The sequence below is a fragment of the Phaseolus vulgaris genome, chromosome 1, assembly GCF_000499845.2.
Source record: "Phaseolus vulgaris cultivar G19833 chromosome 1, P. vulgaris v2.0, whole genome shotgun sequence".
Taxonomy (NCBI): Eukaryota; Viridiplantae; Streptophyta; class Magnoliopsida; order Fabales; family Fabaceae; genus Phaseolus; species Phaseolus vulgaris.
In genome coordinates this window covers 21790343-21862431 of record NC_023759.2, presented here as the reverse complement: position 1 = coordinate 21862431, position 72089 = coordinate 21790343, and the positions used below count along the sequence as shown (strand labels likewise).

General features: G+C 46.3%; 2 protein-coding genes across 2 annotated transcripts; both read left to right on the top strand.

Moving 5' to 3' along the window:
• The first annotated feature begins 22623 nt into the window (after nucleotides 1–22623).
• Nucleotides 22624–48566, top strand: LOC137815689 (uncharacterized). Its single transcript, XM_068618802.1, has 2 exons — nucleotides 22624–22869; nucleotides 48369–48566. The coding sequence occupies exons 1-2, from the start codon at nucleotides 22624–22626 to the stop codon at nucleotides 48564–48566; spliced, it is 444 nt and encodes a 147-aa protein (XP_068474903.1).
• A 16760-nt stretch (nucleotides 48567–65326) lies between these two features.
• On the top strand, nucleotides 65327–66067 carry LOC137815688 (uncharacterized). Its single transcript, XM_068618801.1, has one exon. It carries the CDS (start codon nucleotides 65327–65329, stop codon nucleotides 66065–66067), a length of 741 nt encoding a protein of 246 aa, XP_068474902.1.
• Nucleotides 66068–72089: the final 6022 nt, after the last annotated feature.

Sequence of the window (72089 nt, the reverse complement as noted above, 5' to 3'; positions counted from 1 at the left end):
CCCACATTTTAGGAAAGACCTCATCTTGAGACTCCAACGGTTTCAACAAGGCACGCTAAATGTGGATGAATATTATAAGGAGCTAGAGACGTTTGTGCTTAAAATTGAATTAGAGGAAAGTGAAGAAGCTATGATTGCTAGGTTTGTGAGTGGTCTTAGGAAGGATATTCAAGACATTGTTGAGTTACAAGAGTATTCATCATTGGGTTCTTTAGTTCATCTTGCAATGAAGGTGGAAGCCCAACTTGCTAAGAAAAATTCTTTCAAAAATGCTCCCAATGATGGTACTACAACAAGTCTTGGAGGAACAAAAAGTCTTTTTCTAAATTTCCTTCCAAAGATTCTTCTTTCAAACCCAAGGAAACTAAGCCATCTACTTCTAGGACTAAATCACCCACTAGAACGTCTAATACTAAATGTTTTAAATGTATGGGTTATGGACACATAGTTGCTAATTGCCCTTCTAAACGAAGTATGTACATGCATGAAGGCATTGTAGTGAGTGAGCATGATTCGGATTCTCCTAAGCATTCATTGCATTCTAGTGCATCTAGTGAGGAAGAGAGTCAATGTCCACTTGAAGGGGATTTGTTAGTTGTGAGAAGACTTCTTGGTCAAGTTTCACAACCTTTTGATGAAAGTCAAAGGGAAAATATTTTCCATACAAGATGTCTTATTCAAAACAACATTTGCTCTTTGATAGTGGATGGGGCTAGTTGTGCAAATGTGGCTAGTACAAGAGTAGTAGATAAGCTTGGATTGCCTACTATCTCTCACACAAAGCCCTACAAATTACAATGGCTTAGTGAAGTAGGAGAAATAGTTGTAAATAAACAAGTCCTCATCCATTTCTCAATTGGAAAATACAAAGATGAGGTATTATGTGATGTTGTGCCCATGGAAGCCATTCATGTTCTTTTGGGAAGGCCTTGGCAATTTGATAGAAAAGTTTTACATGATGGCTTTACCAACAAACTTTCTTTTGAATTCCATGGTCACAAGGTTACTTTAAAATCTCTCTCTCCTAGAGAAGTCCATGAGGACCAAGTCATAATGAAGAGAAAGAGGGAGAGTGAAAAAGATAAAAAAGATAAAAAAAGATAAGAGTTCTAAGCCTACACTCCTTGTGTCTAGGCATGAAATTGAAAGGGAAATAGTGGCTCATCATCCTCTTTTCTTAGCCATCCCTAGAACTCTTAGAGTAGAATCATTTGTTGATAGTCCTCATTGCTTGGAAAATTTGGTACAAGAGTTTCAAGATGTATTTCAAGATCCTCCAAAAGGACTTCCACCTTTGAGAGGGATTGAACACCAAATTGATTTGATATCGGGCTCTTCTTTACCAAACCGTCCAGCATATAGGACCAATCCAAGTGAAACCAAGGAAATTCGCCAACAAGTTGAGGCTTTGATTGAGAAAGGGTGGGTTCAAGATAGCATGAGTCCTTGTGCTATGCCTATCATCTTAGTGCCTAAAAAGGATGGCACATGGCGAATGTGTTCGGATTGTAGGGCCATCAATAACATTACAATTAAGTATAGGCATCCCATACCTAGACTAGATGATTTGTTGGATGAATTACATGGTTCAAAAATATTTTCAAAGATTGATCTTAAAAGCGGCTACAATCAAATCCGTATCAAACCGGGTGATGAATGGAAGACAGCTTTTAAGACCAACTTTGGTTTATATGAGTGGTTAGTTATGCCCTTTGGTCTAACTAATGCACCAAGTACCTTCATGCGCCTCATGCATCATGTTCTTAGACCTTTCATTGGTAAGTTTGTTGTTGTTTACTTTGATGACATTCTCATTTATAGCTTATCTTTGGAAGACCATAGGTTGCATGTTAGGCAAGTATTAGAAACCCTTAGGAAGGAATATTTGTATGCTAATCTTGCTAAATGTATGTTTGCTCTTGATCATATAGAATTCCTAGGGTTTGTTGTGAGTTACAAAGGGGTCCATGTGGACAAAATAAAGGTGATGGCCATTCAAAATTGGCCTACACCGAAAACCTTGAATGAGGTCCGAAGTTTTCATGGACTTGCTTCTTTCTATAGAAGATTTGTCCCAAACTTTGGCACCATTGTCGCACCTCTCAATGACATAGTGAAAAAGGATGTGGTCTTTCAATGGGGAGAAGCACAACAAAAGGCTTTTGAAACTTTGAAAGAAAAATTGACTAATGCTCCCATCTTGGCCCTTCCTAATTTCACTAAGACATTTGAGATTGAGTGTGATGCTTCAAGCATAGGTATTGGGGCTGTTCTCCTTCAAGAGGGCCACCCCATAGCCTATTTTAGTGAGAAATTGGAGGAAATTCATCTCAATTATTCCACTTATGATAAAGAATTATATGCACTTGTTAGGGCTTTGTTTACTTGACAACACTATCTTTTTCCCAAAGAGTTTGTGATACATAGTGATCATGAATCTCTTAAGTATTTGAAAAGCCAAAACAAGCTTAACAAGAGCCATGCTAAGTGGGTGGAATTCATTGAGCAATTTCCTTATGTGATCAAACACAAGCAAGGCAAAGTAAACATTGTGGCGGATGCACTTTCTAGAAGATACACTTTGCTAAAGCTTTTAAGCTCTCAATATCTTGGTTTTCATCACATTAAGGATCTTTATCATGATGACCTTGATTTTTCTCTTATCTATCAAGAGTGTCTTAAGGGAGGACACAAAGATTTTTTTATACAAGATGGCTTTCTTTTTAAAGGAAAACGTCTTTGTGTTCCTCAATGCTCTATTAGATTATCTCTTGTTAGAGAAGCCCATGAGGGGGGTTTAATGGGTCACTTTGGGGTTGCTAAAACTTTGGATGTGTTGCATGAACATTTCTTTTGGCCTCATATGCATAAACATGTTCATAGTTTGTGTGATAAATGCATAGCTTGCCGCAAAGCTAAATCTAAGATGCATCCCCATGGTTTATATACTCCTCTTCCTATCCCTTCAATGCCTTGGGTTGATATCTCTATGGATTTCATCTTAGGATTACCCAAGACATCAAAGGGAAAGGACTCCATTTTTGTGGTAGTGGATCGTTTTTCAAAGATGGCTCACTTTATTCCTTGCCACAAAGTGGATGATGCATGCCACATTGCAAACCTCTTCTTCCAAGAAGTGGTTCGCTTGCATGGGATCCCTAGATCTATAATGTCCGATAGAGATCCCAAGTTCTTGAGTCACTTTTGGAAGACCTTGTGGGGCAAGCTTGGGACTAAGCTTTTATTTTCTACCACTTGCCACCCACAAACTGATGGTCAAACCGAGGTGGTGAATAGAACTTTGGGACAACTATTGAGATGTTTTACTACCCCATGTTAAGTTTGCATATAATCGTGTAGTAAATTCTACAACCTCACATTCTCCTTTTGAGGTTGTCTATGGGTTTAACCCCTTAACACCTCTTGATCTTCTTCCTATTCCCCTTCATGGAGATGTCTTGTGCAAAGATGGGGATGAAAAAGCTTCTTTTGTGAAAACTTTGCATAAAGACATCAAGAAGAGAATTGAGAAGAAGGTTGGCAAGTATGTTGAACTTGCCAATAAAAGGAGAAAAGCATTGTTGTTTGATGAGGGAGATTGGGTTTGGCTTCACTTGAGGAAGGATCATTTTCCTACTCAAAGGAAGTCCAAACTAATGCCTCGTGGGGATGGACCTTTCCAAGTCCTCAAGAGGATTAATGAGAATGCTTATGAGTTAGATATGCCTGATACATTCTTAGGTAGTCATACTTTTAATGTCACCGATCTAACTCCTTTTTCTGTAGGTCTCCAGAATTCGTGGTCGAATTCTCTCCAACTCGGAGAGTCTGATGGAGATCAAGCTCAAGAGGACATGGAGTCTAATCATCTAGAGTAAGAAGAGGTTGAGGCTCAAGTGGAGGACGCCCATGGAGGTCAAAGCCCACCTCAAAGGCTTACAAGAAGCATGTTCAAAGCTTTAGGAGCTAAGGGACGTTTATTTTCTCTTTTTGTAATTTCTTTGTGTGAAGGTGCTTAAGAGGGAAACATTAGAAACCTCTTTTGTTAAAGCATCTTTAGGTCCTTAGTTAGGAGTATTAGGGGGGGTGTGTTAGTAGATAGGTGTAGGAGTAACTAGGGAGGTGCCAAAGTGAGAAAGAGGGTCACACCTTCTCCATGACCATAATTGGCGCCAGTTGGATTTGTTTTTATGAGGGAATTTTGAATTCTTTTAGCTTGCATTTCAACACCTCTAGGCTATAAATTAAGGTGCTGCCCTTGTACATTTCAAATTTGAATTTTAATTAGAGAAACTATACTCAATTTTTGAGAGAGCATTGGAGTGCTTTGTGCCTTCTTCACTAGTCTTATCTTGATGGTTCCATGGTTACCTCAAGTGGCGGCTTGCACACTTATCTTGGAGTCTCCATCCTCCTAGTGGCGTGATCATCCAACCATTCCTCCATCTTCATGAGCTTTCTCTTCTCCTTCCTTCCTTCTCTTTATTTGTTCATGTCTTAGTTTGCTTCTCTTGAAATTATGTTCGGTATTTTCAACTTTCTTTTAGTTTTGCTTCGGTGCTTTTGGTTCTTTGCTGTTCTTCATCTTTTCTTCTTCAATTCAAGTCTTTTGTTTGGTGCAATTTAGTTTTTGTGTTGTTCAATCGATACCTATGCCTTTTCTTTCAATTCAATCGGTTCAATTTGACAATATGTGGAACTTCCATATGAGTTGGGGTTTTGGTACTAGTTTTGGTGAAGTTCTTGTTCATAGAACCTTGATCCAATTCTATGATAAAGTGCCTATCTCATAACCAACTCAAGATGATTCCTAAGAATGTCAAGAATCATTCTAATTGTGCTAGTGGAATCATATCATATAGGCTCTTCCCCTGCTTCTTCACTTCGAAGAAATGGAGAAAGATGTCGACGGAGGAGGCATGTCCGAAGAACCCGCACAAAATGGCGAATGCTTTGACAAAGGCCCAGCCGTTAGGGTGTAGCTGGGCTGGGGCGACGTTGATTTCGATCAGAAGTTCTCTTTCGAACCTAGAGAAGGGTAGGCGCATCCCTATGCGTTTGAAGACCACCTGATAGAAGTAAAAGAAGGGGACTCCGTTGTTGGCCCGTTCGTCCCCACGTACAGGCTCCCCTAGGGTACAAGGGAGCACTGCTATGTCTTCGTCGTGTCTTTTTGCAAAAGCGCGATGGTCGTAGGTGCTGGACTCTCCTACGTGATCCCTCCAGGCTTTTGAGGAGACCAGACTCGAGTACTCGTCGGGAGCCCAAGGGTAAAGGGCCCTATAGTTGATTTTTGGGGGTGGAGGGTTGGACGTCGTTTTTCTACGCGCCATAGTTTGATGAGAAGAGCTGAAGAATGAAGAAGAGGAAGGGTTCAGCGAATGAGGTTAAGACAAAAAGGGGAAGAGAAACTCTAGGAAAAACCCTACCCCCGCGAGAGATTCATAAAAGAGAAAGCAGAGGAATGGGGAAAAAGAACACAGAAATGCAGAAGATATGAACAGTCCCAGGTAGTTATAAGAACAATACAGCAAAGAGAAGGGGCCATTGAAAGAGAAAAATCATACCTTTTAAGTATCTGGGTAGTCAAAGATCGAAAGCGCGAGAGAGAGCGAAGGTTGCAGAGAAAGCTTGGGAAGATGAACAGTAGAGAGAATGCGAAGAGTGAATGAAACAGTGGTTTGGAGCGCGCGTTTTTGAAAGATGTAACATTAACTTGAGGAGCGCGAGAGGCGCTAAGTGATGGCCATGTGATTGAGCCATGTGTCAAGAGATTAAAGCATAACTTAAAGTGTCACATCCTCAGCGCAGAGAATGTCGCGTCAGACGCTCAGAGAATGTCACGTCAACTGCTAAAGGGAATGCCACGTCAGCAGGAATGCCACGTGGATGGTAGGGCGAGGTCTTAGTCTTTTTGCTGAAACAAGTGTCAGCTCAAGACTGGGGGGCTTGTGTACCGTCCTGTCCCCGGGCGTTGACCAAAGTCAAGGTCAACATATGGTGGGACCCCTCAAGGGGGCCCAAGGGAAGAAAGTCAACAGGTTGACCGCTTAAGGCGTCGCCAGGTGTAGGTGTCGCCAAGATGAGGCGTCGCCAGGTGTAGGCGCCGCCAGGTTAAGGCATCGACGGTGCCACCCCTCGATATCCATGGGTAGGAAAGACCGTGGAGGGGGCGACACCGCGAGAGGCCTCAGTACCTCAGAACAGTAATAAAGAGAAGAGAAAGGTGGCTTCCAGGCCACAGTCCTAGTACCAGTAAGGGGTAACCTGACTCGTGAAGTACCCACGCCACCGCTGGGAAACCCTGGGACAGATACGACCCATGAGAGGGCCACGCCCAGGGGAGAACCACGTGCATGGTGCGAGAGAAAGGTAGATACACTCCCAGGGCGAGTGACTAGAGGTTGGGGCGCATGAGTTGGCACCCAGAAAGTCACCCCTTGCGCAAATGCACTCCAAGAAGGAGGACTTACACGATGGATTATCCCTAAGTTGGGTTACGATGTGGTAAGGCCCTCCACGAAGAGTAGCGATCAAGTCAGAAGAACACATAGCAGAAAGCATTGAAACATCAAGGTATATCAGTTTCCCTGAAAGTTTGCTAAGGTACGCATTAATTTAGTTTACGTTTCGAACGCTTTAAAGCACTTTAAATGCTTTAAACGTTTTAAATGCGTTGAACGTTTTTATACGCTGAAAATGCGCTTTAAGACGCTTTAAATGCTATAGGTGTTTAAAAGGGGTTTTAGACGTTTGAGATAGGGACCGAGTTTTGACCTAATTCTCGCAGTTTTACACACACAGAAACCTTAGTTGTCTTGTTGGCGCACCCACTGTACGCACAGGCAGTTAGGGCAGAAAGCACTAGTTATTCAGTTACTCAGTTTTTGGACCACCTTCAGAGCATCCGTTCACGGTGTTCCGATACGGAGGTGTGTCCCTTTGATGTTTCTCGCTAGCTGACTTGATCGTCGGAGTGCAAACAGCCGCGAGGGCGCCCCTTTGTCCACTTCTTTTCAAGTACTCACAGACGGAGCAGAACGAAGGTGCCCTAGCTCGCGAGGACAAGCCACGCACAAAGACGGCCCTGGTCAACCGGCGAGAACACAGGTAATAAGGAGGATTTTATTGGTACTTATATTCCTAAGCTAGTTTCCTCTAAGGAGAATATGATGTTGATTAAATGTCCTGATTTTTTTTGGAAATCAAGAATGTTGTTTTTAATCTTAATGGTAATAGTGCTTTTGGTCCTAATGGTTTTGGTGGTGTTTTCTATCATTCTTGCTGGGAAATTATTAGGAAAGATGTTTGCAACGTTGTTCAATAGTTTTTTAAACAAAACTGGGTTCTCCTTAAAATGAACAGTAATGTGGTATCTTTTATTCCTTAGATTTAGGGTGCTGACTCCATTAAAGATTACAAACTAATTATTGTTGCTAATTTCAAATTTAAGATTGTTTCCAAGATTCTGGCGGATAGGCTTGCACTTGTGGCTGCTATAATCATTTCTCCTAATCAATATAGATTTGTGCACGGTAGACAGATTTAGGATTGCATTGGTATTGATTCTGAAGCCAGTAATATGCTTTCTAAAAAGGTTAAAGGAGGTATGTGACTTACAAAGTTGATATTCATAAAGCCTTTGATACTCTGAGTTGGAAGTTCTTATTATTAGTTTTGACAAGTTTGGTTTTTCACCCCTTGTTTGTCGGTTGGATTAGTACAATTCTCTGTTCAGCTATGCTTTCTATCAGAATAAATAGCAGTTTGGTGGGTTTTTTCCTTATAGTAGAGGTGTCAGACAAGGTGATCCTTTGTCTCCTTTACTTTTTTCTCTCGTTGAGAAAGTTCTTAATAGAGGTATCCCTAAGCTTGTGGATGATAAGAAAATTCAACATATGGCTAGTCCGCAAGATTATCTCACTCCCTCCCATATTTTATATGCTGATGACATATTTAGTTTTTGTAGGGGGGATAATAAGTCTCTTAGAAATTTGAGTATTTTTTTTAAAACATATGGTGATTTTTCTGGTCAATATTTTAATAATTCTAAGAGTAGTTTTTTCACCATGGATAATTCTGCAAGATTTGTCACCAATATTCAACATATTCTTCCTTGTAATCATGGATGTTTTCCTTTCACTTATTTAGGAGTGCCTATCTTTGTTGGTGTTCCAAAGTGTCGATTTCTTCAACCTTCGGCTGATAAAGTCAATTGAAGCTAGCATTTTGGAAAGGTAAATCTCTTAGCATGATGGATCGGATTTAGTTGGCCAATACGGTGATTACTAGATTTCTAGCTTATAGCTTTAATATGTATAAATGGCCTATTTCACTTCTTAAGCAAGTTGAGCAGTGGTGTCAAAATTTTACTTGGAGTGGTGATATTCTGAAGAAAAAAAACATAGTTACCGTTAATTGGGATACGAATTGTTCTCCTCTTGAATAAGGTGCTCTGATATCTCCAAATCCAAGAGGAATTCTTGAAGACCTTGCTGGTGGTTGTGTTTGTGTGTAGTAGTCTTTGAATTTGTTAATCCACTCTTTATGATGATTCAAGGTTAATGGAATCTTAATCCTTTTGAAAAAGATGAGTTTTCTAAAGAGTGTGAGATTTCAACCTGTTGAAATGTCGATTCAAACAATTGTTTGACACTTGGTGGATTTTAAAATGAGTTTGAAAAGCTTGGCTTTGTTTTGACTTTGTTGTCAAACTAATTCAACTGGTTGTTTCGAGAATTCAATTGGTTATTTTTCTAAAAACCTTAACAAAATTCTGTTAGGATATTTCAATCTCTTTTAAATTATTCCAACTACTTTTGGTTCTTGATTTAACTACTTTGACCATCTGATTGGAGTATAAAAAGGTTGTTTTATGCTCCTGGTCATTAACAAAGAAAGAGAGATCAATCAAAAACATTTTTCAAGATTACAAAGAGCTTTTGGATCATCTCAAGTGTGGAATAAGATTGTCTTGTAATTCTGAATTTTAATCTTTGATTTTACGCAGTTGTATTCTATTCCCTTCTTCTCTTAACATTGTAATTCAGTGTGATTTGGTGTGGTGCAGTTTCAGAGCATTGTTCTGGAAACTGTGAGTGGTGTGTGTTCTTGAGGGGTTCAAGATCATCACTCTTGGTGAGTGGTTTGTAATCTAGGTTTGATTACATAATGAATTCTTAGTGGTTAGCTGAGGACTGGATGTAGCTCTTGGTTAAGAGTGAACCAGTATAAACATCTTGTGTGAATCTCTCTATCTCTCTGCTAGTATAAACAATCGGTTGTTTCCTGAAAACAAAAGGTTGATTTTCTGAAATCAAACTTAAAAACAGTTTTCTTTTGGTTGAACAAAATTTTCAATTGATTGATTCTTCATAGCTTTTCAGTCTACCTTCAATCTTTGCGAAAATCTTTAAAAAAAAATTCACCTCCTCTTCTTTAAGACCTCTAATTCTAACACTTAAATCAAAATATGAGTTTAGAATGGTTTGTAAATCCTCATCTCTTTGGCCTGGAATTAAGTAGTTTTATTCTATTATACTTGATTATACTTCTTGGATTGTTGGTCCATGTACATTTATTATTTTTTGGAATGATAAATAGTGTTTTACTACTTCTTTAGCAAATATTGCAGGGTTATCTGATGGTGCTAGTATTTTAGATACTGTCTCTCAGTTTTGGATAGGTTGTGATTGGAATATTCCATTGTCTTTACAGCAGATGCCTCATTTTTTTAATCATATCATGGTTAGGGAGGAAAAGGATATTCCTAATTGGATTCTAGATGAGTCTGTTCGTTTCACTCTTAAATCAGCTAGGACTTTTTTCTTGGAACCAAAAGTTCCCTGTGGTTGGGGTAAATTCATTTGGTGTTCATCTATTCCGCCTTCCAAAACTCTAATACTCTGGAAAGTTTTTCATGGGAAGCTTCCTGCATATCATCATATTCATAATAAAGGTTTGTATATATGTTCTATGTGTACGCTTTGTGAAAAGCACGAGGAATCTATTCAACATTTTTTTTTAATGTTCTAATACTTTGCATATTTGGAGTTAGGTTCAACAATTTTTTCTTACTTCTCATTTCTCTAATAAGGAGTATCTTCTTTCTTTTATTAAGAGTGATGGTAGTCATTTGCTTAAATTGCTTAAGCTTGTTGTGATAACTTTTTCTATTTGGATTATATGGCGTATTAGGTTATTGTATATTTCCTTTTGGTTATACTTTCTCTACTTTGGTTTCCTTTTGTTCATTCGGTTATTGTATATGTCATTACCTTCCATGCTTAAATTCTGCACCATATTCTCGTCATCATCTTCACATTATAATTTCATTTTTTTCCTTTTGCCTTTATGAAATGAACCTTTACATCTACTTAACCACTTGGTTAAGTAAATGTCTAGTGGGGATTTTTCTTAGGTTTTCACTTTTAATTGCCTAAAAATCTCAATCATAAATCTAAAGTGTCACCTAAATGAACAATCCTAAAATCAACTCACATCATGTGGTTATCAGAGCTTAGGTTCTTATGCTTAATTTGCTTGAGTTGATTTAGCACTTTACAATTTCTTTACATTCTAGTACCTTTAATCCTTGTCTTTAAATTCAAGTACTTTAATTTCTTGTCTTTAAATTCTTGTCATTATTTTCTTGCATTTTATTTTCCAGCCCTTTAATTCTTGCAATTTTTTTTTCTTTCAGCCATTTTAATATTCATAGCATTTTTCATTTGGAATATGTTTCTTGTTATGTCTTTTGTTGATCTTGCCTTTTACTTTGAGTCTTATGTTCATTAGTGTTCTAGGAGTTCTTGTTTTGATTCTACTTACTTGCTTTTAATTTTGAAGTTTAAAAAGTAATTAGAAACTTGTTTTTAGTAGAGGTAGATTTAAAGTTCCAAACAAATGATTTCAAGTGTTCCATTCTATTGAATCCAACCAGAAATTTTTGTGAAAATTGAAAGTTCTTGGAAATTATGCATGATGAAACCTATGGTCATTTCTTTCCATAAGTCATATTAGTATTAAAAAAATTAGCAAAGCAAAGTTTAAAATGCATCTTTGGTTATCACTTACCCAAGCAAAATCATTTTCCAAATATGGATTCAACTTGATTGACAAATTGTTTTCAACTATTGTGGAATTTTTTATCCTTTTGCTTTAGCAATTTCTAAAACCAAAAAGTTTCATTGTTAAAAGTTTAGTAAGCATCTTAGAGTCTTTTTTTGTGCCTTTTCTTGTTAGTTTTCCTTTCTGATCCTGCCGCTTGACTTGAGTGCAAGAGTCTTGCCACGTCAAAGATCTTTCCTTTGGATCAGCTTCGCACCACGTTAGCTTTTGCTCTTCACGCCTTAATTCCTCGCAAGAACCTGAAGAAAACAAAGTGGCGCCACTGCGGCCGATTGCGCTCCGACGCTCAAGTCAGTAGAGGAATCACCAAAAACTCAGAGAGAATATCTCAACTCAAGGAACCGTGCATAGTGAATCTCAGTGTATGAAATGAGTTCTGAAAAGTGTACCTCATAAATCTGTTAAGTGTTCCTTATATACCTGAGCCTTTTCTCTCTCCTGACGGTTACACCTCTGGACACGTGGCTCACATCCAGCTGTACACGCGTCACCATCTGAGCTAGGATAGCTTGAGCGTCATTTTCTCTATTGCACCCAACCCTACACGTGTCATCATCTGTATTGGAGTAACAGGTAGCATCCAATCCTACACGTGTCGTCATCTGGGGCTTCCACAACTTGAGCGTCATCTCTACTCTCCTCGCCATTCGATTAATTTATCCACACAGAGAGTAAATCGGTGCACGGTTTTCCTTGGAGCGCGACCCCTTAAGTAGCGAGTACCAGGTGCCACCACGTGCACCATCTTTGTGGTCTCGCATGCCGCCATCACGATCTGCTTCGCTTGCACACCATGCATGTTCTGGGAAACTGTTCCCTCAACCCGACCTCTGGCTAGGGTGTGATCATTTGATAACCTCATCCTCCGTTGCTACGTGACAAACATATCACTCGTCTTTCATACTTGTACCTCTCGGAAACCTTAAATAAGCTTTCCTGATCGTTCGGCGATGTGCCCCTTTCGACGGTGTGTAAACCACCTGATCTTTTGGCATTCCCCGACGATCTCTAACCACCTGATCTCCTAATACTCACATACGGCGACTGTGACGCAACTCTGGTGAACGCCGGTTACGCACATCAGAGATCGGAGAACGCCACTTCAGCGATCGGCGACTGTACTGACTTCCCGATTTACTTCCCTTCTGTCGCCCAGGTGTCCCATTCAACACGCCTATATTGTCGCTTGCTGCCACGTCATTACACCCGATGACCTGATCGGTACACAAGCCCCCCTGTCTTAGGCTGAGACTTGACCAACGAAAAGACTAAGAAGTCAAATCATCGTCGATCTACGTGGCCCTTGTACGGGCTTCCGTACGTTCGTACTCCTTTGCCTTTTTGACGCTTCACCAACCCCTTTTTAATCAAACGACACGTGGCTTTGTCAATGGTTGTTTTTAATTGTCGTTTGCGCTTCCTACAACGTTCGAAACCCTTAAACCCTTTGCGCTATTCACTGTCTCATTATCTTCCTTCATCTTCAAGCATTCTAAACGTTCTCTCTGCAAACTACGAAACTTTTCGTCTCCCACAATCTTCAACTTCCTTCAACATTTACTCGATCATCAAAAGGTAACTCTTTTACTCCTTCTACTGATATTTGTTGCATTTTAATCGGTTTGCATCATCCATTAACTGTCTGGAGCATACGTTGTGGGTTGTTTCTCTTTTTCTCGTAACTTAGAGTTTCATTCCTGATAACGTCTACCCCAGGGAACTCTCACTCGTTCGTTCTATCTTCTTCGTCCTCAATCGAGTCATTCTCTTGCTATCCTCATTTCTTCCCTTTTCTTTCCTTTGTAGTTCCTGCGATGGCTCACACAAAGTACACCGCTAATCCTCCTTCCTCATCGCGAAACCCTCCTCCCAAAACTCGTAGGGTTATCCCTGAGACAAACCCTCCACCAACACGCAACCCCCACGTGCCTCCGGTGCTCGTTCCACACAGGCTGAGAGGCCTGCCTCTTCTCGTGCCGACCTTGCCCAAGCAACTCCTCCACAAGCCGGGGGAGTTTCCCTTCCTCCACGGGACTATCAAGAGCTCTACCCTTGGGCCACCTCAACTCTGCTGAACGAAACCTCGTCGATAAATACTGAGGTGGGGGTGCTTCGTCTGAACAAAGGGGATCGACCCAACCTTTCATTTCATAAGGAGCACGATGACAACGTGACGGTGCTACCTTGCCTCCCTGGAGAACCAATTTGTGCTGACGATAAGGGGAACAACGACGAGTTGTTCTGCTTCGTCTAGGCCTCGCTGTTCAAGAAAGTGAAACTTAGGTTTCCTTTCACTCGTTTCGAGAGGGAGTTGTTGACCGAGCTCGACATCGCCCCTGCCCAGCTCCATCCCAACAGCTGGGCATTCGTGAGGGCGTTTCAAATCCTTTGCGCGCACTTGGGGCTGCCAGTTTCGGTTGATGTCTTCCTTTTTCTATTTTGAGGCAAAGAATCCTAGAGATCGCCTCTCGATCAGCTTGAATGGAATTGCTGGGAGGTCAATCCTCTCCATCTTCCAGCAATCCTACAAAGACTGGAAGGGGAAGTTCGTCAAGGTGTGCCAGAACGACCAAGACCCTTCGTTGCTTGATGGCTTCCCCTTGTATTGGGTAAACAAGGGGAAAAAGGATTCCAGGGACAACTTCAGGAGAGCAAGAAGTCCTGACAACATGGGGGATTTGGACAAAGACCTTTGTCTTTTCTGGAAAAGTGTGGCTTCTGCCAACATAACCTTCCCCACTGCTCCAATAATCTCCTTCGAATTCTTCGAGGACCAGCTTGAAATGTACATAGGTTAGCCCTTATCCCAACACCAAGACTCTCATTTTGTGTTGAAACTGTCTTAGTATTTCTACCATTCTGTCTTTGGCATTCTGTTCGTTCTTTTTTGGTCTTGATCATTCATCCATGTGCTATTTGCTTATGTTATTTCTGTATGTATATACTTGTATGTTCTGCTTCTGCTTTGGGGCATACTCATCTTTTTTTTACCTTGTGCAGACGTAATGTTGGGAAAAGGAAAGCTGGTAGAATTGAGGGCGATCGCCCGATCCCACAAACTTGCGGCGGGCTCCCAAACTGTGCCCAACTCGGTTGTGGAGATTGCCGCTGCCCAAGGAAAAACTCCTCCCTGAGGTCCAACTCCTTCTGGGCCCTACCCGCCCCAGAAAGGAAAAAACTGGTGCTGAAGAGACCAAAGAGGAAGACCCCTCGGGTGGTGTCGGAGGAAGAAGACGACGATGAAGACACCGAGGATGGTCTCATCAACAAGAGGACAAGGATAACCACCTCTACACCACCTGCACTCCCAACACCAACGCCGCCACCACCTCCAGCTCCGCTAGAACCAGTCCAAGCAGCACCACTGGTCGCCGCGCCCATAGTGATCGAAAGTAGCAGCCCTAATTATGCAGAGGACCCTCCGAGCGCCTCTACACCATTTGTATCTGTTGGAGAGGGTCCTCCTTCCACCACATCCATTGCTGGAGAAGTTCCAGCCTCACCACCACGCCTGGAAGCCCCCCTTGCTGTACAAGCTCAAGAGGGTGGTGGTGAAAGCCAACATCAAACTCCACCAGCACCTCCAGCATCAGCCTCAAGTCTCCCAGATCCCTTTAAAGAGACCTTCGGACCATTCGCAGCTCAACTGAAGACCATGGCGGAAGATCCCCCTTTGCTTGTATCAAGAGCTGTGAAGGATTCACTCAAGAAGCTTCAAGAGGAAAACTTTGAGCTCAAGGAGTCAAATCTCATAATAAGGGCTGAGGCTGAAAAGCTCACTTGCAATCTGCTGATGAATGAGATTGAACATTCAAGGCTGGAGGATGCACTGGACGCTGAGCTAAGGAGCACACACAAGGAAGCCTCTGATCTGGGCCACAAACTGCACACCCAACTTCAAGAGAAAATTGACTTGGAGAGCAAGTTGGTCCCTCTTAGGGTCAAGGTGGCAGATTTGGAGGCTGCACGAAAGGCTGATGCTTCCAGGGTGGAGAAAATTGAAGAAAGATCAGCAGATAGGGAGATCCTTTTGGGGAAGGTCGAGGCAGAAAGGGATAAGGCTCTCGCTGAGCTCTCCCAAGCTCGTGAGGAAACCACAAAGGTTGCTGCAGAGCTTGCCCAAGCTCGGGGTGAGAGTAAGAAAGCTACTGAAGAACTTGCTCGAGCTCATGAGGAGAAGGAAGGACTGAAGAACCAAATACATGAGCTCGAGCAGAGTGCTGCTCAAATCCTCACCTCTGGGTTCGAAGCTTCTCTGGAGCAAATGTCATGCCAATATCCTGAGCTCGACCTTTCCATGCTGTCGATCTGCAACAAAGTGGTGGATGGGAAAATTGTGCCTTCTGAAGACTAACTGCTTTTCCCCATCACCTCTTCTTTGAAAACCTTCTGTTTGTAATGATCGATCTGTGTATAAACTTCAATTGACACTGCTTATATAACTTCTATTGCTTGAACATTGTCTTTCTATTTCACCTTATACGCCTTTGCCTCTATTTGCTGTGTGGTTGACCAACATAACTGGTGAAACTTACTCAACTGAATTAACTCAGCATTACTTGAACTTTAAACCTCCACCCATTGACTTAACTCGAGCAAGCTGTTAATCTTATAACACACTTAACAAACTGTTAACTGAAAGTAAATTTGAGCAACTATCAACTCTTCGGCGATGGCATTCAATAAAACTTGTGAACTTAAGGCAACAAACCTTAGCATAAAATCACTTACTAGGCAGCAGATGTAACTCAAACTAGTATTTAAAATACAGTTTACCTAATCTGCCAAGTGAGGTGCCCCTTACTTCTATCATCGCCTGAAACTCGCCGCACAACCCCTTCACCGCCTTAACCTTCACGCCATAGGGTTCTGGCGATGTTACCTTCTTTCAACTGGGAGAGGCGTCCTCTAAGGGATCGCTTTACAACTTCATTTTCATCTTTCCTGAACTCACTCAAAGGTGAGAAGCACTTTCTATGGTGCCTCAACTTTGCCCCAGGAGTTACATCTCCTCTCTCGCCGGAGGCACTGAGGACTCTTAAACTGGTGCCTCTACTTTGCCCCAAGAGTTACATCTCCTCTCTCGCTAGGGGCACTGAGGACTTTTAAACTAGTGCCTCTACTTTGCCCCAAGAGTTACATCTCCTCTCTCGCTGGGGGCACTGAGGGCTTTTAAACTGGTGCCTCTACTTTGCCCCAAGAGTTACATCTCCTCTCTCGCTGGGGGCACTGAGGACTTTTAAACTGGTGCCTCTACTTTGCCCCAGGAATTACATCTCCTCTCTCGCTGGGGGCACTGAGGACTTTTAATCTTCTCTCGCCTACTCACACTTATGGCGAGTGGGACTTTTTCTCTTTCTCGCCTGCACTCGCTCAAAGGCGAGGAGGACTTCTTCTCTCGCCTCAAGACGCACGAGAGCGTTGAGGGCTTTAAACATTATTGGAGCCTCCGATCGCCGAAAGACGATGAGGTCTTCAAAACTTTTAACTATTGCCACCGATCGCCGAAAAACGATGGGGACTTAAAACTTTACTAGAAAGCATGCAATATAACTTCACTATTGCCTTAGATCACGTACAAGTGATAAGGTCTTTTTCTAAAAACTTTCAAAACAATAAACATGCAATCTTAGAAACTTTAAACTTGAAAACTCTTCTTTATTGGGTGGCCTCATTAAAAACCCTCCTTAGGGAAAAAAGAGTGCCCCTTTGAAACTGTTTTAACAGAAACTATTTAAATCTCTTCATGTTCGTTTTTACTTACAAGGCTTTAACTGTAATACAATTTGAGATGAGTGGCGTTCCAAGTGTGAGGAATCGCCCTTCCTTCTAACGTCTCTAAGCGGTAGGCGCCGTTCCCGAGCACCTCGGTTATTCTGAACGGTCCCGTCCACTTAGGCGATAACTTGTTCTCCATCTCGTACTGATGGGCCTTCCTCATCTTCAGGTCGCCACTTCTAAACTGCCTTGGCATTACCTTAGAGTTATACCTACGCTCAATCCTTATCTTTACTGCTTCGGCCTTCACTCTCACCTCCTCCCTGACCTCATCCAGCAAATCGAGATTCATTCTTCTTTCTTCGTTCGAGTCTTTCGCCACAAAGTTCTGGAATCTCAGCGAGCTTTCCTGGATTTCGACTGGAATCATCGCATCACATCCATAAACCAGGCTAAACGGGGTCTCGTGGGTTCCTGACTGCTCAGAGGTATGGTACGCCCAAACTATGCGGGGTACCTCTTCAGCCCACGATCCCTTAGCTTTCTCTAGTCTTCTCTTTATACCTCTCAGCAACACCCGATTGGCAGACTCCACTTGGCCATTCGTCTGTGGGTGCTCGACGGATGCAAACACCTGTTGTATTCCCACCTCTTCACACAGCTTTTTCAACAGGTGACTGGCAAACTGAGTCCCATTGTTTGACATCAAGCGTTTAGGCACACCAAACCGGCACACGATGTTCTTCCATACAAAGCTCTCGATCTTGTGTGCGGTGATCTGGGCCACTGGCTCCGTTTCGATCCACTTGGTGAAGTATTCAATTGCCACTACCCAGTACTTCATCTGCCTGACCGCCAATGGGAAGGGCCCCAGAATGTCAATTCCCCAAGTATGAAACGGCCAGGGGCTGTAAATTGACTTCAGCTCTTCTGGGGGTGCCTTGTGCCAATCGGCGTGCTGCTGGCATTGCTTGCAACATTGAGCATACTTCTTGCAATCTTCCCTCATCGTTGGCCAGTAATAACCTGCACGGAGAGCTCTTGCAGCCAGAGCTCGACCCCCGATGTGACTCCCACATATACCCTCATGGAGCTCGACCATAATTCTTGTGCATTTCTCTCCGTGCACACATACTAGGAGTGGGTGTGTAAACCCAAACCTGAACAGCTCGCCATCGATCAGGGTGAACTTGCTAGAGTTCTTCTTTATCTTCCTAGCCTCCGTTGGATCCAGCGGGAGAACGCCATCTGCCAGGTAGCGCTGGTATTGCGTTATCCACGTGTCTGGTCTATGCGTAGCACAGACGTGCGCCATGTTCACCCTTTCTCCTAGACATGCTCTTATCCTTGACATTCTCAAGGTCTCCTGGGTCAAGGACCTGTGACTCCTCGCCACTCTCTCCGTCGACTTACTTATCTGAAGAACCTGGTGATCTGCCACAAACGCTCTAGGTGTCTTCAGAGTTTCTTGAATAACAGTCCTCTGCCTGCCCCCCTTGCCCGAACTGGCGAGCATGGCTAGCAAGTCAGCTCGGGCATTTTGCTCCCTGGGTACATGCACCACCTCAAACAAGGCAAAGGAACCCTTCAACTCCTGCACATACTCCAAGTAAGCCACCGTCTGTGGGTCCTTGGCCTGGAACTCGCCTGTTACTTGCTCCGTGACCAACAACGAGTCACTCTTGTCCACCAACACCTTAGCTCCCATCTCCTTAGCCAACAAGATACCCGCAATCAACGCCTCATATTCTGCTTGATTGTTGTTGGCTTTGAAGGCAAATCTCAGGGATTGTTGTATCAGCACGCCGTTGGGCCCTTCCTGAATGCCTCCAACACCGCTGCCCTGCTGGTTAGACGATCCATCTACCGAAAGCACCCAACAAAAATCGTCCCCCTCAACTTGTGCTGCCTCTGAAGAAAGCTCGACCACAAAATCAGCGAAAATATGCCCCTTGATCGGTCCTCGGGGTTCATATTTGATGTCGAACTCCGACAGCTCCATTGCCCACTTTACCATCCTCCCAGCTACATCAGGCTTCTTTAAAACTTTCTGGATAGGCAAGTCGGTCATCACCAGCACAGTAAAGCTATGAAAATAGTGGCGCAACCTCCTCGCCGAGAATACAACTGCCAGCGCGGCTTTCTCCAAGGCCTGATACCTTACTTCTGGGCCTTGTAACACCTTGCTAACGAAATAAATAGGTTTCTGGATCTGATCTTGATCTTGGGCAAGCACCGCAATCATCGCCCTCTCAGTTACAGCAAAATACAACCTGAGAGGCGTTCCCACCAAAGGCTTGCACAGAACCGGCGGGCTCGCCAGATACTCCTTAAGCTTCACGAAAGCCACTTCATACTCCTTCGTCCAGACAAACCTATTGTTTCGTTTTAAGCACTGGAAATACGGATGGCCTTTCTCTCCACTAGCTGACACGAAACGAGATAGGGCGGCCATCTGACCTGTAAGCTGCTGCACCTCCTTCACGGTAGCCGGGCTTCTCATCGCCAAAATGGCAGCGCACTTATCAGGATTTGTTTCAATTCCCCTCTCATTCAAGAGGAAACCTAGGAATTTTCCCGCCTCCACGCCAAAAATGCACTTCTCGGGATTTAGCTTCAATTTATACTTGGCAATCGTGGTAAACAACTCCTCAAAATCTGAGATGTGCTCGCTCTTTTCTAATGAAGTCACGACCATATCATCAACGTACGCTTGTACATTCCTCCCCAGCATCGGCGCAAGTACCTTATCCATCAGCCTTTGGTACGTGGCCCCCGCATTCTTCAGCACGAAGGGCATCACCTTGTAGCAGTAGCACGATCTCTCAATCATGAAGGTGGTCTTCTCTTCATCCATAGGATGCATCTTAATCTGGTTGTACCCCGAGAAGGCGTCCAAAAAGCTCAACGGCTTACACCCTGCTGCACTGTCGACCAGGGCATCTATACTCGGCAAAGGGTACGAGTCCTTCTGACAAGCCTTGTTTAGATCTATGAAGTCGACGCACATGTGCCACTTCCTGTTGCTCTTCTTTACCAGCACGACATTAGCTAACCACTCAGGGTACTGGACCTCCCTGATATGGCCCGCGGCGAGGAGCTTATGCTTTTCGTCCCTAATCGCCTATCTTCTCTCCTCGTTGAACTTTCTTCTTCTCTGTCGCACTGCTCTGACCTGAGGGTCCATCGCTAGGCGATGACACAAGAAATCGGGGTTGATTCCAGGCATGTCTGAAGCAGACCATGCAAAAGCGTCCAGATGCCTTTCTATCACCTTGGCGATCTGGTCTTGTGTCTCACCTTCCAAATATTTCCCCAACTTGAAGACCTTACCCCCGATCTCCCTCTCAAGCCACTCTTCGACTGGTTTGGGCCTTGTTTCGCTGGCGATCACCGCATCCCGACTCCCTGGCCTCCTCTGGGCAGTTTCTCGCTTCTTCCTCCCGATCGGCGTTCTCTCCCCTCGCCTCGGCGTCCATCATGACCTCATCACTTTCGGTGGTCACCTCTATCGCCGTGTCAACAACCCGCCTTTCCGCTGGCTTGGGCTCCACACCGGGAGGCGGCGTTGTGGTGACGTAGCTCACCGACCTCTTAGTCTTGAGGCTATTTTCGTAACACTTGTTAGCCTCCTTCTGGTCAGACCTTATGGTGATCACCACTCCCTCCATTGACGGCAACTTAACTTTCATGTGCCTTGTTGAGGGCACAGCTCTTATCCCGTTTCATGTTATATGCCGAGGGGGCATTCACGACGAGGTACATAATTTTCTCCGTTCTCGAGGCCGCCTAGTCCGAGAATGTAGTTCTCAACTCAATGTACCCCCTGACCTCCACCTGGTCGCCAGCAAAACCATACAAGCATCCTCCATAGGGCCTTAGTTGGTCAAGGGGTAGTTGCAGCTTGTTGAAAGTCGGCCAGAACATGACATCTGCTGAGCTTCCTTGATCCACCAGCACTCGGTGGACCTTCCTTCCCGCCGTGACTAGCGAGATAACTATGGGATCGTTGTCATGAGGCACAACGTCCCTGAGGTCTTCCTTGGTGAACGTAATGTCCACATCCGGCGAGTGATCCTCGAACGTTTCTACTGCCATCACAGACCTTGCATATTTCTTCCTCTGCGATGCAGTACATCCACCCCGTGAGAAACCTCCAGCTATGGTGTGGATCTCGCCGTGAATGGGCACCTCATGCTGTTGGCCCTCACTGCGCGCCGTCTGGGATCCCGACGTTTGCCCCATTCTCTTGTCCAGCAGGTAATCCTTCAAGAAACCGCACTCGACCAATTCGGCGAGTTGGTAACCCAGAGCCAAGCACGAATCAAGGGAGTGACCAAAACTTTTGTGGAATTCGCACCATGTGTCCGGTTTTGGTCCCAACACCTTCTCTGAAACTTTCTCAGGCACTTTAAGCCTGGCGGCTATGTTGGGGATGGCGATCAGGTCTGCCAATCCCATGACGAACTCGTACCTCGGGGGGCGGTTGAACTCTCTAGGGCGCCCTGGCCCTCTCCCCTTGTTTTTCTTTGGATCGTAAGGATGGCGAGTCCTTTGATCCTTCTTGGTCGCCGCCGTCTCCAACACCCTCTGCGGCTGAATCCTAGTTTGGGCTCGTGGCTTAGTAGGAGCCACGATCCCTCTCTTTTCTGCAACCTCGCTCTCAGCAGCGATGTGAGCCACAACACGTCGCCGGATTTCAGCAAACGTGGCGGGGTGGCTCCTAATCAGCAACTCGCTGAAAGGTCCAGGAAGCACGCCCTTTTTGAAGGCGTGCACAAACATATCCTCGTCCTTGCCAGGCAAGCGGACTATCTGTGCTCCAAACCTATTCAGATAGTCCCTGAGGGACTCTCCCTGATGCTGCCTTACGTCGAACAAGTCATAAGACACCATAGGTGGCGCCTTGTTCACGATGTACTGATCGACGAAAAGCTTAGAGAACTGCTGGAAACTGGTAATGTGACCTGTAGGCAGGATGGCGAACCATTCCAGCACTGTTCCGTGGAGGGTGCTCATAAACATCTTACAATAAACTGCGTCTGAGCCCCCTGACAGCATCATCTGTGTATGAAACGCGGTGAGATGTGCCTCAGGATCCTCCAAGCCGGTGAAAGAGGCTTTCATAGCCACCATGCTCGCAGGGACCACCGTCTCCATGATCGCCTTAGCAAACGGCATCGAAAAAACGCGCGGTGGTGACGACGGTGCAGCTTCTTCATCGGTTGTGCATCCTCTTTGCTTGTGAAGAGACTGACGCAGCTCCTCATTAACCAACAACAGGCCCACCCAGCGCCTCTACAAGCAGCAAACCTCCCTCTTGAGGTCACGAGGATGTGGGAGCCTTTATCTGCCAAGCTGAAGACGATAGCAGAAGACATCCCCGCCATCATAACTAGAGCCGTGGAGAGCTCCACCAGGAAGCTCCAGGACGACCTCTTCAACCTTAGAACTGAGAACAACACCATGAGGGTTGAGGTGGAGAAGTTGTCCTTCAATCTGACACTCGCGGAGATTGAACACTCCCGAGTAGAAGATGCGATGAGCACCGAGCTCCGGTTGGCGCACAAGGAGGCCACCGATCTCCGCCATAAGGTGCAGCAACTGGCTCAATAAAAGATTGAACTAGAGAGCAAGATTGTTCCTTATCGCGTCAAGGTGGCTGACCTGGAGGCTCTCATAAAAACTGACGCCGCCAAGGTGAAGAAACTGGAGCAGAGGTCCGCTGATTGGGAGATCTTCCTTGGTAAGGTGGAGAAGGCGAGGGATGACGCCATGGCTGAGCTTGCCGAGGCCAACAAAGAGAGGGGGAGGATCGCTGCTGAATTGGGCCAAGTGCAAGCGGAATCCAAGAAGGTTGCTGAAGACCTTCTCCAGGCTCAAGAAAACAACGAAAAACTCAAGAAGCAAGTCGAAGAGCTGGAGCAGCAGAATAAGGGGCTGAAGGAGCAAACTGAAGGACTCCAGAAACAGATTGAAGAGCTTAATATGAGTTCTGCCCAAATTCTGGCTGCTGGATTCGTGGCTGCACGGGAACAGTTTGAATGCTTGTTCCCCGATCTGGATCTCAGCATGGTGTCCTTAAACAACGAGGTGGTGGATGGGAAGGTGGTTCCCGTCGAAGACTAATCAATTTCCCCTCATCCACCACCTTTATGCTTTTTCTTTGTATGCAATTGTAATGAACTTTCTTCTTTTTCTATTTACGTACCCCGAACTGATATTTACTTAATGAGATTGCCTTTGCATTTCCTCTTGTGACTTCCTTGGCTGCTTTAACTTCCCTTGCGCAATTTACTTCAGAGAAATAACTTAGTAATTTCGTAGGCACGATCTTGTACTTAACTGTTTCGAACCATTTCAACTTCGAACAATAATCACTTTAACAACTCGTAATCTTAAGGCAATTAACCTTAGCGCGAAATTATTCTTCAAGCAACGAACTTCAACTCAACCACTGGCTTAAAACATTTCTTCACCCGATCTGCTTCATCAAAACGGGTCTTTAACTTTCTCGCCCCTGCTTGAACTTTTCCTGGTCGCCAAAGACTCTTGGCGATATCAGCTTCTGTTTGGCTCCATGCCTTGGCCATTGCTCTTTTATCTGGGGGTAGAGGCGCCTTTCGGATCCTTCTCTACCTTCCTGAACTTCAGAACAAAGACGTTCTCTTCGAACCTACCTTAGCCACCTTCCCATCTTCGTCCACCCTCAACCCCACACCTGAACTCGTTCGAGACGAGAAGGATTTTATCTTGCCTGAACTCGCTCATAGGCGAGAAGGTCTTTTACTTGCCTGAACTCGCTCATAGGCGAGAAGGTCTTTTACTTGCCTCTACATTGCCCCGGGGGTTACATCTTCTCGCCCCCAGAAACACTGAGGACTTTTCACTGGTGCCTCTACATTGCCCCAGGGGTTACATCTCCTCGTCCCCAGAAACACTGAGGACTTTTCACTCTTTCTCGCCTGCACTCGCTTGACGGCGAGGAGGTCTTTAACTCGCCTCAGGACGCGCGAGGGCGTTGAGGTCTTTTAGCTGGTGCCTCCGATCGCCGAAAGACGATGAGGACTTTAACTTTAACTTGTGCCTCCGATCGTCGAAAGACGATGAGGACTTAAAACTTTAACTGGTGCCTCCGATCGCTGAAAGACGATGAGGACTTAAAACTTTAACCGGTGCCTCCGATCGCCGAAAGACGATGAGGACTTAAAACTTTAACTGGTGCCTCCAATCGCCGAAAGACGATGAGGACTTAAAACATTTTAGAAAGCATGCAATATATCTCAAACTTGCCTTAAGCCACATACAAGTGACAAGGTCTTTCTTCAAAACTTTCTGAAAACAACAGGCACGCAATCTAAAACAACTTGTACTTTGAAAACTTCTCTTTATTGGGTGGCCTCATTAAAAACCCTCCTTAGGGAAAAAAGAGTGTCCCCTTCAAACTGTTTTAACAGAGACATTGTAATATAACCTCGTGTTTGTCTTTACTTACAAGGCTTTTCAACTGTAATATAACTTCAGGTGCGTGGCGTTCCAAGTGCGAGGAATCGCCCCTCCTTCCAATGTCTCTAAGCGGTAGGCGCCGTTCCCGAGCGCCTCGGTTATTCTGAACGGCCCCGTCCACTTGGGCGACAGTTTATTCTCCATTTCGTACTGGTGGGCTTTCCTCATCACCAGGTCGCCTTCTCTAAACTGTCTTGGCATCACCTTCGAGTTGTATCTTCGTTCAATCCTTCTCTTCACCGCTTCAGCCTTCAACCTTGCCTCTTCCCTGACCTCATCTAGTAGATTCAGGTTCAGCCTTCTTTCTTCATTCGAATCTTCCTCTACAAAGTTCTGGAATCTCGGCGAGCTCTCCTGGATCTCTACTGGAATCATTGCATCACACCCATAGACCAAGCTGAACGGGGTCTCATGGGTTCCTGACTGCTCGGTGGTGTGGTACGCCCAGACTATATGGGGTACCTCCTCAGCCTAGCTTCCTTTGGCTTTCTCTAGTCTTCTCTTCAAACCTCTCAGCAACACCCGATTAGCCGACTCCACCTGGCCATTTGTCTGAGGGTGCTCGACGGATGCAAACACTTGTTGGATTCCCACCCCCTCGCAAAGCTTCTTCAACAGGTGGCTTGCAAACTGAGTCCCATTGTCTGACACCAGGCGCTTGGGCACTCCAAACCGGCACACAATATTCTTCCACACGAAACCTTCGATCTTGTGTGCGGTGATCTGGGCCACTGGCTCTGCTTCGATCCACTTGGTGAACTACTCAATCGCCACCACCAAGTACTTCATCTGCCTGATCGCCAGCGGGAATGGTCCCAGGATGTCGATTCCCCAAGTATGAAACGACCAAGGGCTGTAGATCGACTTCAACTCCTCGGGAGGCGCCTTGTGCCAATCGGCGTGCTGTTGGCATTGTTTGCAACATTGGGCATACTTCTTGCAGTCTTCTCTCATCGATGGCCAGTAGTAACCTGCACGGAGAGTCCTTGCGGCCAGAGCTCGACCCCCGACGTGGCTTCTGCATATACCTTCGTGGAGCTCTGCCATGATTCTCGTGCACTTCTCGCCGTGTACGCACTCCAGGAGTGGGTGAGTGAACCCAAACCTGTACAGATCGCCATCAATCAATGTGTACTTGCTAGAATTTTTCTTTACCTTCCTAGCCTCTGTCGGATCCAGTGGGAGAAGGCCATCTGCCAGGCATCGCTTGTATTGTGTTATCCAGGTGTCTGGCTCATGGATAGCGCAGGCCTGCGTCATGTTCACCTTCTCTCCTCGACATGCTCTAATTCTCGGCGATCTCAAAGTCTCTTGCGTCAGGGACTTATGACTTCTCGCTGCTTTCTCCGTCGACTTGCTTATCTGAAGGACCAGGTGATCTGCTACAAATGCTCTCGGCGTCTTCAGAGTTTCTTGAATCACCGTCCTCTGCCTCACCGTCGACTTGCTTGCCTGAACTGGCGAGCTTAGCTAGCAAGTCAGCTCGGGCATTCTGCTCTCTGGGCACATGCACTACTTCAAAGGAGGCAAAGGAACTCTTCAATTCCTGCACATACTCCAAATAGGCCGCCATTTGTGGATCTTTAGCCTGGAACTCGCCTGTTACTTGCCTTGTGACTAGCAGCGAGTCACTCTTAGCCATTAGCACCCTGGCTCCCATCTCTTTGGCCAGCAAAATCCCGGCGATCAGCGCCTCATATTCTGCTTGATTGTTACTGGCTTTGAAGGCAAATCTCAAAGATTGTTCGATCAGCACGCCGTTGGGTCCTTCCAAAATGACTCCAGCACCGCTACCCTGCTGGTTCGACGATCCATCTACCGAGAGCACCCAACGGAAGTCGTCCCCTTCAACTCGTGTCGCCTCAGACGAGAGCTCGACCACGAAATCCGCAAAGATCTGCCCCTTGATCGGGCCTCGGGGCTCATACTTAATATTAAACTCTGACAATTCTACCGCCCACTTTACCATCCTTCCTGCAACGTCAGGCTTCTTCAAGACCTTCTGGATGGGCAGGTCAGTCATCACTAGTATGGTGAAGCTATGGAAATAGTGGCGCAACCTCCTCGCCGAAAATACCACAGCCAGCGCAGCCTTTTCCAGGGCCTGATATCTCGTTTCGGGGCCCTGCAACACCTTACTCACAAAATAAATAGGCTTCTGAGCCTGATCTTGATCCTGGGCGAGCACCGCACTCACCGCCATCTCAGTTACAGCAAAATACAACCTGAGAGGGGTTCCCACCAGCGGTTTGCACAAGACCGGCGGGCTCGCCAGATATTCCTTCAGCTTGACGAAGGCTTCCTCGCACTCCTTCGTCCAAGCAAACTTGTTATTGCGCCTCAAGCACTGAAAATAGGGATGGCCCTTTTCTCCGCTAGCTGACACGAAGCGAGACAGGGCTGCCATCCAACCTGTCAGCTGTTGAACTTCCTTCACCGTAGCTGGGCTCCTCATCGCCAAGATGGCGGCACACTTATCAGGGTTGGCCTCTATGCCTCTTTCAGTAAGGAGGAAACCCAAAAACTTTCCAGCCTCCACGCCGAAAATGCATTTCTCTGGATTAAGCTTTAATCTGAACTTGGCGATCGTCGTGAACAATTCTTCCAAGTCTGCAACGTGCTTGCTCTTTTCTAGCGAGGTCACGACCATGTCATCGACGTACGCTTGCCCGTTCCTTCCCAGCATTGGTGCAAGTACTCGATCCATCAAACGGCATCACCTTGTAGCAGTAGCACGATCTCTCCGTCATGAAGGCTGTCTTCTCTTCGTCCATGGGATGCATCTTGATCTGATTATACCCCGAGAAGGCATCCAGGAAGCTCAACAACTTACACCCTGCAGCACTATCCACCAGGGCGTCTATGCTTGGTAAAGGATACGAATCCTTTGGGCAAGCCTTGTTCAGGTCAGTGAAATCGACGCACATGCGCCATTTCCCATTACTCTTCTTCACCAGCACGACATTTGCCAGCCATTCAGGGTACTGGACCTCCCTGATGTGGGCTGCAGCGAGGAGTTTCTGTGTTTCGTCCCTGATCGCCTGCCTCCTCTCTTCGTTGAACTTTCTTCTTCTTTGTCGCACTGGTCTCACCAAGTTGTCCATCGCCAGATGATGGCACAAGAAGTCGGGGTCGATCCCGGGCATGTCCGAAGCGGACCATGCAAACGCGTCCAGATGCCGCTCAATCACCTTGGCGATCTGGTCCTGGAGCTCAACCTCCAAGGATCTTCCCAGCTTGAAGATCTTTCCCCCGATTTCTCTCTCGAGCCACTGCTCGACGGGTTTTGGTCTGGTTTCTCTGGCGATCACCGCCCTGGCAATTCCCAGCTCTCTCACTTCCTCAGGGCGATTCCTTGCCTCTTCCTCCTCCAGACCAGCGTTCCCCTCCCCCAGCTCAGCGTCCACCATCTCCACCTCCCTTCCGGCGATCTCTTCTGTTACCGTCGATCTGGGCTTCACACCAGGAGGCGGGGTGGTTGTTACGTAACTCACCGATCTCTTGTTTTTCAGGCTATTCTCATAGCACTTCTTCGCTTCCTTCTGATCGGACTTGATGGTGATAACCACCCCCTCCATGGACGGCAACTTCACCTTCATGTGCCGGGTCGACGGTATGGCACCTATCCTGTTGAGCGTGGGTCTTCCCAACAGGATGTTGTATGCTGAAGGAGCGTTTACAACGAGGTATTTGATTTTCTCCGTTCTTGAACCCGCCACGTCTGTAAACGTTGTTCTCAATTCTATGTACCCCCTGACCTCTACTTGGTCACCAGCGAAACCATACAAACATCCTCCATAGGGCCTCAGCTGGTCAAGGGGCAGCTCCAACTGCGTGAAAGTCGGCCAAAACATCACATCTGCCGAGCTTCCTTGGTCCACTAGCACCCTGTGGACCTTTCTTCCTGCTGTTATCAGCGAAATTACTATGGGATCATTGTCATGAGGCACAACATCCCGGAGATCTTGCTTGGTGAATGTAATATCCACTTCTGGCGAGTGGTCTTCAAACATATCCACCGTCATCACAGACCTTGCGTACCTCTTCCTCTGTGATGCGGTGCATCCACCTCCTGAGAAACCCCCTGCAATGGTGTGGAATTCTCCGTGCGTAGGCATCTCGTGCTGCTGAGCCTCAGCACCTGCTGGTTGGGAGCTTGACGCGCCCCCCATCCTTCTGTCCAGCAAATAATCATTTAGGAACCCGCTCTTAACCAGATCGTCGAGCTGGTATCCTAATGCTAAGCACGAGTCCACGGTATGGCCAAAGCCCTGGTGAAACTCACACCAGGCGTCCGGCTTTGGTCCCAGCACCTTGTCGCCCACCTTTTCTGGCGCCTTCAACCTAGCGGATATGTTGGGAATGGCGATCAGATCCGCCAATCCCATGACAAACTTGTGCTTAGACGGGCGATTGTATTCCCGGCGTGCTGGTTGCTGGCGTCCTTGGCCCCTGCCCTTGTTCTTCCTTGGATCATAAGGATGGCGAGTCCTCTGATCCCTTCTGGCCGTCGCTGTCTCCAGCACCCTCTGCGGCTGGATCCTGGTCTGGGCGCGTGGCCTAGCGGGGGCCACGCTTCCTCTCTTCTCGGTGACTTCGCTCTCGTCGGCGATGTGAGCCACCGCAAGTCGCCTAACCTCAGCAAGCGTAGCGGGGTGTGCCCTGATCAACGCCTCGCAGAATGGTCCCGGCAGCACGCCCTTCTTAAATGCATAGACTAGCATTTCTTCATCTTTGGCCGGCGATCTGACCATCTGTGCCCCAAAGCGATTCAGGTAGTCCCTGAGGGACTCTCCCTGATACTGCCTTATATCAAACAGGTCGTAAGACACCCTGGGCGGTGCCTTATTCACGATGTACTGCTCGACGAAAATCTTCGAGAACTGTTGGAAACTGGTTATGTGACCGTTAGGCAGGCTCACAAACCATTCCAGCGTCGTTCCCTGGAGCGTGCTCACAAACATCTTGCAATACACGGCGTCTGACCCCCCTGACAGCATCATCTGCGTATGGAACGTGGTGAGATGAGCTTCAGGATCCTCCACGCCGGTGAAAACAGCCTTAACAGGAACCACACTCATAGGAATAGGCGTGTCAGTAATCGCCTGAACGAAAGGCATAGGGAAAACACGAGGCGGCGTCGACGGCGCGACCTCCTCAGCAATAGGACGCCCTTGCTGCTCCTGAAGAGCTTGACGCAGCTCCTCAGTCACCTTGCTAAGCTCATCATTCCTGGCGCGAGAGGCGACCAGGTCCTCGTGCATTCTCGCCTGTTCTATGCGCGAGGCTTCCACAGTTGCCTGCAAGAAACGCATCATCTCTGCCATCTGCGCCATGGTCATGGCGGCGGCGCCTTCAGCAGCGACGGGCGCAACCGGACTTGAACGATTGCTTCTCATTTTTCTCATGAAACTTGGCGAATCACAGAATACAGCGAACAACACTTACTTCAGCTACGATCGATTCAGCGATCAATCGGAAAAACTGCGCGAAACTCTGCAAGAAACTCACGAACACCGCGAACCTCCAAAGAAACCTGCAACTCCACCAGAAACCACCGCTTCTCCCACGGATAATCAAACGAGCGAAGGAACTCAAACTCCACCGAACAAATCGCGCGTAAACAGCAGAAAACCTCACTTCACCGAACAAAAATCCAAACGAACAGTGGAAAACGCGAAATCACCGAACAAATCTTAAGCGAACAGCGAACTACGGTTGCACCAGCACACAACCACGCAGAAAACTACGAAAACCTCCAAGAACTCACGCTGTGGACGGGAACAGGTTTTACACGGCCCCACGGTGGGCGCCTGATGATCCTGCCTGTTGACCAGAACGTTGGAATCTGCCTCGTCAAAGGATCGACGTGTGCACCGCTTCAAACCTCCGTCCTTCTTCAAGATCCACCTCAAGAACCTGCAAAAGAACAGAGCGGCGCCGCTGCGGCCGATCGCACTCCAACGCCCAAGTCAGTGACCGAACCACCAAATACTAAGAGCAAGAACACTCAAGAAATCTCAAGGAACCGTGCAATGTTCTCTCTCACAGTAAGCTCTAGAACTCGCAAGCGTAAAGAGTATAATCTGAACGTGCGTACCTGATCCTGCCTGTTGACCGGAGCGCTGGAGAATGCCTCGTCAAAGGATCGACGTGCGCGCCGCTTCTCACTTCCGTTCCTCCTCTGGATCTATCTCAAGAACCTGCAAAGAAACGATACGGCGCCGCTGCGGCCGATCGCACTCCGACGCTCAAGTCAGTGACGGTATCACCAAATACTAAGAACTGGAACCGTGCAAATCTCTCTCACAAACAGCTCTGTCACTCGCAAGCGTAAAGTGTATGAACTGAACGTGCGTACCTTAGGAAATCTGTTAAGAACTCTTATATACCTGGTGATTTTCTCTCTCCTGGCAGTTACAGACTTGGACACGTGGCTTGCATCCGACTGTACACGTGCCATCATCTGGAGGCTCACTGACTTGGCGCTGCTTCTACTCTCATTTTGGCTAAGTTACCTATGCATGGTGCTGCCCAGTGCATAGCTAACTCAGGAATGCGATCTCTACTGAAACTGGCGAGGTAGGGCCTTCATACACCTTCCCTGTGGTCTCGCCGGCCGCCTTCATAATCTGCTTCTCCTTTAACTTCGGCGATGTGCTTGTTCTGGCGATCTTCGACTGCCTGGTCGCCTGAGTCTGCATCTGGCGACTTCGTCCCCAACCTGGCGATCGCCTATTCTGGTAAGCTGGAGATCGGAACACGCCAACTTAACTATCGGCGACTACATGTGCCTCCCGACTTCCTTCCCAACTGTCAACCTGGCGCCTTGTCAACACGCCTACACTGTAACAGGATGCCACGTCATCGCATCCGACCAGCAGGGCGGTACACAAGCCCCCCAGTCTTAAGCGAAGACTTGTCTAGCGAAAAGACTGAAAAAGCCTTCGTTAACACCGGTCTACGTGGCATGGGCGCAGAATTCCAAGCGGTAGTACTTTCTGCTGCTCTGACGCTCCACCAAATGCTTCACGCATCTTTCGACACGTGGCTCTCATCAACGGCCATCTTCATCTGCCGTTAGCGCTTCCCAAAACCGTTCGAAAACCCCTAAACCCCTTACGCTCCTACTGTTTCATCACTTTCTTCAAACTTGCGTACGCTCTTATTTCCCTCTGCGAAAGCTCTCGACGTTCCTCGACGCTCTAGATCACCACCTCCCTTCAACATTCTCCCGATCATCGAAAGGTAACTACTTTCCTTCATCTGCTGGGTTTTCTTGCATTTTCACCGATTTGCATCATCCTATAACTGTCTGGTGCATACGCTGTGGGCTGTTTTCCATTTCTCCTTCTCGTAACTTAGGGTTCTGCCGATCGTCGCAACGAACTCATATTCGTTCGTCTTTCACCTTCCCTCCCTGATCGAGTCAGCCTTTGTAACCCTCCTGATTATTTTTCCTTTCTTCTTCGTTTGCAGTTTGCTACCATGACTCGCACGAAGATCACCCCGAACCCCCCTCCGTCAGCGCGAAACCCTCCTTCTCAAGCACACGACTCTACGCAAGTTCGTGGTGCCCCCTCTTCGCAGGCTGTGAGGCCCGCGTCTTCTCAAACCACTTTGGCCCAGGCGACTCCACCAAACGCTGGAGGAGCCCCCACCCCACTGCCAGACTTCAAGACGTTATACTCATGGGCTAACTCAACCCTCTTAAAGGAAACGTCGTCGGTGAACACCGCGGGAGCGGTTCTACGATTGACCAATGGGGACGAGGCCTACCAATCATTCCACAAGGAGCACGATGAGAGAATGATGGTGCTGCCTTGCCCAGCCACTCTGCCAGTGTGTGCTGATGATAAAGTGAGCGCCGACGGGCCCTTCTGCTTCGTCTACACCACTCTTTTCAAGAAAGTTAAACTCAGGTTCCCTCTTACTCGATTTGAGAGGGAACTCTTAACCGAGCTCAACATCGCTGCCGCCCAGCTTCACCCCAACAGCTGGGCATTCGTCCGGGCTTTTGAGGTAACATGCGCCCACCTGGGGTTGCCTGCGTCAGTGGACGTATTTTTATTTCTGTTTGAGGCCAAACACCCAGGCGATCGCCTTTGGGTCAGTCTGAACGCCATCGCTGGGAGATCCATCTTCACCATCTTCCAGCAGTCGTATAAGGATTGGAAGGGGAAGTTCATCCAGGTCCGCGCGAACGACAAAGACCCTTCCCTTCTCGACGGTTTCCCCTTGTACTGGGTGGACAAGGGGAAAAAAAGAGTCTAAGAGCTGCTTCAGGAGGCCCAGAAGTCCTGACAGCATGGGAGCTTTGGACAGAGACCTTTGTCTCTTCTGGAAGAGGGTGGCGGATGCCCACATAACATTCTTGACCCCCACCCTGATTTCCTTCGAGTTCTTTGAGGACCAGTTGGAATTTCAAATAGGTCAGGACACTACATCTTTGTCTTCACATTGCTTCAGATATTGTTTCTGGGCGTCTTGTGCGACACACACAAGACTTTGGTTTTATCTTTTCTGCATATGCCTGCTTTTGCTGTTTCCTTGCCTTGTACACTTACTCCATTCTCCTTTAAGCTAACCTATGCACTTTCATTTCATGCAGATACCATGTTGGGTAAGAACATGCTCGCCGATCTAAAGGCGCTCGCCCGAAACCACGGGTTGGCGACCGGCTCCCAGACGGTTCCCAACTCGGCGGTCGAGAAGGCCATCATCCAAGGGCGATCACCGCCTAAGGCGCCCACTCAACGAAAGAAACTGGTCCTTAAGAGGCCAAAGCGGAAAGCCCCCCAAGTTGTCCAAGAGGATGAGGAGGAGGACGACGAGGTCACAGAGGATGGCCTTGTCACAAAAAGGAAGAGGGTGGCGCCATCTTCCCCACCTGCCCCGCCCCCTCTTCCTGCTTCAACACCACCATCAACACCCGCTCCTCCTCCTTCACCACCAGCACCACAAGCCCCTTCACCACCAGTCCAAGCAGTCCCATTGGCCACTGCGCCACCTGCAACTGAGGCCCAAGAGCCAAACTTCTTAGAGGACCCCCCGAGCGCCTCTACTCCACATATATCAGCAGGAGGGGGCCCTCCTTCCAACACCTCAGCTGCAGGAGTCATTCCAATCGGGGATGAGGTCGCTCACACCTCTCCAATCCTAATCACCGAGTCCCCGGTTGCGTCGCCGCGCCAAGAAGCAACCACCGAAAATACTGTTAAGGAAGGCGGCGACGAGAACCCTCAACAAGCCCCCCTGGCGCCTCTCCAAGCTGCAAATCTTTCCCTCGAGGTGACGAGGATGTGGGAACCTCTGACTGCTAAACTCAAAACCATTGCAGAGGATATCCCATCAATCATAACGAGAGCTGTGGAGAGCTCCACCAGGCGGCTACAGGATGACATCTACAACCTCAAGACCGAGAACAGCACAATGAAGGTCGAGGTGGAGAAGGTGTCATTCAGCCTAACGCTCGCGGAAATGGAACATTCTCGAGTGGAGGATGCCCTAAACACCGAGCTTAGGCTTGCGCGCAAGGAAGCTGTCGACCTTCGCCGCAAAGTCCACGAACTTGCCCAAGAGAAGGTCGAACTTGAAAGCAGAATCGTGCCTCTGCGTACCAAGGCGAGCAACCTGGAGGCTCAAATTCAAGCCAATGCCGACAAGGTACAGAAGCTGGAGCAGAGGTCGATCGACCGCGAGAAGCTACTTGGGCAAGTAGAGAAAGCAAGAGACGACGCCATGGCTGATCTCTCCGAGGCAAACAAAGAGAAGGTGAAGATGGTTGCCGAGTTGGCCCAGGCTCAAACAGAATCTAAGAAGGTGGCTGACGACCTTCTTCAAGCTCAAGAGACCAACAAACAACTCCAAAAACAGGTCGAAGAGCTGGAGCAGCAGAACAAGGAGCTTAAGCAGCAGGTTGAAGGATTTCAAAAGCAAATTGAAGAACTTCAAAAGCAAATTGAAGAACTTAAGCTAAGCTCTGCTCAGATTCTGGTTGCTAGGTTTGATGCCGCTCGAGAACAGTTTGCATGCCTCTTCCCTGATCTTGACCTTAGCATGGTGTCGTTAGACAACGAAGTAGTAGATGGGAAGGTCGTTCCCGCCGAAGGCTCAACCAACTCTACCCCCTCTGCCTCTTTATGAATTCACTTGTATTTATCTTGTAAAAACTCTTGCACATGTATTTTGAACAGCCACTTATTTCAATAGCGAAATTTGGATATGTCTTCTGACTTCTCTTGAGCGCTTTACTTTCTTTGTATGCCTAACTCTGCTACGCTTAACTTGGTGATTTTGCAAACACGACCTTTGGCGTAACTTCTTCGAGCTGATTCAAACTTAAGCAATAATCGCTTTAAACAACTTGCACCCCTGAGGCACTAACCTGATCGTAAGAAAGGTTCCAAGCAATGAACTATGATTCAATCATTGGTTCAAACAACGTCCCACTTGACCCGCTTTATCAAACAAGTCTTCCAACCTTCTCGCCGTGTTTGAACTTTCGCGATCACCTAGACCTCTTGGCAACACCAGCTTTTCTTAGCCTCAGGCTTTGGCAGTTGTCTCTTTATCTGAGGCAGAAATGCCCTTTGGGACCTTCCTTTACCTCCCCTGAACCTCAGAGCTAAAGACTGGCTGGCTTAGGCGTTCTCTTCGAACCTACCTTAGCCGCCTTTCAAGCTTCTTCCACCCTCTCCGCCATACCTGAACTCGTTCAAGACGAGAAGGATTTTATCTTGCCTATACTCGCGCACAGGCGAGAAGGTCTTTTAACTCGCCTGAACTCGCTCATCGGCGAGAAGGACTTTTACTCGCCTGAACTCGCTCATCGGCGAGAAGGACTTTAAACGGCCTTAACTCGCTCGACGGCGAGAAGGACTTTGTCAGGTGCCTCAACTTGCCCAGGGCGTACATCTCCCCCCCCCTGGATGCACTGAGGACCTTTCTCGCCTGCGCCCGCACAACGGCGAGGAGGTCTTTAACTTGCCTCTGCGTTGCCCCGGGAGTTACATTTTCTCGCTCCCAGAAACACGGAGGACTTTTTCTCTTTCTCGCCTGCACTCGCTCAACGGCGAGGAGGTCTTTTTAACTTGCCTCAAAACGCGCGAGGGCGTTGAGGTCTTCCATCTGGTGCCTCCGATCGCCGAAAAACGATGAGGACTTTAAAAACTTAACTGGTGCCTCTAATCGCCGAAAAACGATGAGGACTTTAAAAACTTAACCGGTGCCTCTAATCGCCGAAAAACGATGAGGACTTTAAAAACTTAACTGGTGCCTCTAATCGCCGAAAAACGATGAGGACTTTAAAAACTTAACCGGTGCCTCTAATCGCCGAAAAACGATGAGGACTTTAAAAACTTAACCGGTGCCTCTAATCGCCGAAAAACGATGAGGACTTTAAAATTTTAGAAAACACGCGACATATCTTTTCGTGCCTCAAATCATGTACGAATGACAAGGTCTTTCTTCGAAACTTTTGGAAATAACACATATGCGGTCTGAAAACACCTTATACTTCGAAAACTCTTCTTTTATTGGGCGGCCTCATTAAAAACCCTCCTTAGGGAAAAAAGAGTGCCCCCTTAAAACTGTTTTAACAGAGACATTGCAATGTAATATTTGTGTTTGTCTTTACTTACAAAGCTCTTAGCTATAGTACAACTTCAGGTGTGTGGCGTTCCAGGTACGAGGGATCGCCCCCCCTTCCAACGTCTCCAAGCGATAGGCTCCGTTCCCGAGTGCCTCGGTTATTCTGAACGGTCCAGTCCACTTGGGTGATAGCTTATTCTCCATCTCGTACTGGTGGGCCTTTCTCATCACCAGATTGCCTTCTCTAAACTGCCTTGGCATCACCCTTGAGTTGTACCTTCGCTCGACCCTTCTCTTCACCGCCTCAGCCTTCAGCCTTGCCTCCTCCCTGACTTCGTCCAGCAGATCCAGGTTCAGTCTTCTCTCTTCATTCGAGTCTTCCTCTACAAAGTTCTGGAATCTCGGCGAGCTCTCCTGAATCTCGACTGGAATCATGGCATCACACCCATAGACCAAACTAAACGGGGTCTCATGGGTTCCTGACTGCTCGGTGGTGTGGTACGCCCAAACTATTCGGGGTACCTCCTCAGCCCAACTCCCCTTGGCTTTCTCGAGCCTCCTCTTCAAACCTCTCAGCAACACCCGGTTAGCTGATTCCACCTGGCCATTAGTCTGAGGGTGCTCGACGGATGCAAACACTTGCTGAATTCCAACCCCTTCGCAAAGCTTCTTCAACAGGTGGCTCGCAAACTGAGTCCCATTATCTGATACCAGGCGCTTAGGCACTCCAAACCGGCACACAATATTCTTCCACACGAAGCCTTCGATCTTGTGCGCGGTGATCTGGGCCACTGGTTCTGCTTCAATCCACTTGGTGAAATACTCAATCGCCACCACCAAGTACTTCATCTGCCTGATCGCCAGTGGAAAAGGTCCCAGGATGTCGATTCCCCAAGTATGAAACGGCCAAGGGCTATAGATCGACTTCAACTCCTCGGGAGGCGCCTTGTGCCAATCGGCGTGCTGCTGGCATTGCTTGCAGCACTGGGCATACTTCTTGCAATCTTCTCTCATGGATGGCCAGTAGTAGCCTGCACGGAGAGTCCTGGCGGCCAGAGCTCGACCCCCGACGTGACTTCCACATATTCCTTCGTGGAGCTCTGCCATAACTCTCGTGCACTTTTCGCCGTGTATACATTCCAGGAGTGGGTGAGTGAACCCAAACCTGTACAGATCGCCATCAATCAGTGTGTACTTGCTGGAATTCTTCTTTACCTTCCTAGCTTCTGTTGGATCTAACGGGAGGAGGCCATCCGCCAGGCATCGCTCGTACTGTGTTATCCATGTGTCTGGCTCTTGGGTGGCGCAGACCTGCATCACGTCCACCTTTTCTCCTCGACAAGCTCTAATTCTTGGCGATCTCAGGGTTTCTTGCGTCAAAGACTTATGGCTTCTCGCTGCTCTCTCCGTCGACCTGCTTATCTGAAGGACCAGGTGATCTGCTACAAATGCCCTCGGCGTCTTCAAAGTTTCTTGAATCACTGTCCTCTGTCTACCCCCCTTGCCCGAACTGGCGAGCTTAGCAAGCAAGTCAGCTCGGGCATTCTGTTCTCGGGGCACATGCACCACTTCAAAAGAGGCGAAGGAACTCTTCAATTCCTGCACATACGCCAAGTAAGCCGCCATTTGTGGATCTTTAGCCTGGAACTCGCCTGTTACTTGCCCGGTGACTAGCAGCGAGTCACTCTTAGCCATCAGCACTCTGGCTTCCATCTCTTTAGCCAGCAGAATCCCGGCGATCAGCGCCTCATACTCTGCTTGATTGTTGCTGGCTTTGAAGGCGAATCTCAACGATTGTTCGATCAGCACGCCGTTGGGTCCTTCCAATATGACTCCAGCACCGCTACCCTGCTGGTTTGACGATCCATCCACCGAGAGTACCCAACGGAAATCATCTCCTTCAACCCGCGTCGCCTCTGAAGAGAGCTCGACTACAAAATCTGCAAAGATTTGCCCTTTGATCGGGCCTCGAGGCTCGTATTTAATGTCAAACTCTGACAACTCGACTGCCCACTTCACCATTCTTCCTGCAACGTCAGGTTTCTTCAAGACCTTCTGGATGGGCAGGTCAGTCATCACCAGTATTGTGAAACTGTGGAAATAGTGGCGCAACCTCCTCGCCGAAAACACCACAGCCAATGCAGCCTTCTCTAGGGCCTGATATCTCGTTTCTGGGCCCTGCAACACTTTACTCACGAAATAAATAGGTCTCTGAGCCTGATCCTGGTCCTGGGCGAGCACAGCACTCACCGCCCTCTCAGTCACAGCGAAATACAACCTGATAGGGATTCCCGCCAGTGGTTTGCACAAAACCGGCGGGCTCGCCAAATATTCCTTCAGCTTGACGAAAGCTTCCTCGCACTCTTTCGTCCAAGGAACTTGTTATTGCGCCGCAGACACTGGAAATAGGGATGTCCCTTTTCTCCGCTTGCTGACACGAAGCGGGATAGGGCCGCCATCCGACCCGTCAGCTGCTGGACTTCTTTCACTGTAGTCGGGCTTCTCATCGCCAAGATGGCGGCGCACTTGTCCGGGTTGGCCTCTATCCCTCTTTCAGTCAAGAGAAAACCCAAAAATTTTCCAGCCTCCACGCCGAAAATGCATTTCTCCGGGTTGAGCTTCAACTTGAACTTGGCGATCGTCGTGAACAACTCTTCCAAGTCTGCAACGTGCTCGCTTTTCTCCTGCGAGGTCACGACCATGTCATCGACGTAAGCTTGCACGTTCCTTCCCAGCATCGGTGCAAGTACTCGATCCATCAGCCTCTGGTACGTGGCCCCCGCGTTCTTCAGCCCGAACGGCATCACCTTATAACAGTAGCACGACCTCTCCGTCATGAAAGCTGTTTTTTCTTCATCCATGGGATGCATCTTGATCTGATTATAGCCCGAGAAGGCGTCCAGGAAACTCAGCAGCTTGCACCCTGCAGCGCTATCAACCAGGGCATCAATGCTTGGTAAAGGATACGAATCCTTTGGGCAAGCCTTATTCAGGTCGGTGAAATCGACGCACATGCGCCATTTCCCGTTGCTCTTCTTTACCAGCACGACATTTGCCAGCCACTCAGGGTACTGGACTTCCCGGATGTGGCCTGCAGCGAGGAGTTTCTGGGTCTCATCCTTGATCGCCTGCCTCCTTTCTTCATTAAATTTCCTCCTTCTTTGCCGCACCGGTCTCACCATGTTGTCCATCGCCAGATGATGGCACAAGAAGTCGGGATCGATCCCGGGCATGTCCGAAGCAGACCAGGCAAACGCGTCCAGATGCCGTTCAATCACCTTGGCGATCTGGTCCTGGAGATCGACCTCCAGAGATCTTCCGAGCTTGAAAACCTTCCCCCCGATCTCCTTCTCGAGCCACTGCTCGACGGGTTTGGGCCTGGACTCTCTGGCGATCACCGCCTTGGCGATTCCGAGTTCCCTTGCTTCCTCCGGGCGATTCCGCGCCTCTTCCTCCTCCAGGGCAGCATTCCTCTCCCCCAGCTCAGCATCTACCATCTCTACGTCCCTTCCAGCGGCCTCCTCCATTATCGGCGGTCTGGGCTTCACACCGGGCGGTGGGGTGGTTGTGACATAGCTCACTGATCTTTTATTTTTCAGGCTATTTTCATAGCACTTTTTCGCTTCCTTCTGATCAGACTTTATCGTGATCACCACCCCTTCCATGGACGGCAGCTTCACCTTCATGTGCCGAGTCGATGGAATTGCGCCTATCCTGTTGAGAGTGGGCCTTCCCAGCAGGATGTTATATGCTGAGGGGGCGTTTACGATGAGGTACTTGATTTTCTCCGTCCTCGACCCAGCCTCATCGGTAAACGTGGTTCTCAGCTCGATGTACCCCCTGACCTCCACCTGGTCGCCAGCGAACCCATACAAGCACCCTCCATAGGGCCTTAGCTGGTCAAGGGGCAATTCCAACTGCGTGAAAGTCGGCCAGAACATCACGTCTGCCGAACTTCCTTGGTCCACCAGAACTCGGTGGACCTTCCTCCCCGCCGTGATCAACGAAATAACAATGGGATCGTTGTCATGAGGCACAACGTCCCGAAGATCCTGCTTGGTGAACGTAATGTCCACTTCGGGCGAGTGATCTTCAAACATGTCTACTGACATCACCGATCGCGCGTACCTTTTCCTCTGCGACGCGGTGCATCCACCACCTGAGAAACCCCCTGCAATGGTGTGGATCTCCCCATGGATAGGCATCTCATGTTGCTGGGCTTCTCCACCTGCTGGCTGGGAACTCGACGCCCCTCCGGTCCTTCTGTCCAGCAGATAGTCGTTTAGGAACCCGCTCTTGACCAGGTCATCGAGCTAGTATCCTAAAGACAAACATGAGTCCAGGTTGTGGCCAAAGCACTGGTGAAACTCGCACCAGACGTCCGGCTTCGACCCTAGCACCTTGTCGCCCACCTTCTCGGGCGCCTTCAATCTAGCTGATATGTTAGGGATAGCGATCAGGTCCGCTAGTCCCATGACGAATTTGTGCTTAGGTGGGCGATTGTATTCCCGGCGTGCTGGTTGTTGGCGTGCTGGCGGTTGGCGTGCTTGGCTTCTTCCCTTGTTTCTCCTATCGTAAGGATAGCGAGTCCTTTGATCCTTTCTGGCCGCCGCTGCCGTTTCCAGCACTCTCTGTGGCTGGATCCTGGTCTGGGCGCGTGGCCTAACGGGAGCCACACTGCCTCTCTTCTCGGCGACCTCACTCTCGTCGGCGATGTGAGCCACCGCAAGTCGCCTGACTTCAGCAAACGTCGCTGGATGAGCCCTGATCAAGGCTTCGCAGAATGGCCCTGGCTGCACGCCCTTCTTGAAGGCATAAACCAGCATTTCTTCATCCTTGGCCGGCGACCTGACCATCTGCGCTCCGAAGCGATTGAGGTAGTCTCTGAGGGACTCCCCATGGTACTGCCTTATATCAAACAGGTCATAGGACACCCTGGGCGGTGCCTTGTTCACAATATACTGCTCGACAAAGATTTTCGAAAATTGCTGAAAATTAGTTATGTGGCCATTAGGCAGGCTCACAAACCACTCCATCGCCGTTCCCTGGAGCGTGCTCACGAACATCTTACAATAGACAGCATCCGACCCTCCCGACAGCATCATCTGTGTGTGGAACGTGGTCAGATGAGCCTCTGGATCCTCCACGCCGGTAAACACAGCCTTAACCGGAACCACGCTCGTGGGAATTGGTGTGTCGGTAATCGCCTGAACGAAAGGCATTGGGAACACACGAGGCGGCGGCGACGGTGCCACTTCTTCAGCTGAAGAACGACCCTGCTGCTCCTGAAGAGCTCGACGTAGCTCTTCAGCTACTTTGCTGAGCTCCTCGTTCCTGGCGCGAGAGGCGACCAGGTCTTCATGTATCCTCACCTGCTCGACGCGCGAGGCTTCTACAGTGGCCTGCAATGAGCGCATCATTTCTGCCATCTGCGCCATGGTCATGGCGGCGTCGCCTTCAGCTGCGACGGGAGCCACGGGACTGGAACGATTGCTTCTCATCTTTCTCATTAACTTCAGCGAACCACAGAAGTACAGCAAATAACACTTCAACCACGAACGAATCAGCGACCGATCGGAGAAGATTCAAGAAACTGCGCAAGGACTTCAAGAAACCGCGAACCTTCGAAGAAAATCGCAGCTTCACCAAAAACCACCGTTTCCCCGCGAACCAAACAACCAAACGAAAGAACTCGAATCCACCGACCGAAAAACCAAACGAACGGTTTAAAACACAAACTTCCCCGAACGAAACTCAAAGAAACCAAGAACGACGGTTGCACCAGCACACAACCGCGCAGAAAACCTCGAAAACCTCCACGAACTCACGCTGTGGATGGGAGCACGTTTTACACGGCCCCACGGTGGGCGCCTGATGATCCTGCCTGTTGACCGGAGCGCTGGAGAATGCCTCGTCAAAGGATCGACGTGCGCACCGCTTCTCACTTCCGTTCCTCCTCTGGATCTATCTCAAGAACCTGCAAAGAAACGATACGGCGCCGCTGCGGCCGATCGCACTCCGACGCTCAAGTCAGTGACGGTATCACCAAATACTAAGAACTGGAACCGTGCAAATCTCTCTCACAAACAGCTCTGTCACTCGCAAGCGTAAAGTGTATGAACTGAACGTGCGTACCTTAGGAAATCTGTTAAGAACTCTTATATACCTGGTGATTTTCTCTCTCCTGGCAGTTACAGACTTGGACACGTGGCTTGCATCCGACTGTACACGTGCCATCATCTGGAGGCTCACTGACTTGGCGCTGCTTCTACTCTCATTTTGGCTAAGTTACCTATGCATGGTGCTGCCCAGTGCATAGCTAACTCAGGAATGCGATCTCTACTGAAACTGGCGAGGTAGGGCCTTCATACACCTTCCCTGTGGTCTCGCCGGCCGCCTTCATAATCTGCTTCTCCTTTAACTTCGGCGATGTGCTTGTTCTGGCGATCTTCGACTGCCTGGTCGCCTGAGTCTGCATCTGGCGACTTCGTCCCCAACCTGGCGATCGCCTATTCTGGTAAGCTGGAGATCGGAACACGCCAACTTAACTATCGGCGACTACATGTGCCTCCCGACTTCCTTCCCAACTGTCAACCTGGCGCCTTGTCAACACGCCTACACTGTAACAGGATGCCACGTCATCGCATCCGACCAGCAGGGCGGTACAGTACCTCAGAAAGTTCGTTGAGAACTCTTATATACTTGGTCACTTTCTCTCTCCTGGCAGTTACAGACCTAGACACGTGGCTCGCATCCAGTCGTACACGTGCCATCATCTGGAGCCTCCTTGACTTGGGCGCTGCTTCTGACTCTCTTTTTGGCTAAGTTACTTATGCCTGGTACTGCCAGTGCATAGCTAACTTGGGAGCGCGATCTCTACTGGAACTGGCGAGTTAGGGTGCTCTCGTACACCTTCCCTGCGGTCTCGCCGGCCGCCTTCATAATCTGCGCCACCTTCATCTCTGGCGATGTGCTTGCTCTGGCGATCTCCAATTATTTGGTCGCCTGAGTTTACATCTGGCGACTTCATCTTCAACTGGGTGATCGCCGGTTCTGGTATGCTGGAGATCGGAACACGCCAACTTAATAACTGGCGACTTCACAAGCCCCCCGACTTCCTCCTCTTCTGCCACCCTGGCGCCTTGTCAACACGCCTACACTGTAGCTTGGTGCCACGTCATCACTTCCGACTACCAGGATGGTACAGTGTGTAAACCACCCGATCTCCTAGTATTCCCCAGCGATCTCTAACCACCTGATCTCCTAGTATTCACATACGGCGACTATGACGCAACTCTGGTGACCGCCGGTTACGCACACTAGAGATCGGAGAACGCCAATTCAGCGATCGGCGACCATACTGACTTCCCGATTTACTTCCCTTCTGTCGGCCAGGTGTCCCGTTCAACACGCCTATATTATCACTTGCCGCCACGTCATCACACCCGATGACCTGATCTGTACACCAAGGATGCTAATTTACACAATGAGAAGTCATCTCAAAGTAGAGACCTCACCAGAGGGAGAATTGAACAAGGACCAGAGCATCTAAAGTTCTTCCTGTTGGAAATCTTAAATCCAAATAGCAAATATAGGCTAGAATAAGGTACCTTTAGCATAATAGGGGCTGGGTAGCATTTTAGCTTAATCCTAGCCCTTTTGGGATGTATTTTGACCTAGTTTCTAGAAGGACAAGCCTAGGATGCGGGTTTGACTTAGTCAAACCCTAAGGCTGCCCATTTTTCCCTTTTCCCATCCTACCCCTTTAGCTTGTTCTCCAAGGCTCCTTCACCTATAAATAGGAGGCCTACCTAGTGTATTTGACATGTTGAATGAAATAGAGAAAAGTTACTTCTGCACATTTTGTGTGAGATGCTAGTGAGGCTTGTTCCTCTTAGTCTTTAGTCCTATCTTGTGAGAATTTGAGAGCTCTCAACTGATGGCTTTCAACACTTATCTTGGAGTAATTTCATCATCAAAGTGGCATGCTCATCATCTCAAACTCCATTTCTCATAAGCTTCCTTTTTCCTTCATTTTCTTTTCCTTCCATTGTCATTCCATTCAATTCATAAATATGTTCTTCTTTTGGTCTCCTTTTGTTCATTTGGTTATTGCATATGTTATTACCTTCCATGCTTAAATTCCGCACCATATTCTTGTCATCATCTTCACATTATAATTGTCTTTTCCTTTTTCCTTTGTGAAATGAACCTTCACATCTACTTAACCACTTGGTTAAGTTAATGTCTAGTGGCGATTTTCCTTAGGCTTTCACTCTTAATTGCCTAAATATCTCAATCATAGATCTAAAGTGTCACCTAAATGAACAATCCTAAAATCAACTCACATCAATACTTGTCTTAATTACTGTGGGAAAATCAGGTTTAGGGTTACTCATATTTTTCGTGAAGAGAATGCGTGTGCTGATAAGTTGGCTAATTTAGGATTTATTCATAGAGAATCATTTCATTGGTATAGTAGGCTTCCATCTAGTATGTTCTTAAAATTCTTTATGAATAGGTATAATCTACCTATGTATCGTGTTTGTTAACACATGGGTTTTGGTCTAGTCCCCCATGTTTTTTTGTATTTTCTTTCGTTTTTCTTTTTTAATAATATTTTTTTCATATGATGACAGATGATTGTTGTTACTTGAGGTGTCAGCCTAGCTGAGATGTCAAGTTGCATAGTGGTGTCTAATATGAAATTTTTTATATATAAGAAATAATTATACCTTTTACCTTCAGAATAATATCACAAGAGACTTAAAAGATAATAATCATTTATGTTATCTTCAGAATAACATGATAACAAATTTAAATATATTTGTAATTTTCATAATAATGTGATAACATATCTAAATAATAACAATTATATTTGTTATCTTCAGAATAATATCACAACATACTTAAAAGATAATAATCTTTTATGTTATCTGTTCCCGCCGGTTGACCGGGATCGTCTTTGCGCGTGGCTTGTCCTCGTGAGCTAGGGCACCTTCGTTTTTGCTCTGTCAAAGATACCTGAAAAGAAGTTAACAAAGGGGAGCCCTCGCGGCCGTTTGCACTCCGACGATCAAGTCAGCTAGCGAGAAACATTAAAGGGTGACGCACCCTCGTATCGGAACACTTGAACGAATGCTTTGAGGGTGATCGAAAACTGTACTGAAGGGCTAAAACTGTGTTGCCCTAATTGCCTTGTGCTCACAGCTGGGTGCGCCGTCAAGAACAATTAGGGTTTGTGCTCTGTGTGACTATGAGAATTAGGTTAAAACTTTCCCCTTTCAAATGCTCCCAAGGTCCCTTTTTATACACCTCTCATCATTAAAGCGCATTGAAAGCGTATAAAAACATTCCTTGGAATATTCTAATCTTAACTGAATTAACGCGTACCTTGGCAAACTTTCACTGAAACCTTTAATGAGCACATGTGCATTGCCACGTGCCCCTCTGACTTGATGGTTATTCTGTGCAGAGGATTCCACAGCGCCGCCACCGAACTTAGGGTTTTTCCATCGTGTGAGCCCTCTTTTCTGCGAAGTGCTTCTGTCACGTGGGTTGACTTTTTGGGTGCCAACTCATGTGCCCCAATCACTAGTCACTCGCCCTGGGGGTGTATCTACCTTTCTCTCGTATCATGCACGTGGTTCTCCCCTGGTCATTGCCCTCTCATGGGTCGTATCTGTCCCAGGGTCTCCCAATACTGGTACTAGAACTTATGGCCTTGAAGCCACCTTTCTCTTCTCCTTGCTACTGTTCTGAACTGTCGAGGCCCAATGTCTCTCTTGGGTGATGTCTTTGCTTAGGCGATGTCTTACTTGGGCGATGTCTCTCTTGGGCGATGCCTCTCTCGGGCGATGTCTCTCTTGGGCGATGTCTCTCTTGGGCGATGTCTCTCTTGGGCGATGCCTCTCTTGGCGACGTCTTACTTGGCGACGTCTTACTTGCCGACGTCTTACTTGGCGACGTCTTACTTTAGGGCGATGTCTTACTTTAGGGCGACGTCTTACTTTAGGGCGACCTGTTGACTTTTCTTCCTTGGGTCCCTTGAGGGGTCCCACCATTTGTTGACTTTGACTTCTGGTCAACGCCCGGGTACGGGACGGTACATTATATTTTGAATAATATGATGGCATATTTAAATACATTTGTGATTTTCATAATAATTTGATAACAAATTTAAAACATCACAACAGATTTAAATGGTAATGATCATTTATGCCACTGGTAGTTAGCGGGATGCTAATAATTCACAATGGTAATATCTCTCTTAGGCTTGTCTTTTCTTTTTTGTGGTTTTTGCTTTAGGATGCTAATAATTCACAATGAGGGGAGTTCCACCTATTGATTAAACTCTGATGATCAAGTTAGTGAGAGCATATAACTATCAGTATCTGAATATAAAGTATTTGTATGAGTGTAGTATCGCGAGATTGAACTTACCTTTGCTCAAGGTCTCAAGCCCCTTTTATAGTATTCATAGACCTCCTTTCAAGAGTTTAACAAACATAAAGATATTCTATTAATATATCCATTTATTCTATGGGCACAGACAACATTATCTCTAACTATTTATTTTCATTGAGATTTACGATAATATTTGTGCTTAACCAATTCAGTTATTCTTTCTATTATTTTTACTTTAATTATCTTCTAAATATGAGCTTCCAACAGTCTGGACCGAACTCCTAACGCATCATTAGGCTTACCATTTATCTTCGACCGAATTAGGTACCTTCCGAAATTGACCTGACCAGCCAAGTTAACATACTTAAGTGCTCGAGTCAGAATCCCGAACACGTCCAACCAATACAATTATTATAAATAAGTTACTATTTTAAAATTATTTTAATATACAAAATATATTTATAAAATAAAATTACTATATTATCTTTTTATAATCTATGTTATTATTATTATCATTATTATTATTATTATATAAATTTAAATATTTATTATAAATAATTATATATTTATTATTATTTATTAAAATTTATTATTAATAATATTATTAAATATTATTATTATTTTATTAGTTTAGTTGGTCAAACGAGCAATCTTATTTAAGAATTTTGCAAAGACATTTAGAGTGATCTTCATGTCTACGAATAAGATTAATTAGTAGTAATCATAGACATTTGTTCTCTTTTTATCTTTCAGACTATGTGTTTGTCATGCTAGTAAAGTTATAGTAAATATATTAAGTATGAACTTAGAAATTACATTAAATCGTAATGAAAAATAATCAATTATAAATTTTTCAGATACAAAATTATCTATAATAAATAATAAAAAAATTATTAAATAAAAATTAATTTTAAAGATAAAAAATAATTAATTGTCATATATAATTCAGAAACTAATAAAATTATTAGTATTAAAGTATTTTTATTATAATAAAATTAATTTTAAATTAATATCTAATTAATAATAAATTATATATACAATTATTTATAATAAATAATAATGATAATCAATTAAATATCAATTTAAAAGTTATTTATGAATAATAAAAATTAATTAAGATATCAATAATCTTTTTAATCTTTAAAATAATATCTAATTTAATCAATATTTTTTTTTCTAAAATTAGTTTATATTTAAAAAATTTCTAATAGTGCAAATATATAAAATATAATTTTAAAAAAATAACTTTGTTTTTTGTACTGACTAGTGTTTGGTTCTCGGTAGTATTTTCGTATGCTTGATTATTTTGTGGAATTGGGAGTCAGCTCGGTCTTTGGGTCTGGGTGAGATTTGTGCGGATGACCTTTTTCCAAGTTAGGCCCAAAATGTGTGGTAGGGTTGGTTACGCAAAGTAATTTTATATATAAATTCTCTTATAGATGTGTTTGGGGGCGGTGAACAATAATATTGTTGTTATTGTGCATATCTGTTGTTAGTATGTGGTAATATTTTTTTTGTTGCATATCTGTTACACGTGGTTAGTTGTTATTAACCCTAAAAAGATAGGGAGATGCATTGGTAACAGAAAGTGGGCCTGCGGATAGCACCTGAAGATCATTGGTGCCCATGACAGGTGGTTTTTCTGTTACAAGTAAAAGATTAATGTGTTTAGTATATTTTCAGTTAAGATTTGCTTATCTTCAGGGAGAATGGTTGCATGTTGCATGTGCGGCAATAAAAGGAGACTAAGTCTCTAGGTAAAGGTACGCTGTTTTTTATACACTTTCTTAACTGGTTACTTTTGCTAACCCTAACTGACTTGATCGTTGGAGTGTAATCAACAAATAGGGCGCCCTCTGTCTCACCGAAGCCTTATTCTAGTGCAACAGGGAGGCTTGGACTCGACTCCCGAAGAGGTAGATCCAGAAGGGGCATTCAACCGGCGAGAACATTTGGCGCCCACCGTGGGACCCGCTAAAACTTGATCCCATCCACATTCTGGTTCGAGTTTACAGACGGAGATGAGGAATACGAGGCAAGTTCCATTGGGACAAGAAGGAGGTGAGGCTCTTACATTGCATCAGCTTATGGAGACCATCAAGAATCTCCAAGAAGCCAACGAGCAGTCCAGACAGGAGCAGGAGAGATTACGAGAGGAGTTATGCAAAACCAATGAGGATTTGCATAGAGACCGACGTATCCCGAGAGAATGAGAGTGAAATCCTTCAGAGAGAGACTGCCCCGAGACTTTCGCGCGGGCTATAGTGGATGAACTAGTGCACGCGCACTATGTGGCACCCAAGATTACTTTCACGGGGTAGAAGACTCTGAAAGTGATACAAACCGGCAGATAACTAAGGACACAACAAGCACTTCCCAAAAGGGTCAATCATATCAAGATACAAGGCGAAGCCCCATTAAGCCTCGAGAAAGAATCAGCAAAAGAAGAAGAAGTTACAAACCCAAATAGCAGAAGTTCTTCCTTTTGGTCTTCTTAAAAAATAGAATATGTTTGTAAATAATTTAGGCTCACTTTAGCGGTCCAAATAGCAAAGATAGGCTAGAATAAGGTGCCTTTAGTATAATAGCGAGTGTAGGTAGCATTTTAGCTTGTTCCTAACCCTTTTGCAAGGCATTTTGACCTAGTTTCTAGAAGGACAAGCCTAGGATGCGGGTTTGACAAGCCTAGGAAAAGCCTTAGTCAAACCCTAAGGCTGCCCATTTTTTCCCTTTTCCCATCTACCCCTTGTCCTTGTTCTCCAAGGCTCCTTCATCTATAAATAGGAGGCATACCTAGTGTATTTTACAAGTTGAAATTAATAGAAGAAGAGTTACTCTGCACAAATTGTGTGAGGTGTTAGTGAGGTTTGAATTCCTCTTAACAGTTAGGTCTTATCTTGTGAGTATTGAGAGCTCTCAAGTGGCGGCTATCATCACTTATCTTAGAGGCCAATCACACTCCAAGTGGCGTGTTCCATTTCTCAAATCCATCACATAAGCTTTCTCCTTCCTTCATCTCTTCTTCCATTGTCATTCCATTTTTATTCTTTGTATCATGTTCTTGTTTGGTTTTCCTTGTTTCCATTCGACAATTCTATTTGGTTTTCCTTTCCATGTTCTTTAATTTTGCACATTTTAGCATCATTTTCACCTTATAATTGTCTTTTCCTTTTACTCTTGTGAAGTAAACTTTCACACTTACTTAACCACTTGGTTAAGTTCGTGTCCAATGGGGATCTTCATAGAGATCTCACCATATTCTTGCTTAAAATCCCAATCTAAGTAAAGTGTCACACCATAAAATGAACAATCCTAAAATCAACTCACATCAGAAAGTCACCTAATTGCGTTCAATGCCCAGATGATTATCTTGGGTGAGTCAGATGCAGTGTGGTGCAAGATGTTCATGGGCACCTTCACGGGCACGGCAATACAGTGGTTCAGTGGACTCCCGGATGGCCATATTACCTCTTTTTCACAGTTCGCCAAATTGTTCTGAGATTGGTTCTATGCCGACCATGTCAAGCCCCCAGTCTTATATGATCTCTTCAATGTGTGCTAGAGGGAAGGGGAGACATTGAAGGATTATCTAAACTCATGATGAGAATGTCATGGTGTCCGCCTTTGAGCAAGGGTTCATTCCAGGACTGTTCTATGATTCCCTAATTAGAAGCCCTGCAGAATCTTTCTCTGAAATCAGACAAAGAGCGGTCGCCCACATTAATGTTAAAGAAGAAGTAGTAGCTAGGAACAATGGTTCAAATTTTCGACTGCCTAAACCGAAGGAAGTCAGCAAGGCTTCTCGGCCTATGAGGGTTAATGAGACCTCAGCGAGGAAGAAGGTAGAAGCCAGACATCACCCTTACAGGAAAGGGGAATTCAAGGAAAGAGGCAAAGAGAAGGAAGTATGTCCCAAGTTCCGCATATCATACAAAGAACTGATAGATATACCTGCAGTGGCGGAAAAGTTGAGATTCCCTCAAAAGGCTGACAAAAATTTAGAAGGAAGAAAAGATATTTGGTGTGAATTCCATAAGGGATTCGGTCATAGTATTGAGAGATGTATGGCTTTAAGATACCAGTTGGCCCAGCTTTTGAAGGGCGGTTTCTTGAAAGAGTATCTCGAAACCGACCAAGGAGAACCACATGAGGAAGTTATTCTAAGGGACCAGGGACACGAGCTCCCCGTGCATGTTGAGTTAAATAAGATCTTGGGTGGGTTTTCTGGAGGAGGCAGCACGGCTACCAAACGCAAAAGATACGCAAGGGCAGTGATGTAACTGGAGGCAAAATGTCATGATGACACACCAGACCCAGATCTTTATTTCAAGAAGGCAGACTTGGTAGGTGTGGTCCCCCATGACAATGACCCAGTAGTGATATTCGTTGTTATGGTAGGGAGAAAGGTGTACTGAGCTCTCATTTACCAAGGGAGCTCAGTTGATGTACTGTTTTGGTCCACATTCGTATACTTGCGGCTATCCCCCGATCAGATGAGGCCGTATGATGGGTGCTTATTTTATTTCGCAGGGGACCAAGTGGAGGTTTGAGGCTACATCACGACTTTTGCAGATGAGGAAGCGGCCAGAACTATCGTTATTAGGTATGTTGTGGTTAATACTCCCTCTACTTATAACTTGCTGCTAGGAAGGCCTTCGTTGAACAGGTTGGGAGAGGTAGCCTCTACGAAGCACATGATGTTGAACCTTGTGATGTTCAATGTTTTGAAGAATCCAAATCCTTTGAAGGATGTTGAAGCCTCTACTTTGCTTGTTGTTGCTGTGCTGGTTTAAGCTTTGTTCTGGGGTAGTTTATATATTGTAATCCACCCTTGTATTAAATCTCAAGCAATTAGCATCTCAATCTTTATGAAAGTAAAATGTTTTTCAAACTAAGTTGAAACAACTGATTGTTTTGTCGAAACAACCGATTTTTTATACTTAGGTGTTTTGAGAAAGATTGAAAACTGTTTTTGAATGGTTGAAACTGTTAAGTACCAAAACAACCGATTGATTCGAGGAAACAACCGATTGTTTGTTTTGGAACCATAACAAAAAAACTATTTTGTGTTTGACTGAGCTTTAAATGCTTTAACTGAATACGCTCCAGTCGTTAAAGGCTTTGACCAATCTTTTAATGCAATTTAAGAATTTGTTAAGATTTGATAACAAACTACATCTTTGAATATATTAAGAAAAACAGATTTGAGAATTAAGAATTTTTTTTGACAAAGTTTTTCTAAAGAGTTTTTCAAAGTGCTGAGATTGCTTAAAGAGTTTGTGATTGATCAAGGTGCTGGAATAGGATTCTACTTGTATTGATTTCAGATATTCATCTGTAACAAGTGTAATCTTTGTAATCTATTGAACAATTCGTTTTTGTGTTTGCTGAGATTGGTTGTGTGTTCTTGAGGTGTTCAAGATCAGCAATCTTAGTGTTGGCCAAGGAGAGTTTGTTTCTTGAGGTGTTCAAGGTCATTCTCTTGGTTGTTGTGTAAGTGATCAAGTGGTGATTACTTAGTGGATATCCTCAGGGTTCTGAGAAGACTGGATGTAGCTCTGGATTTGGAGTGAACCAGTATAAACAACTGTGTAAAATTTCTCTATCCCTATCTTTTTAAATTCAGTTTTGTCATTTTGAAACTGGTATAAACAACCGATTGTTTCGCTAAAACAACCGATTGTTTTTCCAGCTTTGTGCTTTTGCTGTTTGTTTTGAAAAACTGAATCCTTAATAAAGGTTCTTTTGAAGAATTTTCATTCTAAGATGAAAAGTTTACTAAAATCTTTCTTAAACAATTCACCCCCCCTCTCGTTTAAGGCCATACATTCTAACACATGAAAATGAAGCTACCATCCCTTGAGGGAAAGGTAATCACAATAAGGTCCAACCAGAAAGATGCTCGGAAGTGTTACGAGAGTAACTTAAAGAACAGAAGGAGTTATAACTCCGCCACTATTTATCATGAGGGAAAAGTGGCTGAAGTCTTGGAAGCCGATTTAGGCCATAGACAGCGGTCGGGACCAGCTGGTGACATCCGAGAACAGAAAATCGAAGGAAAGTTGTTCAAGCTCAGTGTCTCGCTACGTCAAGAGTTGCAAGACCAGATAGCTGGTGTGATAGCCAGACACCTGGACGCGTTCGCATGGTCCTCTGCTGACATGCCTGGGATAGATCCTGATTTCCTATGCCACAAGCTCATTGTAGATAACAGGGTTCGACCAGTAGTTCAGAGGAAGAGGAAATTTAATGAAGAAAGGCGCCTAATCATTAAAACGGAGACTCAAAAGCTGCTGAACGCCGACCATATCAGGGAGATCCAGTACCCTTAATGGTTGGCGAACGTGGTATTGGTTCGGAAGGCCAATGGTAAGTGGATGATGTTCGTCGACTTCACAGACCTGAACAAAGCATGTCCAAAACATTCATACCCGCTGCCGAGCATTGACTCCTTGGTTGACAGCGCCTTAGGGTGCCGACTACTGAGTTTCCTTGATGCATTCTCGGGGTACAACCAGATTCGGATGCACCCCAATGATGAGATAAGACAGCTTTCATGACGGAGCTCGCCAGCTATTTGTACATGGTCATGCCCTTTGGCCTAAAAAACGTTTGCGCCACTTACCAATGTCTGATGGATAGGATTCTCGCCCCCATGCTCGGGCGAAATGTGCAGGCGTACATAGACGACATGGTCGTTACCTCCAAGGAGAAAAAGAAGCATGTGACAGACCTTGAGGAACTGTTTGCTACCATAGGCAAGTATAACCTGATGTTAAACCCCGAAAAATGTGGTTTCGGGGTAGAGGCAGGTAAGTTCCTTGGGTTCATGCTAACCGAGAGGGGCATAGAAGCCAACCCTGGTAAGTGTGTCACCCTCATCGAAATGATGAGCCTTGCCACTGTCAAGGAAGTCCAACAGCTAACTGGACGGATGGCAGCTCTGTCCCGTTTCCTATCAGCCAGTGGAGACAAGGGTTACCTATACTTCCAGTGCTTAAAGAAGAATAATTGCTTTGTGTGGACCTCCAAGTGTGAGGACCTTTCGTCAAGTTGAAGGAGTACTTGGCCAGTCCTTCTGTGCTCGGTAAACCAGTGGCGGGCGTCCCTCTTCGCCTGTACTTTTCCATCACAGACCAGGCAATTAGCTCAGTGATAGTGCAAGACTAGGACCAGGTTCAAAAGCCAATTTACTTCGTCAGCAAGGTGCTATAGGGGCCTGAGGAGCATTACCAGGCGATCAAGAAAGCTGCAGTAGCAGTAGTGCTCACAGCTAGGCGGCTACGACACTATTTTCAAAACTTCACCGTTATAGTGATGACTGATCTACCTATCCGCAAGGTTTTACAGAAACCTGACATAGCAGAGCATATGGTGCGGTGGTCGGTCGAGTTGTCCGAGTTTGACATCCATTATGAGCCAAGAGGGGAAATTAAAGGGCAGGTATATGTTGATTTTGTGGTTGAGTTTATGTCTGAGGATTCTGACCTAGATCTCAAGGGTTTTTGGTGGATATTGTCAGTAGATGGTTCTTCCAATCAGTAAGGCAATGGAGCTAGGGTTATCCTAGAAGGGCCCAGTGGCCTGTTGATCAAACAGTCTTTGAAATTCTCATTTAAAGCTAGCAACAATCAGGCCGAGTATGAGGTATTGATAGTTGGGATGCTGTTATCCTAGGAGTTGGGAGCTCAGAACCTACTGGTGAAGAGCGACTCGTTACTTGATACTGAGCAGGTAACAAGCATATATCAAGCCAATGACCCGTAATTGGCTGCATACCTCAAGTACGTCTTGTTTTTGAAAGAAGCCTTCATTGAGTTTGAGCTTGTGCACGTGCCGAGCGAGCAAAATTCCCAAGCTGACCTCTTAGCCAAACCTTGAAGGCCTCTAGAACAGTGGAAGAGAACCCACCTAGGGAGGTCTTGCTGATAGGTTCCCAGGGAGGAAGGAGTCACCAATCGTTGACCCAGGAAACATTGAAAGTTCCCCGGGTAGGAGCATGCAAGGCGCTAGAGGAGGAGGTAATGACTATCTCCCAAGGCAGCATGGTCGATACCTGGATTACTCCTTACCAGCGTTATCTAGCTGACAGATTACTTTCTAGTGAGCCCGCAGAAGCAAAAGCGATAAAAACAAATTTGGGGAAGTACACGTTGATTGATGGCAAGTTGTTTCGTCATGGGTATGCTCACCCTGCTCTTATTTGCATTAGTGGGCACCAGTGCACCCATGTGATGACCAAGTTGCATGAAGGCATTTGTGGGAGTCATATTGGAGGTCGAGCACTACCGTTGAAGGTCGTCCAAGCTGGATAATTTGGCCGATGAAGAAAAAAGACTGCAGAAGGTACGCTCAACGATGTGAGTAGTGCCAGAAACACGCTGATTGGCATCACACACTGGCAGAGGATATGCGATCAATTTACAGTCCATGGGCATTGCATACCTGGGGAAAAGACATTCTAGGTCCTTTCCCTTTGGCCATACGTCAAATGAAGTACCTTGTGGTAGCTATCGAGTACTTCACCAAATTGATTGAAGTCGAGCCCGTTGCCCAAATCACTGCCCACAAGGTGCAGCATTTCATATGGAAGTACATAGTATGCCGCTTTGGGGTTCCCACACATCTGGTGTTAGAAAATGGAACACAATTCGCCAATTTGCAATTAGGTAAACTATGCTTGGGGCTCGAAATAAAACAAATATTCACCACAGTGGAGCACCCCCAGACGAATGGCTAAGTGGAATCAGCCAATAGGGTCTTGCTCAGAGGCTTGAAGAGAAGGTTAGAGAAAAGGGAACCTAGGCAGAGGAGGTTCCCCGTATTCTATGAGCTTATCACACCATGCCTCAGTCCACCACCAAGGAAATACCGTTTAGTTTGGTGTATGGAACAGACGCTATGATGCCCGTAGAGATTCATGAGAGATCTTCCCGATTTTAGAATTTTGTTGTAGAAAAATCCAATGAGGGGAGGAAAGTGAACCTGGACTTACTAGATGAAGTCCGTGAGCAAGCACATATTAAGTCAGAAGCGTCGAAAAGAAGAGTCGAGTTGAGACAAACAACCAAGGTCAGACCTCGACAGTTCCAAGTTGTTGACTTGGTGATGCGGAAAGCTCATCCTTACCAGTTGGAAAATAAGTTGTCTCCAAAGTGGACATGACCGTTTCGTGTAGTTGAAGTGCTTAGGAATGGTGCATACAAGTTAGAAACCTTAGAGGGAGGACCTATCCCTCGGACATGGAACGTTGTTAACCTCAAGTTTATTTTAGTTAAATTGATATTTGTTGTTGAACAATATGGTGCTGAAATGGTGATGTTGTTTTTCCCTTGAGGGATTTTAAAGAGGTCACCTAATAAATGGTTGTTTACGAGATATTGTTGCTTTCTTTTGTCTTTCTTGTTCGATTGTGATGCGTGATGCAACAACCTTTTCCTCGAAGAGGTTTTTTGAGAAAGGGTCGTGTGAGCAATCGATTACCATAGGTAGATAAATTGACCTTCCTCGCGAAGTCGCACTGTGGGTAAAGTTGCATAGATGCCTCATCCAAACCAGCATAAAATAAGTCAGGCTAACTCGGTGTGAAAGTAATCACTCAAGTCTAGGCGCTCTGTGGGATGAGTAAAGTTGCACTAATAGATCATCTGACCCAGTACAAGGTAAGTCAGGTTAGACCGGTGTGAAAGTAATCATCCGAGTCTAGCCGCTCTGTGGGTAAGTGAAGTTGCATAGATAGACCGTTCAGATTTGTTAGAAAGTATGGCTTTAAACTAGAGAGGGGTGAATGGTTTAAAGAGGGTTTTCGCAAACTTTTTAGTCTAGAATGAAATTCCTTTGAGAAAACTTGATTAAGAACTCAGTTTGCCAAAAACACAAACCAATTTAGCACAGCACCAGAAAAACAATCGGTTGTTTCGCATAAACAATTGGTTGTTTATACCAGTTAAAATATACAAACTGAAATTAAAGAGTTTAAGGGATAGAGAGATTGCACACACAGTTTATACTGGTTCACTCTTAAACCAAGAGCTACATCCAGTCTTCCCATAAACCACTAGGGGAATCCACTAAGCTATCAAACCTAGATTACTTACACACACCACCAAAGAAGTGACATTGATCCCCTCAAGACACACACTTTCTTTGGCTCAGCACATACACCACCAAGAATGCTGATCTTTATAACCTCAAGACCACACAACACTTCTTGGCTTATCACACCAGAGTTTACACAAAGTATAGAAGGATTACACTTGTTACAGAATGATCTGAAATCAATACAAGATGAAAATCCTATTCCACTCTCTCTTGATCAAAGCAATCTCAAAGCTATCTTTAACTCTTGAAAAGCAAAATCAGTGAAAACCTCAAATCTATTTTTCTATGATTAAATCTCAGTTCTTGTTTTTTACAAAAGCTGAACAAACTCTTTTATAGCTTAAAAAGATTGGTCAAAGCATTTAAAACAGGAGCACATTCAGTTATAAAATCATTTAAAGCTCAGTCAAAGCACAAAACATATTTCTGTTATGGTTTGAAAACAAACAATCGATTGAATGCTCGAATCAATCGGTTGTTTTGGTTTGACAACAACTCAACCACCAAAAATAGTTTTCAACCTTTCTTAAAACACCTAAGTATAAAACAATCTGTTGTTTCGACAAAACAACAGGTTGTTTTTCACTTAGTTTGAAAAACACTTTCAATTCAAAAGGTTTGAGGATACTTAAGCTTTGGATTCAATCAAGAGTAGATTTACACAGATAATCTACCCCAGATCCTATTCAAAAACACCTCTGCAACAACAAGCACATCAAGCCTTCCATCAAACTCAAAGGATTTGGATTCTTCAAAGCTTGAACACACTTGATTGAACAAGATTGACACATGGTGAAGTAGCTCAGTGTGTGAGAGACACTCGAGTATAGACACTGTGTGGGATGAACTAGCTCGGTGTATGAGAGACACCTGAGTATAGACATTGTGTGGGATGAGCTTGTTGCACAGGTGAAACATACGATTGGTACTCAGGTGTTGTTAGACGCTTAAATACAAGGGCTTTGTGAGAACAATTGTTTAGATGCATAGCTCAGTCGCCCAAACACGCGTCGTGCAAGGCGATACTTTGTGGATTCAAGGTAAGATACTACCTCGACGAGCACTAACCTGTAAAGGCTATGATGAATGGTCTGGCGAAAGGTTAGTTTCAGTAAACCTTTTGATTTGTTAGCACTAAAAGAAATTGATTGATTAAAGTATACTCAGATGTGTATGCATTAACATAAGCTACTTGAACTAGTTGAGAGTAAAATATGGTATGCATAAGTAAAGAGTTAAGGCGTTGACAAATGAAAATCATAATAAGTGTACCGCCCTGGTAGTCGGAAGTGATGACGTGGCATCGAGCTATTATATAGGCGTGTTGAACGAGACACCTGGCTGGCAGAAGGGAAGGAAGTCGGGAGGCTCGTGTAGTCACCAGTTATTAAGTTGGCGTGCTCCGATCTCTAGCATACCTAAATCGGCGGTCACCGGGTTTGAGATGAAGTCGCCAGATGTGAACCCAGGCGACCAAGTGATTAGAGATCACCGAAACAAGGACATCGTCGGAGATGAAGTCAGATAGTCATTTCCCAGCTGGCTAGAGGATGAGCTCGGGAGACAGCTTACCTGAACATACACGGTGAAGCAAGTAAAGTAGATCATGAAGGCGGCCAGCGAGACCACAGGGAAGGTGTGTACGAAGGCACCCGATCTCGCCACTCAGAAGAGATCACGCTCCAAGGCAACTATGCACTGAGTTGTGTCATGCATAAGTAACTTAGCCGAAAACCTGAAGAGTAGGAAGTGGCGCCCAAGTCAAGGATGCTCCAGATGGTGACACGTGTACAGCTGGATGCAAGCCACGTGTCCAGATGTGTAACTGTCTGGAGAGAGAAAGTGCACAGGTATATAAGAGATTCTAACGAACTTCTGAGGTACGCACGTTCAGATTACTTCTTTACGCTTGCGAGTTCTGAGTACGCTGAGAGAGAACTTTGCACGGTTCCTTAGAGTTCTTGAGTTTTCTCTTAGTATTTGGTGGTTCAGTCGCTGACTTGGGCGTCGGAGCGTGATCGGCCGCAGCGGCGCCGTTCTGTCTTTTGCAGGTTCTTGAGGTGGATCGCGGCGAAGGACGGAGGCTAACACGGCGCAGAAGTTGATCCAGGTTTGACGAGGCAAGGCTCCAGCGTCTTGGTCAACTGGCAGGATCAATAAGATAAAGTATCAATGGTTCATAATTACACCATAGTCAATCTCCTACTCTTCTACTAGTTGCCCATCCATGACTCTTTTGCTTGGTCCCAGTTGAGAGAAGTCCAAGTTCGGGTGGAGACTGAAGGCTTGCTCGACAACAACCTCGAATCCCACCAAGAGAGCTTGGACAGCTTCTCCTTTGTAGACCTCGACCTCGTCAGCAAAGAACTTGTCCTTCTGGACAAGATCTTGTTGCAAGTTGGACAGACAGTCTTGCTCTGCCAGGAGAGTATCTTGTTCGGCGGCCTCCTTAGTCTTGGCATCCAAGAGTTGCTCAGTTTGCTGATGGAGGGCTCGAAGGTTTTGAATCCCTTGTTGCAATCTTGCCATTTTCTGTTGAGTTTCCTGCTTCTCCTATTCGATGGCACTTTCTTGGCTCTGCAGTTTCTTCAGGGCCAAGCAGTTTGTGGCCAAAGCTTGCCCAAACTGCTTCATGGCCTCTTGTAGCAAGTGATGACCCTCATAAACCTCCATCCTCTCCTCGTCTTCACGGCGCAACAGGGAGTCCTCCAAGTAGGAGGTGATGTCAAAGTCCTAGTCCCAAAGGCCCTTCCTCCTTAAGCTCTCTGCACCCCCCTCTAGAGGGCATGGTGTAGTTGGAAGAACGCGGGAGGGTTGCGGAAGAGGAGCAGCATTTGAAGTTGCCTTTCCTCGGGAGGGAGAAGGAATAGGGCTAATGGCACAAGTAGCCCTCCCTCTCTTTCCTGTTAAGATAAAGCCCAAGGCAGTGTCCTCGTTGTCCTTAGAAGAGGTGAGGGCAACCGCTTGCATATGGCTGGCCATCTAGGTTTTTCAATCTAGTATAGCAGAAATCATTTAGGAGGTCAAGATGCTTCTTATTAGCTCGGATCTTGAGGAAGTGGCCTTTAAAATTTTTGTAAGACGATTGGAAGAGGGTAAGGATTCCCCATCCAGAAACGGTATTTACACAGACCTAGAGTTGATGACATAGTTTCTTCACCTCGAAGAGGTAAAGGAACACGTCATCAGAGGGTGGGATACCTTTAAATATTATTAATATTATTAAATATTATTAATATTATTAACTATTATTAAGCATTATTAATATAATTTTAAGCATTATTAATATTATTAAGCATTATTAATATTAATAAATATTATTCTTAATATTACTAAATATTATTACTAATATTACTAAATATTATTACTAATATTACTAAATATTATTACTATATTACTAAATATTATTACTAATATTACTAAATATTATTAATATATTAAATATTACTAATATTATTAAATATTTTAATATTATTTACATTATTAAATATTATTAGTATTTTTATATTATTGAATATTATAAATACTATAAATAATGTTAATATTATTAATAATATAAAAAATATTAATATTATAAATAATTTTATTAATATCATTTCTATTTTTAATATTATTAATTTTATTCAAATTATTAATATCATTAATATTGTTCCGGCCGGTTGACATGGGTCGTCTTTATGAGTGGCTTGTCCTCACGAGCTAGAGCACCTTCGTTCTAGCTTGTCTATGAGTACCTGAAAAAGAAGAACAAAGGGGCGCCCTCGCGGCCGTTTGCACTTCGACGATCAAGTCAGCTAGCGAGAAACACCAAAGTGACTAAAGACTGTATGATTATCTCAATGACTGGAACTGCATGGCTAAACTGTGTTGCCCTAATTGCCTTGTGCTCACAGCTGGGTGCGCCGTCAAGAAAAACTAGGGTTTAGTGCTCTGTGTAACTATGAAAAACGTACCTTACTAGGGCTCTTCGTGCCCTTTATATAGATGAAAACGAGGGTTTACCTTTGCCGCTGCTCTTATCTGAGCGTATCTGGCACATGGACGTTCCTTATCTGGAGTGTAATGAATAACCTTGTGGCCGCTTGGGTTCTAACTTGAGCGTCGTATCTCTCGTGCCAACATGCTTCGCGGGTCCCCTAATTGGCCACGTGTCATGCATGCAGCCTTTCTTTGGAGATCTTTAATGAGCACGTGGGCATTGTCACGTGCCCCTTTGATCCGATCGCTTACTCTGTGCGGAGGGTCCCACAGCGCCTTCACCCAACTTTAGGGCGACGTCTTACCTTGGCGATCTACGTCTTACTTTGCATTGACTTTGACTTTTGGTAAACGCCCGGGGACGGGACGGTACAAATATTATAAATATTAATATTAATATTACTAATACTATTAATATTATTAATAATAATATTATTCATATTATTAATATAATATTATTCATATTATTAATATAATATTATTCATATTATTAATATAATATTAATAATATTATTTATATTATTATATTAATATTATTAATTTTATAATATTAATAATATTTATACCTATTAGTTATGATTATTATTATTTATTAATATTAGTTATTCTTTTATAATTATTTATATTATAATAATATTTTTAATATTATGTATATAATTATTATGATAATAGTTGGTAGGTAATAGAGATTGATGGTAATAGTTGGTAGGTAATAGAGATTTGTGAATAATAGTTGGTAGGTAAATCTCTGGTTAATAGTTGGTAGGTAATATAAATCTGTGGGTAATAGTTGATAGGTAATAAAGATCTACGAGTAATAGTTGGTAGGTAATTAAGATTCATGAGTAATAGTTGGTAGATAATGCTGAATTTATCTACGAATTTAGATCTGTGGGTAATATCCGTAAGTAATATTGTTCGTGGGTAATATGTTTAGATAATGCTGAATTTACCTGCAGATTCAGATTCGTGGGTAAAAATCCATAGATAATACTGATTTTTTTTAGTCTTAATTTGTTAAATTAAAATTGAAATTATATTTGTAAACACCACTTTATGAAAGTAAGTTAATTTAAACCAAAGTCAAACTTACTTGAACTTAAGCTTTAAAATACAAATTTTACACTAATTTTAAAAATATTTTAAATACAACTTCAATATGAAAATTAAAAAGAAATAAGATTGTGTTTGGGAATAGTTTTTTCTTCCAAAAGCAAATTATCTATATATATTTAAAATTTTCCAAATTAATAATTTTGCAAAAAAGTTGCCCTTCATTCATTGGAACTTGTCGTGAACGATGAAACCGTTTGAGTTCTTTGTCCACGAAATAATGGGTTTTGTCAATTTTTTGCCATAAATATCCTTCTGTAACTCAACTATTCCACGCCAACCAAAACAATCAATTATGAAAATTAAATTTTATAGCAATTTCTTTTATTTCTCAATCAATTTTTTAGTTTTCATTATCATAAGAAACTATCTCTAATGATATAAAAGAGATAAACTATTTTTACAGTATAATTATAACAACTAATGATCCTGCCTGTTGACCAAGACACAAGAGCCTCGCCTCGTCAAATCTGGATCGACTTTGCGCCGTGTTAGCTTCCGTCCTTCGCCTTGATTCACCTCAAGAACCTGCAAAAGACAGAACAGCGCCGCTGCGGCCGATCACGCTCCGACGCCCAAGTCAGCGACTGAACCACCAAAATACTAAGAGAAAATTAAGAACTTCAGGAACCGTGCAAAATTCTCTCTCAGCGTACTCAAGTTCTCGCAAGCGTAAAAGAAGTATTCTAAAACGCGCGTACCTCAGAAGTTCGTTAGGATCCCTTATATACCTGTGCATTTTCTCTCTCCTGACAGTTACACATCTGGACACGTGGCTCGTATCCAGCTGTACACGTGTCACCATCTGGAGCATCCTTGACCTGGACGTCACTTCTCACTCTTCAGGCTTATTCGACTAAGTTATCCATGCAAGGAGTAACTCGGTGTATAGCTGCCTTGGAGCGCGATCTCTTCTGTGTGGCGAGTACGGGTGTCATCATACACACCTTCCCTGTGGTCTCGCCAGCCGCCACCATGATCTACTTCACTTGCTTCATCGTGCATGTTCGGGTAAGCTGTTCCCCGACCTCAACCTCTGGCTAGCTAGGGAATGACCATCTGACGACTTCATTTTCTGCTTCGAAAGCCTGGAACAAGCTTCCCTGATCCCTCGGCGATGTCCTCCTTTCGGCGATCTCTGATCACTTGGTCGTCTGGGTTCGCATCCGGCGACTTCATCACAAACCTGGTGACCGCCGGTTTAGGTATGCTAGAGATCGGAGCACGCCAACTTAATGACTGGCGACTACACGAGCCCCCCGACTTCCTTCCCTTCTGCCAGTCAGGTGCCCCGTTCAACACGCCTATATAATAGCTTGTTGCCACGTCATTACTTCCGACCACCTGGGCGGTACACAAGCCCCCCAGTCTTAAGCGAAGACTTGTCCAACGAAAAGACTAAGAGGTTACGTCACTGCCGATCTATGTGGCGCTGGCACAGAATTCCAAACGTTCGTACCCTCTGCTTTTCTGACGCTCCACCAAACCCCTTTTGCCAATCGCTCGACACGTGGCTTCATCAACGGTCACCTTCAGTTGTCGTTTGCGCTTCCAAAAACGTTTGAAAAACCCTTAAACCCTTTCATTTCCACTGTTTCATCACCTCTCTGCATTCTCAAAACGCTCTGAGTTTTCTTCTGCAAACCCACGACGCTCTTCAACTCTCTCAATCCCCAACTCCCTTCAACGCTCATCTGATCATCGAAAGGTACCTCTTTTACTTCCTCTGTTGATATTTGCTGCATTTTAACCGATTCGCATCATCCATTATCTGCCTGGTGCATACGCTGTGGGTTGTTTCCTCTTCTTCTTCCTTTTTCGTAACTTAGGGCTTCGTCTTCCATTACATTCATCACAACGAACTCCCGTTCGTTCGTTTTCCATTCTTCGTCCACAATCGAGTCAATCTCTACAACCATTGTTCATCCTTTTTTCTTTTTCCTTTGCAGTTCCCGCGATGGCTCGTACAAAAACCACCGCGAATCCTCCTCCTTCATCACAAAACCCTCCATCCCAAGCGCATAACCTACCACGAGCATCTGGTGCTCCTTCTTCCCAGGCTGAGAGGCCTGCAACCTCTCGTCCCAACCTCGCCCAGGCAACTCCACCAGTCGCCGGAGGAGCCTCCATTCCCACACCAGACTACAAGAAACTCTACCCATGGGCCACCCCAACTTTGCTGAAGGAGACTTCTTCAGTAAACTCTGCGTTGGCGGTGCTACGGTTGAAGAAAGGGGACGAACCCAACCTCTCGTTCCACAAGGAGCACGACAACAAACTGATGGTGCTGCCTTGCCCTCCAGACGTGCCGATCTGCGCGGATGACAAGGGGAACAACGGTGAGTTGTTCTGCTTCATTTACACTACTCTCTTCAAGAAGGTGAAACTCAGGCTTCCCTTCACCCGTTTTGAACGGGAACTATTAACCGAGCTCAACATTGCCGCTGCCCAGCTCCATCCCAATAGCTGGGCATTCGTGCGGGCATTTCAAATCATGTGCGCGCACTTGGGACTACCGACCTCGGTAGACGTCTTCCTTTTCCTGTTCGAGGCCAAGAATCCTGGAGACCGCCCCTGGGTGAGCTTAAACGGAATTGCTGGGAGGTCGATCCTCTCTATCTTCCAGCAATCTTACAAAGATTGGAAAGGAAAGTTCGTCCAAGTGCGCCAAAACGATCAAGACCCTTCGCTGCTCGATGGCTTTCCCTTGTACTGGGTAAACAAGGGAAATAAGGACTCCAAAGAAAACTTCAGAAGGCCAAGAAGTCCTGACAACATGGGCGAGTTGGACAAGGACCTCTGCCTTTTCTGGAAGAGGGTTGCAGCTGCTAACATCACCTTTCCCACCTCCGCAATAATCTCCTTCGAGTTCCTCGAGGGCCAACTCGAAGCTCACATAGGTTAGCACTTACCTCGACATTTAGGTTATCTATTATTGGGCGTCCTGCTTGTTGTGCACTGGACTTGGTTTTTACTTCATGCACCATTTGTCTGCCTCATTCGCACACGTACTTGTATATTTCGCTTTTGCCTTTGCGCTTACTTGTATATTTTTACCCTGTGCAGATCTCATGTTGGGCAAAGGTAAATTAGCTGAACTAAGGGCGCTCGCCCGAACCCACAAATTGGCATCGGGTTCTCAAACCGTGCCCAACTCGGTGGTGGAGATCGCCGCTGCCCAGGGAAGATCGCCCCCTCAAGGCCCAGCTCCTCCAGAGGCACTGCCCGCCCCTCAACAAAAGAAGCTCATCTTAAGGAAACCACAGAGGAAAACTCCTCAAGTGGTCCAAGAAGATGAAGAAGAGGATGATGAGGCGACTGAGGACGGCCTTGTCACCAAAAGGAAAAGGGTGGCACCTTCTTCACCACCCGCTCTCCCAACACCAACACCGCCCTCTGCCCCAGCTCCAACACCGCCCTCTCCCCCAGCTCCAACACCGCCGGTCCAAGCAATACCCTTGGCAGCTGCGAGCCCAACTTCCTGGAGAACCCTCCTAGGGCCTCCACGCCATTCGTATGTGCTGGAGAGGGTCCTCCTTCAACTGCCTCAATCGCTGAAGCTGCACCAGGTGGGGATGAAGGCGCTCACAACTCACCCATACTCATAACCGAGTCCCCCTCTTCACCACCACGCCAGGAAACCCAACTTCATCAACCAATTCAAGAGGGTGGTGGTGAGAGTCAGCACCAGGCTCCTTCAGCACCTCCACCAACAGCGGCTGCAAGCCTTCCCCTCGCGGTCAAAGGAATCTGGGGGCCCTTCACGGCTAAACTCAAAATGATGGCAGAGGACCTCCTCTCAATCATAACAAAAGCTGTGGAGAGCTCCAACAAAAAACTTCAGGATGATATCTCCACACTCCAAGAGGAGAATCGCCTGATAAGGATCGAGGCAGAAAAGCTGTCCTGCAACCTCATGATGGCGGAGATTGATCACTCAAGGGTGGAAGACGCCATGAGTGCCGAGCTGAGGGTTGCGTGCAAGGAGGCCTCCGATCTGCGCCAGAAGCTGCATCTCCTAGCTCAAGAGAAAATCGAGCTGGAGAGCAAGCTGGTTCCTTACAGGCTTAAGGTGGCCAACTTGGAGGCATCGATGAAAGCGGATGCAACCAAGGTGGAGAACCTTGAGAAAAGATCGGCTGATCGGGAGGTTCTCCTTGGAAGGGTCGAGAGGGAGAGGGACGACGCCGTGGACGAGCTCGCCAAGGCTCGAGAGGAAAACGAGAAGATTGCTGCAGAGCTGGCCCAGGCGCGGGGCGAAGGCAAGAAGGTTGTTGATGATCTCGCTCAAGCTCGTGGGGAAACGGAAGAACTAAAGAAGCGAGCTGACGAGCTGAAACAGCAAACCGAGAGGCTCAAACAACAAAACGAAGAGCTTGAATTGAGCTCCGCCCAAGTCCTTGCCGCCGGATTCGACGCCGCCCTGGAGCAAGTCGCCTGCCAGTACCCCGAGCTCGACCTCTCCATGGTGTCGATTTGTAACGAAGTGGTGGATGGGAAGATCGTGTCTTCTGAAGATTAGCCGCTTCCCTCCATCACTTACTTCTTGAGACTTATCTGCCTATTTCCTTTTGCACGATCTTTGCTTGTAATTCTCTTTTCTTTGTATTCGAACTGGCACAGCTTTATTATAAATTTTTCCGCTTCCACACATGGTCTCTCTGTTTACTTTGCTTCTCCTTGTAGAAACCGCTTAAACAAATTAACTTAGCGATTCTGCGGGCTCAATCGTTTACTTACTGCTTCAAACTCGAGCAAACTATCAACTTTCGAACGCTGGCATTTTAATAACTTGTGAACTTAAGGCAACGAACTTCAGCGTGAAACTACTTACTAAACAGCGAGTTTCAATCCAACTGATAGTTTAAGATATAGTTCACCTGATCTACCCCATCAAAATGGGCTCTTACTCTTGCCATCGTCTGAATTTCTTCTGATCGCCATCGGGTCCCGGCGATGTAAGCCTTCCTTTGCCTTCATAACTTGGCTATTGTTCCCTCATCTGGGGGTAGAGGCGCCTTTCGGATCCTTCTCTACCTCCCTGACTTTCAGAACAATAAGCCGGATAGCTAGGCGTTCTCTTCGAACCTACCTTAGCCATCCTTTAAACTTCTTCCACCCTCTACACCGTACCTGAACTCGTTCGAGACGAGAAGGATTTTATCTTGCCTGAACTCGCTCGACGGCGAGAAAGTCTTTATCTTGCCTGAACTCGCTCGACGACGAGAAGGTCTTTATCTGGTGCCTCAACTTGCCCAGGGTGTACATCTCCTCCCCCTGGATGCACTGAGGTCTTTATCTCTTTCTCGCCTGCACTCGCACAAAGTCGAGGAGGACTTTTGTTCTCTTTCTCGCCTCAGGACGCACGAGGGCGTTGAGGTCTTTTAAACGTTGCTGGTGCCTCCGATCGCCGAAAGACGATGAGGACTTTTAACTTTAACTGATGCCGCCAATCGCCGAAAAGCGATGGGGACTTTTAACTTTAACTGATGCCGCCAATCGCCGAAAAGCGATGGGGACTTAAAAACTTTTTAGAAAACATGCAGCATAACTTCAAACTTGCCTTAAATCACATACGAGTGACAAGGTATTTTCTAAAACTTTCGTAACAACAAGCATGCAATCTAAAACACTTTAAACTTCGAAAACTCTTCTTTATTGGGTGGCCTCATTAAAAACCCTCCTTAGGGAAAAAGGAGTGCCCCCTTCAAACTGTTTTAACAGAAAGCTTGCAAAACTCTTCGTGTTTGTTTTTACTTACAAAGCTTCAACTGTAATATAACTTGAGGTGCGTGGCGTTCCAAGTGCGAGGAATCGCCCCTCCTTCCAATGTTTCTAAGCGGTAGGCGCCGTTCCCGAGCGCCTCGGTTATTCTGAACGGTCCCGTCCACTTAGGCGACAACTTGTTCTCCATCTCGTACTGGTGGGCCTTCCTCATCACCAGGTCGCCTTCTTTAAACTGCCTCGGCATCACCTTCGAGTTATACCTTCGTTCAATCCTTCTTTTCACTGCCTCGGCTTTTACTCTCGCCTCCTCCCTGACCTCTTCCAGCAAATCCAGATTCAACCTTCTTTCCTCATTCGAGTCTTCCGCTACAAAGTTCTGGAATCTCGGCGAGCTCTCCTAGATTTCTACTGGAATCATTGCGTCGCATCCATAGACCAAGCTAAACGGGGTCTCATGGGTTCCTGACTGCTCGGTGGTGTGGTACGCCCAAACTATACGGGGTACCTCCTCAGCCCACGATCCCTTGGCTTTCTCTAGCCTTCTTTTCAAACCTCTTAGCAATACCCGATTGGCGGACTCTACTTGGCCATTTGTCTGAGGGTGCTCGACGGATGCAAATACCTGTTGAATTCCCACCTCTTCGCACAGCTTCTTCAACAGGTGACTTGCAAGTTGAGTCCCGTTGTCTGACACCAGGCGCTTAGGCACACCAAACCGGCACACGATGTTCTTCCACACAAAGCTCTCGATCTTGTGCGCGGTGATCTGGGCCACTGGTTTTGCTTCGATCCACTTGGCGAAATATTCAATTGCCACCACCAAGTACTTCATCTGCCTGATCGCCAATGGGAAAGGTCCCAGAATGTCGATTCCCCACGTATTAAACAGCCAAGGGCTGTAAATCGACTTTAACTCTTCGGGAGGCGCTTTGTGCCAATCGGCGTGCTGCTGACATTGCTTGCAACACTGTGCATACTTCTTGCAGTCTTCCCTCATTGTTGGCCAGTAGTAACCTGCACGGAGGGTTCTTGCGGCCAGAGCTCGACCCCCGACGTGACTTCTGCATATCCCTTCATGGAGCTCGGCCATAATTCTTGTACATTTCTCTCCGTGCACACATTCCACGAGTGGGTGTGTGAACCCAAACCTATACAACTCGCCATCAATCATTGTGAACTTGCTGCAGTTCTTCTTTATCTTCCTGGCCTCCGTCGGATCCAGCGGGAGAAGGCCATCTGCCAGGCATCGCTTGTACTGTGTTATCCACGTGTCTGGCTCATGGGTAGCGCAGACCTGCGTCATGTTCACCTTCTCCCCCGACATGCTCTTATTCTCGGTGATCTCAAGGTCTCCTGAGTCAAAGACCTGTGACTCCTCGCCGCTTTCTCCGTCGACTTGCTTATTTGAAGAACCAGGTGGTCTGCCACAAATGCCCTAGGCGTCTTCAGAGTTTCTTGGATCACCGTCCTCTGCCTACCCCCCTTTCTCGAACTGGCGAGCTTAGCTAGCAAGTCAGCTCGGGCATTCTGCTCTCTGGGCACATGCACCACTTCAAAGGAGACAAAGGAACTCTTCAACTCCTACACATACTCCAGGTAAGCCGCCATTTGTGGATCCTTGGCCTGGAACTCGCCTGTTACTTGTCCCGTGACCAACAGCGAGTCACTCTTAGCCATTAGCACCCTAGCTCCCATCTCCTTGGCCAGCCAGATTCCGGCGATCAGCGCCTCATATTCTGCTTGATTGTTGCTGGCTTTGAAGGCAAACCTCAGGGACTGTTCAATCAGCACACCGTTGGGCCCTTCCAGGATGACTCCAGCACCGCTACCCTGCTGGTTCGACGATCCGTCCACCGAGAGCACCCAACGGAAATCATCCCCCTCAACTCGCGCTGCTTCTGACGAGAGCTCGACCACAAAATCGGCGAAAATCTGCCCCTTGATCGGACCTCGGGGCTCGTACTTGATATCGAACTCCGACAGCTCCACCGCCCATTTCACCATTCTCCCAGCTACATCAGGCTTCTTCAGGACCTTCTGGATGGGCAAGTCGGTCATCACCAGTATTGTAAAACTGTGAAAATAGTGGCGCAACCTCCTCGCCGAAAATACCACAGCCAGTGCAGCTTTCTCCAAGGCCTGATATCTCACCTCCGGGCCCTGCAACACCTTGCTGACGAAGTAAATAGGCTTCTAAGCCTGGTCTTGGTCTTGAGCGAGCACCGCACTCACCGCCCTCTCAGTCACAGCAAAATACAACCTGAGAGGGGTTCCCACCAACGGTTTGCACAAAACCGGCGGGCTCGCTAGGTACTCTTTAAGATTGACGAAGGCCTCTTCACACTCCTTCGTCCAGGCAAACTTGTTGTTCTGCCTTAAACATTGAAAGTACGGATGGCCTTTCTCTCCGCTAGCCGATACGAAACGAGATAGGGCGGTCATCCGACCTGTAAGTTGCTGCACCTCCTTCACGGTAGCCGGGCTCCTCATCGCCAAGATGGCAGCACACTTATCAGGATTAGCCTCTATTCCTCTTTCAGTTAAGAGGAATCCCAAGAACTTCCCTGCCTCCACGCCAAAAATGCACTTCTCGGGGTTCAGCTTTAACTTGAACTTGGCGATTGTGGTGAAGAACTCCTCCAGGTCCGCAACGTGCCTGCTCTTCTCCGGCGAGGTCACGACCATATCATCCACGTATGCTTGCATATTCCTTCCCAACATTGGTGCAAGTACCCGATCCATCAACCTTTGATACGTGGCCCCCGCGTTCTTCAGCCCAAAGGGCATCACCTTGTAGCAGTAGCACGATCTCTCGATCATGAAGGCGGTCTTCTCTTCATGCATGGGATGCATCTTTATCTGGTTGTACCCCGAGAAGGCGTCCAGGAAACTCAGCAACTTGCACCCTGCAGCACTGTCGACCAGGGCGTCTATGCTTGGCAAAGGATACGAATCCTTTGGGCAAGCCTTGTTCAGGTCAGTGAAATCGACGCACATGCGCCACTTCCCATTGCTTTTCTTCACCAGCATGACATTGGCCAACCACTCAGGGTACTAGACTTCCCTGATATGGCCTACGGCGAGGAGCTTCTGTGTTTCATCCCTGATCGCCTGCCTTCTCTCCTCGTTAAACTTCCTTCTTCTCTGTCGCACTGGTCTGACCTGGTTGTCCATTGCTAGATGGTGGCACAAGAAGTCGGGGTCGATTCCCAGCATGTCTGAAGCAGACCATGCAAAAGCATCCAGATGCCGCCCTATCACCTCAGCGATCTGGTCTTGGAGCTCAACCTCCAAGGATCTTCCCAGCTTGAAGACCTTTCCCCCGATCTCCCATTCGAGCCACTCCTCGATGGGTTTGGGTCTAGCTTCCCTGGCGATCACCGCCCTGGCGATTCCCAGTTCCCTCGCTTCCTCTGGGCGGTTCCTCGCCTCTTCTTCCCGATCGGTGTTCTCTCCCTCAGCCTCAGCATCCAGCATGGTGACATCGCCTCCGGCGGCCACCTCCATCGCCGTATCAACAACTCGCCATGCTGTTGGCTGGGACTTCACACCGGGAGGCGGCGGCGTTGTGATGTAACTCACTGACCTCTTATTCTTGAGGCTATTCTCATAGCATTTCTTCGCTTCCTTCTGGTCAGATTTGATGGTGATCACCACCCCTTCCATCGACGACAACTTCACCTTCATGTGCCTGGTTGAAGGCACAGCTCCTATTCTGTTGAGTGTTGGTCTTCCCAACAGAATGTTATATGCTGAGGGAGCATTCACGACGAGGTACTTGATTTTCTCCGTCCTCGAGCCCGCCTCATTCGTGAATGTAGTTCTTAATTCTATGTACCCCCTGACCTCCACCTGATCGCCAGCGAACCCATACAAGCACCCTCCATAGGGCCTCAGCTGGTCAAGGGGCAATTGCAGCTGTGTGAAAGTCGGCCAGAACATCACATCTGCCGAGCTTCCTTGGTCCACCAGAACCCTGTGGACCTTCCTCCTCGCTGTGACAAGCGAGATTACTATAGGATCGTTGTCATGAGGCACAACGTCTCTGAGATCTTCCCTTGTGAACGTGATGTCCACATCTGGCGAGTGGTCCTCGAACATGTCCACCGTCATCACAGACCTCGCATACTTCTTCCTCTGTGACGCGGTGCATCCACCACCCGAGAAACCTCCTGCGATGGTGTGGATCTCTCCGTGAGTGGGCATCTCGTGCTGCTGAGCCTCACCACCCGCCGGCTGGGAGCTCGACGCGCCCCCCGTTCTCCTGTCCAGCAGGTAATCGTTCAGGAAACCGCTCTTGACCAGGTTGTCGAGCTGGTATCCCAATGCCAAACATGAATCGACGATGTGACCAAAACCCTGGTGTAATTCGCACCAGGCGTCTGGCTTTGGTCCCAACACCTTGTCACCCACTTTCTCGGGTGCCTTGAGCCTGGCTGCTATATTGGGGATGGCGATCAGGTCCGCCTACCCCATGACAAACTTATGCTTTGGTGGGCGATTGTACTCCCTGGGGCGCCCTGGGCCCCTGCCCTTGTTTTTTCTTGGGTCATAAGGATGGCGAGTCCTTTGATCCCTCTTGGCCGCCGTTGTCTCCAGCACCCTCTGTGGCTGGATCCTGGTCTGGGCACGTGGCCTAGCGGGGGCCACGCTCCCTCTCTTCTCGGCGACCTCACTTTCATCAACGATGTGGGCCACCACAAGTCGCCTAACCTCAGCAAACGTGGCGGGGTGAGCCCTGATCAGTGCCTCGCAGAACAGTCCCGGCAGCACGCCCTTTTTGAAGGCGTATACCAGCATCTCTTCGTCCTTGGCTG

Bases quoted from the DNA above. Each gene is read 5' to 3' on its own strand.
- LOC137815688 (XM_068618801.1), top strand. From the start codon at position 65,327: ATGGCAGAGGACCTCCTCTCAATCATAACAAAAGCTGTGGAGAGCTCC.
- LOC137815689 (XM_068618802.1), top strand. From the start codon at position 22,624: ATGGCTGAGCTTGCCGAGGCCAACAAAGAGAGGGGGAGGATCGCTGCT. The intron at 22,870-48,368 runs GTGGCTGCACGG...TCGAGTTTACAG, and splicing joins AAATTCTGGCTGCTGGATTC to ACGGAGATGAGGAATACGAG.